General features: G+C 43.2%; 3 protein-coding genes, 1 non-coding gene and 1 pseudogene across 6 annotated transcripts; 3 read left to right on the top strand and 2 right to left on the bottom strand.

Moving 5' to 3' along the window:
- Positions 1-29,730: 29,730 nt before the first annotated feature.
- On the top strand, positions 29,731-39,129 carry LOC100284779 (uncharacterized). Of its 2 annotated transcripts, XM_020552975.3 has the most exons (4): positions 29,731-30,023; positions 30,135-30,340; positions 33,898-34,905; positions 37,900-39,129. In XM_020552975.3, the coding sequence occupies exons 1-3, from the start codon at positions 29,931-29,933 to the stop codon at positions 34,145-34,147; spliced, it is 549 nt and encodes a 182-aa protein (XP_020408564.1). In that variant the 5' UTR covers positions 29,731-29,930; the 3' UTR covers positions 34,148-34,905; positions 37,900-39,129. The 2 variants fall into 2 exon arrangements, with proteins under 2 accessions (XP_020408564.1, NP_001151146.1); NM_001157674.2 differs by lacking the exon at positions 37,900-39,129 and having other exon boundaries at positions 29,878-30,023; positions 33,898-34,296.
- On the top strand, positions 37,900-43,068 carry LOC112163616 (uncharacterized; annotated as a pseudogene). Its single transcript, NR_154883.1, has 8 exons — positions 37,900-38,013; positions 41,576-41,643; positions 41,726-41,867; positions 41,953-42,229; positions 42,317-42,401; positions 42,482-42,606; positions 42,698-42,769; positions 42,869-43,068. The product of NR_154883.1 is annotated as an uncharacterized protein (transcript).
- On the bottom strand, positions 37,904-41,142 carry LOC118476131 (actin). Its single transcript, XM_035964261.1, has one exon. It carries the CDS (start codon positions 39,951-39,953, stop codon positions 39,438-39,440), a length of 516 nt encoding a protein of 171 aa, XP_035820154.1. The 5' UTR covers positions 39,954-41,142; the 3' UTR covers positions 37,904-39,437.
- On the bottom strand, positions 41,149-41,222 carry TRNAV-CAC (transfer RNA valine (anticodon CAC)). Its single transcript has one exon. It is a non-coding gene; the product is annotated as a tRNA-Val (tRNA).
- Positions 43,069-60,421: 17,353 nt separating the features above from the next.
- LOC103645340 (uncharacterized) lies at positions 60,422-63,978 on the top strand. Its single transcript, XM_020547248.1, has 11 exons — positions 60,422-60,604; positions 60,697-60,851; positions 60,939-61,151; positions 61,226-61,351; positions 61,442-61,575; positions 61,654-61,729; positions 62,109-62,524; positions 62,607-62,805; positions 63,074-63,330; positions 63,421-63,493; positions 63,586-63,978. The coding sequence occupies exons 1-11, from the start codon at positions 60,442-60,444 to the stop codon at positions 63,706-63,708; spliced, it is 1,935 nt and encodes a 644-aa protein (XP_020402837.1). The 5' UTR covers positions 60,422-60,441; the 3' UTR covers positions 63,709-63,978.
- The last annotated feature ends 8,111 nt before the right edge of the window (positions 63,979-72,089 follow it).

Here is a 72,089-nt window from a genome sequence, read left to right as displayed (position 1 = left end):
TGCCCATCTGGAGCTTGACGGGGAGTCGTTCGTCAGCACGCAGCAGGCCCCTACCTGGCGCGCCAACTGTCGGCGTTTCGGACAGGGGGGTCCCTAAGCCGACGAGTGAGTGTGCTGCGTGCCCCAGCCCAGATGGGTCGAGCGCGTGGGCGAGCGCGAAGGGGGGAGAGGCGAGGTGGCCGGAGTCGAGCGTGAGAGAGGTGGAAGTCCCGCGGCCTTCGTGTTCGTCCCGCGCCCAGGTCAGGTGCGCTTGCAGTAGGGGGGTTACAAGCGTCCACGCGGGTGAGGGAAGCGAGCGGCCCCAAGAGAGCGCCTGTCCCGTCCTCGGTCCCGCGCGGCCAACCTTCTCTAAGAAGGCCCTAGTCCTCCCTTTTATAGTCGTAAGGAGAGGATCCAGGTGTACAATGGGGGGTGTAGCAGAGTGCTACGTGTCTAGCGGAGGGAGAGCTAGCGCCCTGGGTACATGCCAATGTGGCAGCCGGAGAGATCTTGGCACCTTGCTGGCGTGATGTCGTGGCTGTCGGAGGTGCATCGGAGCCTGGCGGAGGGACAGCTGTTGGAGCGGTCGAGTCCCTGCTGACGTCGTCCTGCTTCCGTAAGAGAGCTGGGGGCCACAGTCGTCATAGAGCTTGTGGAGCGCCATCATCGCCCATCCGGCGGAGCTGGCCGGATGGGACGCCGGTCTTGTTCTCCGTGACCCGGGTCGATTCGGGGTAGGATGATGATGGCGCTTCCTGTTGACGTGGCGGGTCTGTGCCCTAGGCAGGGTGACGTCGGGGCTCCTCCGAAGCCGAGTCTGTCTTCTGTTGCCGAGGCCGAGCTCGAGCCATGGGGTCGGGCGAGGCGGAAGTCGTTCGGCCGAGGCCAGGGCGGAGTCCGAGCCCTGGGGTCGGGCGAGGCGGAGTTTCGTCGTCTTCCGGGTGTTAGCCCGAGTCCGAGCCCTGGGGTCGGGCGGAGCGGAGTTCGCCGTCTTCCGGGTGTTAGCCCGAGTCCGAGCCCTGGGGTCGGGCGGAGCGGAGTTCGCCGTCTTCCAGGTCTTAGCCCGAGTCCGAGCCCTGGGTCGGGCGGAGCGGAGTTCGCCGTCTTCCGGGTCTTAGCCCGAGTCCGAGCCCTGGGGTCGGGCGGAGCGGAGTTCGCCGTCTTCCGGGTCTTAGCCCGAGTCCGAGCCCTGGGGTCGGGCGGAGCGGAGTTCGCTGTGGCGCTTTTGGCAAGGCCTGACTGCCTGTCAGACTCACTCTGTTGAGTGGCACTGTAGTCGGAGTGGCGCAGGCGGCGCTGCCCTTCTGTCAGACTGGCCAGCGGAGCGGTGGAGTGACGGCGGTCACTTCGGCTCTGCCGGGGGCGCGCGTCAGGATAAAGGTGTCAGGCCACCTTTGCGTTAAATGCCCCTGCAATTTGGTCAGTCGGTGTGGCGATTTAGTCAAGGTTGCTTCCGAGCGAAGCCAAGGCCTCGGGCGAGCCGGTGATGTGTCCGCCATAAAAAGGGGGCCTCGGGCGAGACGGAAGCCTCTCGAGGTCGGCCGCCCTTGGCCGAGGCTAGGCTCGGGTGAAGCGTGATCGAGTCACTCGTGTGGACTGATCCCTGACTTAATCGTACCCATCAGGCCTTTGCAGCTTTACGCTGATGGGGGTTACCAGCTGAGAATTAGGCGTCTTGAGGGTACCCCTAATTATGGTCCCCGACAGTTATCAATAACTTCAAGTGTCTCTTCCAGGTTCGGATCTTCTGCGGCCCCAATTTCAGCCCCGGCAGCTTCGGCTGCGCCAGTTTCAGCTTCGAAGATTTCCGCTCTGGTGGCTTCGGCTGTGGCGCCTTTAGCTTCGGCAGTTTTGGCAGTCTGATCAAAAGCAATTTTTGATGCCGGTGTCGGTGACGGTGTCCCATGAATTACATCTGCTATCTGAATAATCCTTCGTTTTTTCGGCAGTACAGGACCTTCGTCTGCCGAAGCTGCCTTGTCCTTCTGAAAAAACTTCGTCAGTTCTAGTGCCAGCGGACTTAGCCTGATAGGCAAGGGTTCAGTCATTACCTTCATAATCTCTTGTACTTCAATAGCAGAAGGTGTTGCAGGAGTATCTTCTTCTCGAACCAGTGTTTCCAGTTCTGGAGATACACTTTTTCTTTTTCTTGCAGTGGCCACCTTCGGCTCAGGGTTCAGCTTTTCAGGGCTAAGTTTTTCAGAATCTTTCTTTTTCTTTTTGGCTACCTTGGCGACCTCTTCGTCAACAGCGCTGGCAATTCTTTTTCGCTTCGGGCCTCCAGCATCTCCGCCCAGTCGACCATAATCAGCATATTCAAATCCTATAGCATCAAGCACCCTGTTCAGCCTTCGTTTCGGCCGAGTGCCGAAGGCTGCTGTCATCAGTTGGTCCTCTTTTTTGGAGTAATTTCCAAGAATTTCATTACTCATTATTTCGATTGTATCAAGCCATTCTTGGCAAGGTGCTTTAAAATATTTCTTAAACTTATAATAATAGGGTAGTTGGACAAGCTCCCCTTCTTTCTTTTCTCCTTTAAGCTTCGGCATAGTCCACTCCTTCATAGTTGGAAATACTCTGAAGGCCAGAAACTCCTGCACTAAATCTCTAGTGCCAATATGTTCTGCAATAATTTTGAATTCAGCCAGTGCGGTCCAAGTTGGACCTTCTGCTGTCATTTTGCATCGGGGTCTTGTTTCTCCGAAGATCAGTTCAAGAGGGCTCTGTACCAGTTTCTCTTTGTCTTCGTCAACTTTGACATAAAACCATTCTGACTTCCAGCCTGCCGGCCATTTGCTTCGGTAGCTGATCACAGGAAACTTTGTGGTTTTCCGATAGGCAAAATTATAGCAACCAAAATTTTCATGCAATCCATCTTTTCTGGCCTTAGTCTGGTAATGCAGCTCGTGAACTCGACAGAAGCTGTTAGCAAACGGCTCCACCGCCTGGCTTCGGAGAGCCCAGATATAAACGCTTAGCCTAACAATGGCGTTAGGAGTCAGCTGGTGAAAATAGATACCAAACTTTTGCAGCACATCAGAAATCATTCTATTTAAAGGGAATCTCAACCTAGCTTTTAGAAAACTCTTAAAAATAACTATTTCATCCTTTTCTGGCTTCGGAGTAGTTTCCTCTCCCCCGAAGCGAAGCAGCTTCTTCTCATTTTCACTGAAATAGCCCGACTTCACCATTTTGGAAAAATCAGCCTTGCAGATAGTCGACTTTCCGAAGTCCAAATGGCTGGGCTTGCTCGGTACTACGATATGGTAATCATCATCAGAATCAGCTTCCTCAATATCTCCTTGTTCCGCTTCGGCAGCAGCTTGTTCTGTTTCGGCAGCAGCTTGTTCCGCTTCGGCAGCAGCTTGTTCTGTTTCGGCAGCAGCTTGTTCTGTTTTGGCAGTAGGGATTCTTTCCGAGGTCACCAATCCGGATCGTTGCATTGCTTCGGAGATGGGAACGGTATCCACACCTTCAGCTTCGTCACCCTCACGCTCAACTCTAGCAGTAGAGCGCACCCTAGCCATTTAATTTTGAATTTCTTGAAAGATTTCTTGGAAATTAAATAACCTTCTCTCCCGAAGCTTTTCTTCTGATGAAGTAGGCACTAAACTGGAGCTTCGTCTGAATACGAGAGTCAAACTTCGGCTATGGTTAAAATTTTTGGCAGCAAAACAGTGCAATAGCAATGAATGTTGTGGTAACTTCACACCTACCTGTCTGTTTATATAGTGCTGCAGGTAAGAAGGTGAATCGTCAGGATTTTTACACCAGGCAAGCAGCTGCTCGCACCCGCTGCGCGGTGGGCCGCAAAGACCAAACAGTGAACCTGCACGGTGGGACCGCTACGCGCTCGGAAACTGTATCGTTTCTCGACAACGAGCTCAGGGAAGGTGTTTTTCGGACCTTCGGCTTCCTGAAGCCTAAGAGACTTTTTCACGGATCAAGCTCGTTACGAAAAACGATCTAGCACCGCGAAGGGGCTACTGTTGGGATCATGCTTCGTCGCCGAAGCTCCTGCAGGAAGAAGCTGTCTGTACGTGATACCGAAGGGTACCGTTCATGAAGCTTCGGAATTACAAACCGACTTAAAGATAGAATGACCTTTTAGTCCATAAGAGTTTGAGTCGTTGTTGTAAACTTTTATGAGGGGTATGATTGTAATTGCTCACAGGCTGTGTCCTGTGCCTATAAATAGTGAACAATATTCCTTTACTGTTCAGGCATTCCGGTAATTGCAGTCGCATCACTCGGAAATTATTCTTTGCCAAGGCATAGGTATAAATATATCTAAATATTATATTTGAATACATCAAGTTTATATAATATGTAAATGATGTTGTTTACTCATAATTTACTTGTCTTTAATGCTTTATATCTTGCATTATTTTATATATTCTCTAAGAATTCAATTAAGAAGATTCAACCTTCGTAATTGTGTCATTTTAACCTTCGTCCGAAGTTCATTAAATCCTTGAGGAAATAATGTTTCAGCGGACGAAGGGCATTAACATTTAACATTTTATGTTGCCTTGTTCTTAAAGCATAGCATTTGAGAACAAGTCCCCAACAGGTTCTGAGTTAATTTATTTTTAGTGATTTTGCTTCTAATTTTTTGCAATTTTGTTGTGTGACGGACCAATGTAATATAGGTCCTAAATAACAGCAAGGAGTCTACACAAGCAGTTGGTTGTTGGCCACTTGGCCGGCTGTGCCCCTAAGTTGGTCGGCTGCTGGTAGCCTGCTATATGACTTTACCACCTGTCGGTACCCTGAAACTAGGGTACCCCTTACTCCAGTATAAAGACGCAGTACCCACGCGGCTATTTTTAGCCGCGAAGTAAAAGAGTTGTATGTGGGACTAGGCCATGACTCGCCCTAGCCTCGGGCGACTACTCTGGGCCAGCAACAGCACCTGACCCCACCACATGGGCGGGTCCGGTGCCGCCACGTGTCCAGAGAAAGTGACCTACTCTGAGGCATCATCGGTGAGTCTGGATCCCCATAGGAAGGTGTTGGACCCCTATATATACAGTCCGGGCCTCCAAGTTTGGTCCAGGACCTCCACGTGTGCGAACCAGACCCCTGTAATGGGATCTGGACCCCCTGTATGGGGTCCGGGCCGCCCACGATGGGGTCCCATGTTTCTAGGACACAACATACCCGGGCCTTAATCAGGACCCAGGCGGGGGTCCGGTGCCGACACATGTCTAGACCTGATCTGGTGTAATCCGGACCTTATCACATACACTTCTACCCCCCGCCCAGGCGGAGACCCGATGCTGCCACGTGGCCACATGCGGGCAGCGTAAGCCAACGGGCGGAACCTGGCATGAAGCCTCTGGGCTACGCGCATCTTTGCATTCATTACGGAGAAGACATGTGCCTGTCCATTCCAGTGACAGGCGACGTGCCCAGTCCACGCTGCGTGGGCCGTGCAGTTACTCACACGTTACCATAGCAAGGACAATGACTCACCATTACTCGTGCGTTTCCAAGAAAAGGGTTACTTCCTATCAATGCTGCATGGACTCCAGTCATCATGACTCCCGCTGATTACTCATGTGTTACTAAGACGGAGGGAATCTGAACGGCTCCGCCTATACGCCTCTACTCATGTGTGCTGTCAGCATTAATTATTCACATAATGTATTCCTTCCATTATGCTCCTGGACCCGCATGTCGGAGCTCAGCATCCTTGTATGTACCTCCCTTAAACTATAAAAGGGAGGGGACACAGCGTTACAAGGGACACACTCAATACAACTTACAGATAGTGGATGTAGGGTATTACGCTCCAGCGGCCTGAACCACTATAAACCCTCGAGTGTTCTTGTGTTCATCCGAAATTCACCAAATAGGCAAGCGCTTAGGCCCCCTCCTCATTTTAGGATTATGGCGGGTGCATTCCGCCACCCGGCCGGAGGATTTTCCCACCGACATTTGGCGTGCCAGGTAGGGGGTCTGGCTTTAGGTTTTTCACCTGTTTTCTTGCTCGACATGATGGTTCAGATCATCGAGCACCGCGACTTGCCTTCCAAGGACGTCCCGATGGAGGAAGGGGCAGCATCTTCCGTGCCACGAGGCTCTAACCGCCTTGTGCCTGGTGCTGCTGCTATGCATGTGAAAGTGCATTCATCCCTTTTGTGAGTTTTGGTGATTTGGATAACAACACATTTAAAGGTCTAACAAGTTTGCTAAGTGTTGAACAGGAAATTCAGTATGATGAACATACTTGAATAGTGTATAATGATCAGTGAACAAGGTTCAACACAAGGTCAAATAACCAATGAGACAATGCAAATGGATATAATATGGTCTCTATATTGGTTTGAATATATGGACAAGTCCTGAGAAATCACTATGCATAAATATGATCATAATAGAGGTTGAAGTGATTAAGAGGATTGGTCAAGCCAAAGTGAATAAGATATGAGGAATCGTGAATTGGCTTGACCATATTACTATTAGTCCATATATGAATATATGAGAATCAAACTAGAGCTTGATTGATCTTAGCAGTTATATCTAGATGACATTCAAGCAAGGTTCACAATATTGAAGAAATGATTCTCTCAATGGATGCTCAATAGGATATGACTCAAGAATGGCTTGATAGGGTGAAGATAGCAAGGAAAGGGCTTCGAGGAACTAAGCGAAGGTGAAGGCCAAGCGACGGCTTGTAGACCGAGGTACCATGGCTAAGGTGAAGAAGAGAGTACTTGCACTAAGTCAATGGACTAATCAGCTATGAAGAGTTACAACATGTTGATGCATCAGTAAGGTGACTTGAAGCCATGATTTGAACTCATATATGGTGAAATGGCACAAGTCACAGGCTCGATTTGTGTTTGCTTCAAAAGGTGAGACAAGGATGTTAGTGATCCTTATGAAGCAACACCATGGAGAAATCACACATGAGACACCAATTACTCAAGGAGTTTACTTAATTATATTTTATTTAACTTGAGTATAGGAATCATCGTACTATCAAGGGGGATCCAAAAAGAAGGTTGGTGTTGGTACTAAAGCTCAAAATCCTTGATCTAAAACTTCCATTTCACCCTGGTTTCACTTCGGTTTTCTCAAAATCTGTGCAACAGTTCAAAAACTGGTTCAACCGAACCTAAAACCGGTTCAACCGGTTTCTGCACTGTTCCCCTCTGTCACTGCCAGTCTGCCAGTCAGTCCTGTCAGAAAAAAGTCATGTGCAGATTTTTGGAAAACCGGTTCAACCGAATTTTGAATCCGGTTCAACCGAATTTGAAACCGGTTGAACCGAATTTGAAACCGGTTCAACCGAATTTGAGTCCGGTTCAGTCTCCGGCTGAGTCCGCCAGTGAACCGAAAACCGACTGGTGGAATCCGGTTCAACCGGTTTTAGAACCGGTTCAACCGAATTTCAGTCAGATTTCCCCAACGGCCACCAGCTTTTGGGGCACCTTTATATACACCTCCCACACTCTTCCCCATAGTACAGCACGACTTGGACTCCATTCCTAACCTGAGAAACACCTCCCACTCTCTCTCACACACCTCTTGCCTCTCCCATTTCAAATCTTTGGAGAGAAATCTTTGAGTGAGTTTGAGAGCTGCAGTTTTTGTGCTTCATCTCCAAATCTCTCGTGCTCTTCTTGATTCGAGCTTTGGTACTACATCGAGTTCTTTGTGGATTCATTACTCTTGGAGCTTCTAGCTCCTAGACGACTAGGTGTCTCTTGTGAGTCTCCAAATCTTGTGGAAGACCACAAGAAAGTTTGTATTACCCGCTCGTTTGAGCAAAGATTATTGTGTGGGTTTGACCTTTGTGGTCGGCAAAGGGAGGATTAGGGTTGAAAGAGACCCGGCTCTTTGTGGGCGCCTCAACGAGGAAGTAGGGCACCTTAGTGGTGTGACCGAACCTCGGGATAAATCTTGTGTCTCTTGTGTTCTTGCTCATTGCGTGTTTGTGTTCTTCGTTCTCTCACCATTGCGTGGAAGATTTGTTTATATCTTTTTGGTGTGTGGATTTTGAGAAGTACCCTTCTCAGATCTACTACTTTGAACTCTGTGGATCATTTAGAACATCTCATTTCCAAAGTTAACTGGGTGAATTTCGAGATCAATTCAGTTTTACCCAGTTTGCTTCTAGTTTTTGTTGAAAAAGTTTTAACTTGCCTATTCACCCCCTCTAGGCAACTTTCAATTAGTATCAAAGCCTAATCCTCGTTCTAACGCTTAACCGCGTGAGTAAAGATCATGTCGGGGGGATTAAGAAACGAAAGTGCTTCTAAGCTTGAAAAATTTGAGATTGTCTCGACTTCATCTTTTGGTGCAGATGTTGATCCTAGGGCAATAGATCTTGCCATGAGAATCGCTGAAAGGATGTTCCTCAAAATGAAGGAAGGTGAGGCGAAGAACAAAATTGAAGAAGAAAATGATCGATGGAGACCAAACGACGAATCCACCTCTTCACAAGGTTTGTCTTTCAAATACACTTCTCATATGTGCTTTATTGCTAATGGGAGTGACAGTGAAAGCGAAAGTGAGGATGAGGAGGAGCAAGAAAGTGATAGTGAAGATGAGGATGATCTTCAACAATTCTTCGCTCAGCTAAGCAAGAAACATCGGATGAGCTTGCTCAAACTCATGAAAAGAGCGGAAGAACAAAAAGAAATGCTTCATAAGCAAGAAGACTTCCTCATTAGAAAAATCGAAGACTTAGAGAAGTTGACCAAAGAGCATGAGAAGCTAAAGTGCTCTCATGATGATTTGGTCCAAAGGTATGAAGACATTTCAATTGAGCAAATTAAAGTTGTTAATCATTCATCATATATTGCTCAATTAGAAAATAAAAATGCTATGTTCAGGAACACGATAGAAATGCTAAATATTGAAAATCTAGCTTTGCAAGAAAAACATGATATGCTTGTGTGCTCTCATAATAAATTTATGGATTCACATATCATGTTAGAAATGGCTCATGAGGTTGTGTTAACTAATTTGAAATCATACCAACCTCACTTATGCACATGTACTCAAACAGAAACTATATTATCATGTGCTAACAAATGTTGCTCTCAAGAAAGCCAATCTTCCATTGAGCTAAAACTTTCAGGAACAAGTAATGTTTCCTATGCAAAAGAAAACAATGAGCTCAAGGAAGAAAATGAGAGGCTAAAAAGGAGCTTGATTCAATTGAAGGGAAAGTTTCATGCTCAACCTTCTCAAGATAACCGTGATAATATGGTGAAAAAGCTTGAGAAGGGGACAATAGTAGCATGCACAAAACCCCTTCAAAAGAATATCAAGCTTTCCAAGAAGGACATGAGCAAACATCAAGAGAAGAAAGCCAAAGCTCATGACAAGTGTCTCAACCACGCCTCCACATGCTCCACACAAGGTAACAAACAAGTCACTCTTCCAAATAAGAGAAGATGCGCTAGAAAGTGTTATCAATGTCATGAGAAGGGACATGAGATTAAGTCATGTCCCTACACAAAGGATAGTGGCTTAACTTTAGAAAGAAAGAGGCTCACTAACCATGCAACAAACAAGAAGCAAGGAAAGAAGGAGTCTTGCAAAATTAAAAATCAGATTTGCTACACTTGCCGAAGAAAGGGACACCTATGCAAGGATTGTCCCATGAGTAAGTATCCTAAGCCTACCATGTCAATTCATTCATATTCGCTTAGGAGACCCAAAAATGACATTTGTGCTAGAAAGGTAATTAGTTCACCTAAAACTAGCACAAAGGCCATTTGGGTGCCTAAGTACTTATTAGCTAACCTTGGTGGACCCATCCAAAAATGGGTACCAAAATGTACTTAATAAGTTTTGCAGGTACCTAGAGATGATATGAAGCTTTGGGGTGCTTGAGCGGTTTAACTCAATTCTTATCTCAAGCTATCAATCTTACATTGTCTATCCTTTAAGATTGACACAAAGATGAATTGAGTTGTTATATCACTAACTTCATATTTATCTCTAGCAAGAACTTGTGTTGTAGGGAATAAGGATCAACCTTTGTGGGAATCAAGCAAAAGGCCTACAACCAAGTGATATCCAAAGGATGGTAACAATTAATTCTTAAGTGCACATTGCTTTTAATTGGTATATTCCTTTGTGTCTTTTGTAGCCACATAGGAAAAATGAAGCGCTTGAGAATGAACTTAAGAGATTTTACCTTGCTTTGGAAAGGATCTAATTATATGGTAGATTGCAAGTTCATATTTTTATATTGTCACAATCTACATGCTTTAAATTGATTATATGTATCTTGTGGCATATTTCAAATTAATTATCGTGTTATTGCCATGACCTAGACATAAAGAGGATTATCCCATGTTCTTAAATGAATGGAGTGCTAAGTAAGAAATTCAAATTCTTATAGCACTTACCAAATGGGGAATTCTCTATATGATTAGAGTTGTGAGACTAATGTTTCTATCTAAGTGTTTATGTAGTCTCACAACATGAGAATGTGTTTCCCAAATGGAGTGTGCCATTCAACATTCAAAGAAGATCGAACCAATACTATGTGATGTATTCATTCTTGTTTAAATTGGTTTTGAGTCTTCTCCATTAATCACTCACCATGTTATGAATTAGAGTTGCCCTATAAACTTAATTAAATAATCATGCTACTTTCATCTTTTTTCAATTGATGTTATGCATGATGCTTGTAAGGGTAATTTAGTTCATATCATGAGGTTTCCTTATTTTAGTAACCTTCTTGTCATTCATATACTAGAGGTTGCTAAATAGGAAAGTATTGCTTGTGTTACTAATACAATCACTTTTAAGATATTTCATGGAAATTTATAAGTAGAGATTGTGCTCTTTCAATTGGTAAAATCACAAGCTTTAAAGGTTAATCTTCACCTAAAAGAAAGATTAGGAATGCTCAAGGCAAAGGTATGGAACAAATTGCTTCAATTAGTAGTTGATCAATAGTAGTTCCTTCCAAGTGGCATTCTTTCAATTGGTAATAATATATTCTATGGAAAGGAATGTCAATATGAAGGTTAAATTCCTTTTGGCTTAACTTTGTAAATTAGTGCAAATTGTGAATTCACTGCTCCATGTGCATTAACTTAAAAGAAATTTAATTTATGCCTTTACGCCTCATAAATGATGATTTGTTTGCCATTCATATATAGATATAATCATTCATTAAATACTTACTTGTACTACTAATACCTCTTTTCAAAGTGTTTTATCAACTAGTTTTAAAAGGAAAAGAGATAACAAAGAAGGAAGTCTCCACAAATGATGAAAAGAAGAATACTAAGGTGACACCACCACAGATAGTAAGATCTGTCAAATTGGTATAACAAATGGTACATTCTATATGGTGGTAAGTATTCTTAGGCATAAGTTAATTCATTGCAAACTTGTCATGCCTTGACCATGATATGTAATTTACTCCTCATGAGACTTTTAACTGAATTGAAAGTGCATGTGGCAAGTCATTCAAATACTTGATGCACATATCTAGTGGGAGAACATTATATATCTTGTGTCATAGAGAATAAGTTTCACTTGAGTAAGCTATACTAAGACAATCCAAAATGATAAATTTGTATCTCATTCATATGGATTGTAATCTTTGGTTTCTAAATAGCTACTCTTGATGCAGTTTAAAATTCCCTTATCGTTAATTCTAAAAGTGCATAAGAATCCTTTTTGTTGATATTCATCACATACATATGCACTAACATGGATATGATTTTTAAACTGTAAAAGGTACAATTAGTGATCCATACTCTCTAAATTTTGGAAACCCATATTTTGATATCTTAGAAATCTACTTAAATCGGTATCCATATGCTTCACATTGAATTGGATCACTAAGTTGTAAATTCCATGCATAACTTGTCTTCATGTTATGAATGCTTATGCGACTAACCTTGATAAGCTAGGTGCACCCAAGGTCAATCTAGGTTCATCATCGAGAAGGCAACACAACGATGTATCAAGAAAAGGAGAAAAGGCTCCTATTCTTAACTCTTGCTTTTATCTGTGTGATTAAATATTGACTTGAAACCATGTAAGATGGTTGTCAAGTATATGTGGGTGCCTACACAAAGAGAAAGGCCACAATAAGGATTGTGTGGGTACTCAAGGCTCTTACTACTAATCTCAAAGGACCCAATTCAAATTGGGTACCAAGATATGAAGCTTAAACTTGTTTTGCAGGATCACTCCTTCAATGGATCAAGTTGGGTGCTCGATAATGAATGTATAAATCATCTTTGGAGATAGTAGCTAGGGTGGTAACAACTGAATCTCAAGTGCATATTATTTTCAAATCTTATCTTTTTGTGACTTGTGTAGCCACTAAGGAAGAAGAAGCACCTGAGGACATACATCAGTTGTTGATTATGAAATAAAGGTCCAATTGGAAGAAAAATGAATCTTATCATATAATCAATAATTCAAAACTATGTGATGTATTATCTCTGTCTAATTAATTTGGATTTGATTCTTCCATATTAGACACTCACCATAATATGGCTTAAATTAGACCTTTGGACTTCATTGAATAACCATGCATATCTAAATCTATGTCATTCAATAATGTATTGTATATAAGGGATTAAGAGAAATTAGTCCATATTATGAGGTTTCTTTATTTTTAGCAACTCACCTGCCTTCCACATAAAAAAAAGGGTTGCTAAATAAGAAACTAGTGCTTGTGCTACTAATGCCATCTCTTGTGTTGAGTTTATCCATAGAAAATCTATGTTAAGAGATGGTGCTTGTTTTAAATTGGATAAATCACAAGCTTAAAGGATACTATTCAACTAAAGTAAGATGAAGTTGATAAGAGGCCAAGGTATGAAAACTTTCTATCCTTCAGTTGTTTTAGTATTCTATCCTTAGTGGGATGTACCATAGTATAGGTTAAATTCATTGCATTATAAAATGTTCAATAGTGCATATAACTTTGACATCAACTATATGTGTGCACTAATTTAAAGGAATTTAGTCTATCCTTTTGGGTTTCAAGAATGATGGTTCATTTTCATCCACATATAAGGATCATCATTTGTGAAACCTTCCCATGTGTTTTTAATGCTCTCTTTTCTAAGTGTTTGAACAAGGTCCTTCCAAGTGCTTTCAAGATGGATTCAAAATCTACGGATATAAGAGTCTTGGTTATTTCAATCATTGAGTTTCAATGGGTCTCATATCATGTATGATTGAACCATGCCAAGATGAATGAAGTTCAAGATTGCCTGGTTGGATGAAATCATAAAGAGAAAAGAAATCATAGTGATTCAAGAAGGGAGTTACACTTTTTGTCAACCAAATAATGAAGATGTAGTGACATATTTATATGGATGATATGTTTGTCCTTGGCATGCTAAATTTACTCAATACATGTCGTAATGAAGACTGATGGGCATGAATGAAAAGCATCTTGCTTTGTGCAAAAATAATGTCAAGCCTATCAAAAGCTAAGATGGAAATTCATGATTATAATGGAGACCATGTGGCGTAGAACAAAGGTGTGTCATGTTCACTCCATGAACTATTGTATTACATTTTTTTGTATCTAGGCTCTTACATGCTAGTGTGTGCATGTATATGCAATATCTTAAGTCTCACCATAAGGTTGCACTAGTGGTGATGATTATAGAATCTCTAGATATTTGATTAATACCTCTTGTGGTGATGTCATAAGTTTGTCTTAAGTCATCTTAGTGAGGTATGAGTCAAACATGCTAACTTCTCAAGAATCTTGGCTTAAAATATTGCATATCATGTCTATTAGTATACCTTTTGATTATGAGTAATTCCTTCAATTGGTGCAATTTCATATTTTCATACTTTATTTGTACCAAGGTTCAAATTGTAGAACTTAATCCCCTGACCTCACAATCCCAAGTGCATAAGGTAAAACAAGTATTCATCACTTGTATGAACACATTTAGGGGGAGAATGGTCTATAATTTGAATCTTTGAGACTAACTTCATTTTCAAGTCTATTATGTGTGTAGTCTCAAATTAGAAAGGAATCTTCGGGCAAAGACAATCGCTTCCACTGCAAATTTTGATGGGTATCAAAAATTATTTGCTCCAATAAATGTATCTTTTATACATTTCATAAGAGAATGAGTTTCTCTTGTATATGCTACTCCAAAATCATCTAAAACTGGTAAACATATATCATATTCTTTTGGATTGCAAATGTCTAAAGTAGCATAGCTTATAAATTCTTCTGTCTAGAACTTAATTGATTAAATAGTGCACATGTTTCTTATGTTGCATGATTATGTTCAATTGATACTCCTTTTATGCCAATGGTACTTTAAGTTGCAAATAAGTACTCTCAACAAATATCAATTGAATTCATATATATGTGTGCACTAAAACTTGAGGAGAACTTAGTGTAATATGCTATTAGTGATCTGCTTATCTATCAAATTGTATCAATTGGTGTTTTTCAATTGATATTTTTCATACATGATCATTAGTTGTATAATCCATACTTGTGAAATTTTCATGCTGCCTCTTGTTATGATAAGAAAATGTTAGGTGACATCTAGACTCCAGGTATCAAGATTTATCTTTCAATCAGTATGACAATATTCATTTGATATCTTGGACCTATGTCACAATTATGCCAACAAGAGATTGCAAAATGAACTCTAAATACAACACAAGTGTGGAACACCCCTTTGAAAAGGTAAAACGCAAAGGTACATCACTTATGACACTCCTCCATGAACTTTGTGCCATCTAAGGACCCTCTTCATGATAGTGTGTTCACATCATGCTTACTCATAATTTCTACCCTTTATATTCTTTGTATCCTTTTTTGGAGATTTATGACAAAGGGGGGGAAATTTTGCATTAAAGCATTCCTTTAGTCTTATGTAACTAAGTGTTAGAAGACTTTTGAAAAGGGGAGAATTAATTAACAAAAAGGTTGAATCATAAGTAAAACATAAGATGAAGGAAATTGATGAGTGCATAATATGTCATGACCATCACGTTTATTTATGACACAAAGCACCCTATGAATAGTATGATATAAGTTGTCTTCACTCTTTGACCCGAATATGTGGTTTTGGCATTTGAGTACAAAATTGGTATTTTCTGAAATGCACATATTTAGGGGGAGGAAACTATATCATAGGATTCAAAATCTTATTTATCAAATCTTATGTAAGCTTTAAATATGTTGTCATCAATCACCAAAAAGGGGGAGATTGAAAGTGCATTCATCCCTTTTGTGAGTTTTGGTGATTTGGATAACAACACATTTAAAGATCTAACAAGTTTGCTAAGTGTTGAACAGGAAATTCAGTATGATGAACATACTTGAATAGTGTATAATGATCAGTGAACAAGGTTCAACACAAGGTCAAATAATCAGTGAGACAATGCAAATGGATATAATATGGTCTCTATATTGGTTTGAATATATGGACAAGTCCTGAGAAATCACTATGCATAAATATGATCATAATAGAGGTTGAAGTGATTAAGAGGATTGGTCAAGCCAAAGTGAATAAGATATGAGGAATCGTGAATTGGCTTGACCATATTACTATTAGTCCATATATGAATATATGAGAATCAAACTAGAGCTTGATTGATCTTAGCAGTTATATCTAGATGACATTCAAGCAAGGTTCACAATATTGAAGAAATGATTCTCTCAATGGATGCTCAATAGGATATGACTCAAGAATGGCTTGATAGGGTGAAGATAGCAAGGAAAGGGCTTCGAGGAACTAAGCGAAGGTGAAGGCCAAGCGACGGCTTGTAGACCGAGGTACCATGGCTAAGGTGAAGAAGAGAGTACTTGCACTAAGTCGATGAACTAATCAGCTATGAAGAGTTACAACATGTTGATGCATCAGTAAGGTAACTTGAAGCCATGATTTGAACTCATATATGGTGAAATGGCACAAGTCACAGGCTCGATTTGTGTTTGCTTCAAAAGGTGAGACAAGGATGTTAGTGATCCTTATGAAGCAACACCATGGAGAAATCACACATGAGACACCAATTACTCAAGGAGTTTACTTAATTATATTTTATTTAACTTGAGTATAGGAATCGTCGTACTATCAAGGGGGATCCAAAAAGAAGGTTGGTGTTGGTACTAAAGCTCAAAATCCTTGATCTAAAACTTCCATTTTACCCTGGTTTCACTTCGGTTTTCTCAAAATCTGTGCAGCAGTTCAAAAACCGGTTCAACCGGACCTAAAACCGGTTCAACCGGTTTCTGCACTGTTCTCCTCTGTCACTGCCAGTCTGCCAGTCAGTCCTGTCAGAAAAAAGTCATGTGCAGATTTTTGGAAAACCGGTTCAACCGAATTTTGAAACCGGTTGAACCGAATTTGAAACCGGTTCAACCGAATTTGAGTCCGGTTCAGTCTCCGGCTGAGTCCGCCAGTGAACCGAAAACCGACTGGTGGAATCCGGTTCAACCGGTTTTAGAACCGGTTCAACCGAATTTCAGTCAGATTTCCCCAACGGCCACCAGCTTTTGGGGCACCTTTATATACACCTCCCACACTCTTCCCCACAGTACAACACGACTTGGACTCCATTCCTAACCTGGGAAACACCTCCCACTCTCTCTCACACACCTCTTGCCTCTCCCATTTCAAATCTTTGGAGAGAAATCTTTGAGTGAGTTTGAGAGCTGCAGTTTTTGTGCTTCATCTCCAAATCTCTCTTGCTCTTCTTGATTCGAGCTTTGGTACTACATCGAGTTCTTTGTGGATTCATTACTCTTGGAGCTTCTAGCTCCTAGACGACTAGGTGTCTCTTGTGAGTCTCCAAATCTTGTGGAAGACCACAAGAAAGTTTGTATTACCCGCTCGTTTGAGCAAAGATTATTGTGTGGGCTTGACCTTTGTGGTCGGCAAAGGGAGGATTAGGGTTGAAAGAGACCCGGCTCTTTGTGGGCGCCTCAACGAGGAAGTAGGGCACCTTAGTGGTGTGACCGAACCTCGGGATAAATCTTGTGTCTCTTGTGTTCTTGCTCATTGTGTGTTTGTGTTCTTCGTTCTCTCACCATTGCGTGGAAGATTTGTTTATATCTTTTTGGTGTGTGGATTTTGAGAAGTACCCTTCTCAGATCTACTACTTTGAACTCTGTGGATCATTTAGAACATCTCATTTCCAAAGTTAACTGGGTGAATTTCGAGATCAATTCAGTTTTACCTAGTTTGCTTCTAGTTTTTGTTGAAAAAGTTTTAACTTGCCTATTCACCCCCCTCTAGGCAACTTTCAGCATGGTGCGCAGCAGCACACGCCCACGTAGACATCCAGGACTCAGTCGAGGGCTACTCCTGGTGGGGCGATGTCTGCAGCCAGTGTGTTGCTACGTAACCCACCAAGTTCCACGGCCTCGCCGGGGGCCGTGAGGCAGTGGTGTGAAGATATCGACTGTCTCCTCGGCATGGCCCATCCTAGCTCGGCCAGGTCTAGGCCTCGATCATTCCGGCGTCAACACGAGGCGTCGGCATCCGTGCGCTCACCCTCAGTGAAGGGTGCACAGACTGACGACCTGCGGGCAGAGCTCAACCGCAGGCGTGCGGGCGAGGATGCTCGAGTCTTTCTAGAGAGGGCGCGTGAGCGCCGGCAAAACTTCGAGGGTCGCAACCTCTGAGAGCACCTAGAGGGGGGTGAATAGGTGATCCTATAAAATTCAACTCAAATAGCCACAAAACTTAATTATTAAAGTTAGAATGGCTAAGTGGCTAGAAACGAGCTCTTGTGAACACAGACAATCAAAGAGAGAGCACACAAGAACACGCGATTTTTATCCCGTGGTTCGGCCAAGTAACACTTGCCTACTTCCACATTGTGTCGTCCCAATGGACGAGGGTTGCACTCAACCCCTTTCGAGTGATCCAATGATCAACTTGAATACCACAATTTTTTCTTTCTTTGTCTTTCTCCCATTTGCGAGGAATCTCCACAACTTGGAGCCTCTCGCCCTTACAATGATGATCACAAAAGAAGCACAGAAGTAAGGGAGGGGAGAGCAACACACACAAGACTCAAATCACAGCACAATCACGCACACAAGTCACAACTTGAGCTCAAAACACAACCCATGGAGTTCACAACTCAAATGGAGCTCAAGTCACTATTTCAAAGAATCAAATGCGCGAAGTTGGAGTCTTGGAGTCTTAGAATGTTTCTTGTAAGCTTGGGTGACTCCTCCATGCGCCTAGGGGTCCCTTTTATAGCCTCAAGGCAGCTAGGAGCCGTTGGAGACCAACAAGGAAGGCCATCCTTGCCTTCTGTCGAGTGGCGCACCAGACAGTCCTGTGCGCCACCGGACAGTCACTGTAGACGGTCCGGTGCGGATCTCCTTCCTATTCTTGCACAGACGACCGTTGCATCTTCGGGCCAGATGGCACAACAGACACTGTCCGGTGCACACCGGATAGTTCGGTGCCCCTGCCGACCGTTGGCGCGGGCCACGCATCGCCCGCGGTGGCGACCGTTAGCTCACCGGACAGTCCGGTGCACCACCGGACAGTCCGGTGAATTATAGCCGTACGCCGCTGATTTTTCCCGAGAGTGGCCTGTTCACCGGAAGCCAGTCTGGCGCACCGGACAGTCCGGTGTGCCAGACTGAGCTGAGTATTGGCCGCTCCGAGCCAAGTCTTTTTGGTTCTTCTTTTCTTCTCACTGTTTCTATCACTTAAATAAAACATATTAGTACTCAAAAACTATGTACTAAGTCTAGAAACATACCTTCTCTTCGACTTGCACTTCTCTCTTCATTTAGCACATAAGAACTTATTTAAATGTGTTGGGCACTTAATCACCAAAACAAAATAGAAATTTCCCATGGGCACATTCCCTTTCAATCTCCTCCTTTTTGGTGATTTATGCCAACACATCCAAAAGCAACTAAAAGAAGTGCAACATCAATGCAATTGAGAACAAAATTGTCTTTGACAAGATTTGACATATTTGGATCATTCTTTGCCACCACTTGGTTTATTTTTGCAAATCAAATTCATTTTCCTATCTCTCAGTCAAACACACTTGTTTAGGCACAAAGAGAGATATTCCAATGGAAAAAATTGATCAAGTGCCAAAAACTCCCCCTTTTCCCCATAATCATAAATTCTCCCCCACAAGAGACCAAATTTTTGCAATGAGAATATTTTGGACAAATCAAAAATTCTAACTCTACTATTTTTAAAATTCTCAAGTGATAGCTGATCCATTTGCTTTGGCCTTAAATTCTCCCCCTTTGGCATTAAGCACCAAAACAGGATCATTTTTGACCCTTTAACCCCATTGCCTCACCAAAAATGTCAATTAAGAGCAAAAGGCAATAAGAGCATAAGAATGAACTTGGAGGTGAGTACACTAATACCGGAGTGCAGTGGAAGTCTTTGCATGGTCCAAGTTCACCTTTTTCCCTTTCAATGCACTTTTGAGACTACATCAAGTAACTTAAACACAAGGGTTAGTCTCAAAGGGTCAAGTTGTAGCACTTCTCCCCCTAAATATCTGCATCATTCACACATGGACTTGTGAGGTCCGGGGATCCCTTGCACAACTTGAGCACCATAAATAAGCAACAAATTGCATAAATGCATAAAGTAACATGATCAAAGGCATAAAACACATGTATGCTATAGATCAATCCAAGTTACGCGAATCTAAGACATTTAGCTCACTACGCAACCTGCAAAAGGTTTTCTCATCTAATGGATTGGTAAAGATATCGGCTAGCTGGTTCTTGGTGCTAATATGGAACACCTCGATATCTCCCTTTTGCTGGTGGTCTCTCAGAAAGTGATTCCGGATGTCTATGTGCTTAGTGCGGCTGTGTTCAACAGGATTATCCGCCATGCGGATTGCACTCTCATTGTCACATAGGAGTGGGACTTTGCTCAGATTGTAGCCAAAGTCCTGGAGGTTTGCCTCATCCAAAGTAGTTGCGCGCAACACTGTCCTGCGGCTACATACTCGGCCTCAGCGGTGGATAGGGCAACAGAGGTTTGTTTCTTTGAACTCCAAGACACCAGGGACCTTCCTAGGAATTGGCACGTCCCTGATATACTCTTCCTATCAACCTTGCATCCAGCATAATCGGAGTCTAAATATCCAATTAAGTCAAAGGTAGACCCCTTTGGATACCAGATCCCGAAGCAAGGCGTAGAAACTAAATATCTAAGAATCCACTTAACGGCCACAAGGTGACATTCCCTTGGGTCGGATTGATATCTAGCACACATGCATACGCTAAGCATAATATCCGGTCTACTAGCACATAAATAAAGTAATGACCCTATCATAAACCGGTATGCCTTTTGATCAACGGACTTACCTCCTTTGTTGAGGTAAACATGTCTGTCGGTTCCCATAGGTGTCTTCGCGGGCTTGGCGTCCTTCATCCCAAACCGCTTGAGAAGATCTTAAGTGTACTTCATTTGGGATATGAAGGTGCCATCCTTGAGTTGCTTCACTTGGAACCGAAGGAAGTAGTTCAACTCGCCCATCATTGACATCTCAAACTTTTGAGTCATCACCGTGCTAAACTCCTCACAAGACTTTTGGTTAGTAGAACCAAATTTTATGTCATCGACATAAATTTGGCACACAAAAAGATCACCGTCACAAGTTTTAGTGAAAAGAGTGGGATCGGCTTTCCCAACCTTGAAAGAATTAGCAATTAAGAAATCTCTAAGGCATTCATACCATGCTCTTGGGGCTTGCTTAAGTCCATAGAGCGCCTTAGAGAGCTTAAACACAAGGTCAGGGTACCTGTCATCCCCAAAGCCAGGGGGTTGTTCCACGTACACCTCCTCCTTGATTGGCCCGTTGAGGAAAGCGCTCTTCACATCCATTTGAAACAACTTGAAAAAGTGGTGAGCGGCATAGGCTAATAATATTCTAATATACTCTAGCCTAGCCACAGGAGCAAAAGTCTCCTCGAAATCCAAACCTGCGACTTGGGCATAACCTTTTGCCACAAGTCGAGCCTTGTTTCTTGTCACCACCCCGTGCTCGTCTTGCTTGTTGCGGAACACCCACTTGGTTCCCACAACATTTTGCTTGGGACGTGGCACCAGGCTCCAAACTTCGTTCCTCTTGAAGTTGTTAAGCTCTTCCTGTATGGCCAACACCCAGTCCGGATCTTGCAAGGCCTCTTCTACCCTAAAAGGCTCAATAGAAGAAACAACCGAGTAATGCTCACAAAAATTAGCTAAACGTGAGTGAGTTGTTACTCCCTTGCTTATGTCACCCAGAATCTGATCGACGGGGTGATTTCTTTGAATCGTCGCTCAGACTTGGATTGGAGGGGCAAGTGGTGCTTCTTCCTCCATAACTTGTTCTTCTTGTGCTGCCCCTTGATTACGCGCCTCTTCTTGAGGAACCTGTTCACCATCTTGAGTTGGGGGATGCACCATCGTTGAGGAAGAAGGTTGATCTTGCTCCTGTTGTTCCTGTGGTCGCACTTCACCTATCACCATCGTGCGCATTGCGGACGTCGGAACGTCATCTTCATCTATGTCATCAAGATCAACTTGCTCTCTTGGAGAGCCATTAGTCTCATCAAATACAACGTCGCTAGAGACTTCAACCAAACCCGATGATTTGTTGAAGACCCTATACGCCTTTGTATTTGAGTCATACCCTAGTAAAAACCCTTCTACTGCTTTGGGAGCAAATTTGGAATGTCTACCTTTCTTCACCAAAATGTAGCATTTGCTCCCAAATACACGAAAGTAAGAGACATTGGGTTTGTTACCGGTAAGTAGTTCATAGGAGGTCTTCTTGAGGAGACGATGCAGATAGAGCCGGTTTATGGCGTGGCAAGCTGTGTTCATAGCTTCCGACCAAAACCACTCGGGCGTCTTGAACTCTCCAAGCATCGTCCTCGCCATGTTGATAAGCGTCATGTTCTTCCTCTCTACCACACCATTTTGTTGTGGTGTGTAGGGAGCGGAGAACTCATGCTTGACACCTTCCTCCTCAAGATACTCCTCAACTTGTAAGTTCTTGAACTTGGACCCGTTGTCGCTCCTTATCTTTTTCACCTTGAGCTCAAATTCGTTTTGAGCCCTCCTTAGAAAGCGCTTTAAGGTCCCTTGGGTTTCTGATTTATCCTGCAAAAAGAACACCCAAGTGAAGCGGGAAAAGTCATCTACAATTACAAGACCATACTTACTTCCCCCGATGCTAAGGTAGGCGACGGGTCCGAAGAGGTCCATGTGAAGAAGCTCCAGTGGTCTTGATGTTGTCATCACATTTTTGTTGTGATGAGTGCTTCCTACTTGTTTCCCTACCTAACAAGCTGCACAAGGTCTATCTTTTTCAAAGCAGACATTGGTTAGTCCTAACACATGTTCTCCCTTTAGAAGTTTATGAAGGTTCTTCATCCCAACATGTGCTAGACGGCGATGCCACAGCCAGCCCATACTAGTCTTAGCTATTAAGCATGCATCTAGATCGACCTCCTCTTTCAAAAAATCAACTAAGTAGAGTTTGCCGTCTAATACACCCTTAAATGCTAATGAACCATCACTCCTTCTAAAGACAGAAACATCAACATTTGTAAACAAACAATTGTAGCCCATGTGGCACAATTGACTTACAGACAGGAGGTTGTAACCAAGTGACTCTACTAGAAATACGTTTGAAATGGAGTGCTCATTTGTGATGGCTATCTTGCCCAAGCCTTTGACCTTGCCTTGGTTCCCATCTCCAAAGATGATCGTATCCTGGGAATCCTTGTTCTTGACATAGGAGGCGAACATCTTCTTCTCCCCCATCATGTGGTTTATGCATCCGCTGTCGATAATCCAGCTTGAGCCCCCGGATGCATAAACCTGCAAGACAATTTACGCTTGGGTTTTAGGTACCCAACTCTTGTTGGGTCCTACAAGGTTAGTTACAATAGCCTTTGGAATCCAAATACAAGTCTTATCTCCCTTGCATTTGGATCCCAACTTCCTAGCAAATACTTTTTCATTCTTACAAAAAATTGCAAAAGAAGTATTGCAAGCGTGGTAAATAGTAGAAGGTTCATTACATACTCTCCTAGGCACATGATGCACAACATGATTTCTCCTAGGCTTACTTCTACCATGCACAAAAGTAGAGCTAGAAGCAAACATAGCATGTGAATTAAACACATCATAACTCCTATTACAATGAGCATTTCTAGAAAATTTTCTATCATAAATGTAAGCATGACATTTTTTAGAACTACTAGCCATAGGAGCCTTCCCTTTCTCCTTGTTGAGAATGGGAGCCTTTTGGCTTGTTAAGTTCTTGGTTTCCTTTCGAAAACCAAGTCCATCCTTAATAGAGGGGTGTCTACCAACAGTGTAGGCGTCCCTAGCAAATTTTAATTGATCAAAATTAATTTTGCAAGTCTTAAGTTGAGCATTAAGATCTGCCACCTCATCATTTAATTTGGTGATAGACATAAGGTGTTCATCACAAGCATCAACATCAAAATCCTTACATCTATTACAAATACTAACATGTTCTACACATGAACTAGATTTATTTGCTTCCTCTAGCTTAGCATTTAAATCATCATTTACACTATTTAAACTAGACACAGTTTCATGGCAAGCAGATAACTCAGAAGATAGCATTTCATTTCTCTTAATTTCTAGAGCAAGAGATTTTTGAACACTGATAAACTTATCATGCTCTTCATACAATATATCCTCTTGCTTTTCTAAAAGTCTATCCTTTTCATTTAAAGCATCAATTAGTTCATTAATCTTTTCTACTTTAGCTCTATCTAATCCTTTAAATAAGCTAGAGTAATCTACTTCATCATCACTAGAATCATCATCACTAGAAGTAGTATATTTAGGGGTATCACGAACACTTACCTTCTTCTCCTTGGCCATGAGGCAAGTGTGTCGTTCGTTGGGAAAGAGAGAGGACTTGTTGAAGGCTGAGGCTGCCAGTCCTTCATCGTCGGAGTCAGATGAAGAGCAGTCTGAATCCCATTCTTTACCAAGGTGAGCCTCGCCTTTCGCCTTCCTATAGCTTTTCTTCTTCTCCTTCTTCCCATGTCTTTCTTCCCCTGGTCATTTTCATTATCGGGACATTGAGCAATAAAATGACCAGTCTTACCGCATTTGAAGCAGGAGTGCTTTCCCCTTGTCTTATTCTTGTTGGGGTACTCCTTGCGTCCTTTTATGCAATCTTGAAGCGCTTGATGATAAGCGCCATTTCATCTTCGTTGAGGCCAGCGGCCTCCACTTGTGCCACCTTGCTTGGTAGCGTCTCCCTGCTGCTGGTTGCTTTGAAGGCAACAGTTTGAGGCTCGTGGACAGTTAGTGGACCGTTTAGAGCATCGTCCACATATTGAGCCTCCTTCACCATCATGCGTCCGCTCACAAACTTCCCAAGAATCTCTTCGAGCGTCATCTTGGTGTACCTGGGATTATCACGAATAAGGTTGACAAGATGGGGGTCTATTACCGTAAATGACCTTAGCATTAGTCGGACGACGTCGTGGTCCGTCCATCTTGTGCTTCCATAGCTCCTAATCTTGTTGACCAGGGTCTTGAGCCTGTTGTATGTTTGTGTTGGCTCCTCTCCCCTGATCATCGCGAACCTTCCCAGCTCGCCTTCCACCAACTCCATTTTGGTGATCATGGTGGCGTCGTTTCCCTCATATGATATCTTGAGGGTATCCCAAATTTGCTTGGCGTTGTCTAAGACGCTCACCTTGTTGTATTCATCCCTGCACAAAGATGCTAGCAAAACAGTGGTAGCTTGTGCATTCTTATGAATTTGCTCATTAATAAACACCAGGTTATCCGTATTGTCGAAATGCATTCCATTTTCAACTATCTCCCAAATACTAGGATGGAGAGAAAATAAGTGACTACGCATTTTGTGACTCCAAAAAGAGTAGTCTTCTCCATTAAAGTGTGGAGGTTTACCAAGTGGAATTGAAAGCAAATGAGCATTGGAATTGAACGGAATACGAGAATAATCAAAAGAATAGTTTTGATTAACCAGTTTCTTTTTAGACGAGTCATCGTTGTCGTCGTCTCTTGGTGAAGAAGAGGAGGTGTCGTTGTCATAGTAAATGATCTTCTTGATCCGCCTCTTCTTCTTCCCGTCCCTCTTCTTGTGACTCGATCCTGAGTCAGTGGGCTTGTCATCCCTTGGCTCGTTGAAGAGGGACTCCTTCTCCTTGTCGTTGACCACCATCCCCTTTCCTTTAGGATCCATCTCTTTGGGCGATTAGTCCCTTAGATGAAGAGAACGACTCTGATACCAATTGAGAGCACCTAGAGGGGGGGTGAATAGGTGATCCTATAAAATTCAACTCAAATAGCCACAAAACTTAATTCTTAAAGTTAGAACGGCTAAGTGGCTAGAAATGAGCTCTTGTGAACACAGGCAATCAAAGAGAGAGCACACAAGAGACACGCGATTTTTATCCCGTTGTTCGGCCAAGTAACACTTGCCTACTTCCACGTTGTGGCGTCCCAATGGACGAGGGTTGCACTCAACCCCTTTCAAGTGATCTAATGATCAACTTGAATACCACGATTTTTCCTTTCTTTGTCTTTCTCCCGTTTGCGAGGAATCTCCACAACTTGGAGCCTCTCGCCCTTACAATGATGATCACAAAAGAAGCACAACAGTAAGGGAGGGGAGAGCAACACACACAAGACTCAAATCACAGCACAATCACGCACACAAGTCACAACTTGAGCTCAAAACACAATCCACAGAGTTCACAACTCAAATGGAGCTCAAGTCACTATTTCAAAGAATCAAATGTGCGAAGTTGGAGTCTTGGAGTCTTAGAATGTTTCTTGTAAGCTTGGGTGACTCCTCCATGCGCCTAGGGGTCCCTTTTATAGCCCCAAGGCAGCTAGGAGCCGTTGGAGACCAACAAGGAAGGCCATCCTTGCCTTCTGTCGAGTGGCGCACCAGATAGTCCTGTGCGCCACCGGACAGTCACTGTAGACGGTCTTGTACGGATCTCCTTCCTATTCTGGTGTAGACGACCGTTGCATCTTTGGGCCAGATGGCACACCGGACACTGTTCGGTGCACACTGGACAGTCCGGTGCCCCCTCCCGACCATTGGCGCGGGCCACGCATCGCCCGCGGTGGCGACCGTTGGCTCACCGGACAGTCTGGTGAATTATAGCCGTACGCCGCCGATTTTTCCCGAGAGTGGCCTGTTCACCGGAAGCCAGCCTGGCGCACCGGACACTGTCCGGTGCACCACCGGACAGTTCGTTGTGCCAGACTGAGCTGAGTATTGGCTGCTCTGAGCCAAGTCTTTTTGGTTCTTTTATTCTTTTCTCACTGTTTCTAGCACTTAAATAAAACATATTAGTACTCAAAAACTATGTACTAAGTCTAGAAACATACCTTCTCTTTGATTTGCACTTCTCTCTTCATTTAGCACATAAGAACTTATTTAAATGTGTTGGGCACTTAATCACCAAAACAAAATAGAAATTTCCCAAGGGCACATTTCCCTTTCAACCTCGACAAAGGCTTCGCTGCAGTTGCACCACAAACTCCAAGGGGTGCCTAAATCCAGGCGGGTGTCCCATTGGTCGGCATGGGCTGTGCCGCACTAGCAGATCATCTCCGCGCGACGACTTGGCCACCCAAGTTCTGGCCACACCTGCCGGAGAAGTACGACGGTACGTCAAACCCGTCGGAATTCTTGCAGGTCTATGTCACTGCCATTACGACAGCTGGTGGAAACACTGCCGTAATGGCAAGCTACTTCCATGTAGCCTTGACCGGGCCGGACCGGACCTGGCTCATGAACCTCGCCCCAGGGTCGATCTACTCCTGGGAAGAGCTCTATGCACTGTTCACAACAAACTTTGCCAGTGCTTATCAGCAGCATGGTGTGGAGGCTCATCTCCATGCAGTAAGGCAGGAACCCGGGGAGACTCTTCGGGCTTTCATCTCCCGCTTCACCAAGGTACGAGGGACTACACCTTGCGTCTTCGATGCCTCCATTATCACTGCTTTCCGACAGGGTGCGTGATGAGAAGATGTTGGATAAATTAGTGACGCATGACGTAGAAACCATCACTACGCTCTTTGCTCTGGCTAACAAATGTGCCAGAGCTGTTGAGGGCCGTGCATGGCTCTCGACACCGTAGACCGGAGTTACACAGACGGGCGGCTCATGTGCCGCCACCCAGGGCGGTGGCAAGAAGAAGAAGAACCGCGGTCACGATAGGCCGCAGTCTGGTGCTCCGGGCGCCACAGCTGCGGCTGGGGGCCGGGACGAGCACGGCAAGCGCCCACAGCAACAGGGAAGTAACAATGGGTCATGCCCTGTCCATCCCAACAGTTGCCACAGCACCTCGAAGCTAGCGGTCCCGGTGGCGTTCCATCTGCAGAACCCACCAAGGATTGTGTGTGCTACAGAGGGTCCTGCCAACCTCTTAGCGCCACAACCAGTAGCTTAGAGTGGTCCCGATGCATGGATCTCTGAGATCCGGGACTACCTGAAAGAAAATGTCCTTCCTAAAGATCATATGTTCGCAGAGCGCATAGTGCGGTTGGCTAAACGATACACGGTGGTAGAAGGGGATCTATACCGCCGTGGCGCCAATGAAATTCTCATGCGGTGCATCACCCAGGAGGAGGGCCATGAGCTGCTCACGGAGATCCATGGAGGTGAGTGCGGAAGTCATTCGTCATCCCGCACACTGGTTGGTAAGGCCTTCCGGCACGGCTTCTATTGGCCAACCACTCTCCAGGATGCAGCTGAGTTGGTAAAGTTCTGCAAAGCATGTCAGTTCCATGCAAAGCAGATACACACATCGGCTCAGGCTCTGCAAATGATTCCACCCTCCTGGCCATTCGCCATATGGGGGGTGGATATCCTGGGACCATTTCCCAGGGCTATCGGCGGGTACCGTTTCCTCTTCGTTGCTATCGACAAATTCACAAAGTGGCCAGAGGTTCCAGGATACACGTGTCCAGACCTGATCTGGTGGGATCCGGATCTTATCACATACACTTCTGCTCCCCGCCCAGGCGGAGACCCGATGATGCCACGTGGCCACATGCGCGCGGCGTAAGCCAATGGGCGGAACCTGGCATGAAGCCTCTAGGCTACACGCGTCTTTGCATTCATTACGGATAAGACGTGTGCCTGTCCATTCCAATGACAGGCGGCGTGCCCAGTCCACGCTGCATGGGCCGTGCAGTTACTCACACGTTACCATAGCAAGGACAATGACTCACCATTACTCGTGCGTTTCCAAGTAAGGGCTTGTTCGGTTAGCTCTCAATCCATGTAGATTGAGTGGGATGGGGTGGGTTTAAATCCCATGCAAGTCAAAATTCTTCTAAATTTTTTCCAATCCCATCCAATCCATGTATAATAGGAATAACCGAACAAGGCCTAAAGGGTTACTGCCTATCAATGTTGCATGGACTGCAGTCATCATGACTTCCGTTGATTACTCATGTGTTACTAAGACAGAGGGAATCTGAACGGCTCCACCTATACGCCTCTACTCATGTGTGCTGTCAGCATTAATTATTCACATAATGTATTCCTTTCATTATGCTCCTGGGCCCGCATGTCGGAGCTCAGCATCCTTGTATGTACCTCCCTTAAACTATAAAAGGGAGGGGACACAGCGTTACAAGGGACACACTCAATACAACTTACAGACAGTGGATGTAGGGTATTACGCTCCAGCGGCCTGAACCACTATAAACCCTCGAGTGTTCTTGTGTTTATCCGAAATTCACCAAACAGACAAGCGCTTAGGCCCCCTCCTCATCTTAGGATTAAGGCGGGTGCATTCTGTCACCCGGTCGGAAGATTTTCCCACTGACACCCCCTTAACCCATTAGGTCTTGTTCGGTTAATCCCGTTACCCATGAATTTGATGAGATTGAAAAAATTAAGAATGAGTTTGACTTCTTGAAATTTAAACTCATCCAATCCACATGGATTGAGAGCTAACCGAACAAGACCTTAGTTGGCCGACTGATGGGCTGAGCACCCGAGAGGCCGAGACTAAGAAAGTGAGAACCGAAGAAGTTCATATGCTTTGCTGAGTACTGAGCTAACTTGGCCAGTTTGATGTGTCTGCTAGGAGTTGGCCAGCTCCCAGTCCCAGCCTCCCAGGTGGCACCGTGACAGGCCACACCGTCACTAGAGATGTCCAAATGGGCCGCCCGGCCCGGTCCGTCCCGGGCCCGGTGAAGCCCGGCCCGTTTTGGGCCCGGCCCGCCAGGCACGATTAGAAAACCGGGCCGGGCCGTCTAGGCACGCGGTCTTAATTTCTTGTCCGAGCCCGGCCCGCAGCGGGCCTAAACGGGCCGGACGGCCCGTTTAGCACGAAAAAAGCGGGCCGAAAAGCGGGCTATGCGGGCCGGTAAGCACGTTTTAGTATAAAAAAGCGGGCTTAACGGGCTTGGAGCTAAACGGGCCGTGCCGGGCTAGCCCGCCGTGCCTAGTTTCTTGTCCGAGCCCGGCCCGCTTATTCGTGTCGGGCCGGCCCGGACCCGCATAGAACCGGGCCCAAACAACGGGCTTCGTGCCGGGCTCGCGGGCCTCGTGCTTATTGGACATCTATAACCGTCACAGCCACAGGACACAGATCGCCCCTTGTTTTTAAATCTCGGTTTTTTCGGTTAAACCGAAAACTGAACCGAATTGTGTGGCTAACTGAATGACCGGTTTTCTCTTCTCTATTGAGAATTTTGGTTTACATTATTCAAAACCGAACTATAAAAAAAACCAAAAAAATTTCGATTAACCGAGCCCAGTCCTAGCTGCGACCATATCAGTCAACGGCTCAACGCGCACAAGCTCTTGCTTCGCATTTGTCCCCGAGCCAAGAAGCCAAACTGCGAAAGCATCCGCGAGAACACGCGCTCCGCACGTCTGAAATCCAAGACCATCACCAACCCAAAGTCTTGCGCCTTGCCCGGTCCCCGCCTTTTCGGAGATCGCACCCAATGGCCGGCTCAACCAAGGTGCTGGCCGCCATCCTGCTCGTCGACCTCGTCGCCTTCGGCCTCGCCATCGGCGCGGTGCAGAGCCGCCCCTCGGTACATTCCTACTGCCGCCGTCTTTCTTCCCTGCCTGCTTTTTCTTTCTCCCGTTCTCTGACGCGGGCGCCGCCACCACTCTTCTCCCTGTTTGCCGTCCCGGTTCCACAGGCGAGGCTGGAGACGGACGAGAGGCAGGAGTGGACCTACTGCGTGTACCGCACGGACGCCGCCACGGCGCTGGGCGGCGCCGCGCTCGCGCTGGTGTTCGTGGGACAGGCGGTGGCCGCCGCCGCCAGTCGCTGCTTCTGCTGCGGGTCCGTGCTGCGGCCCGGCGGCGCCAGGGCCTGCGCGCTCGTCCTCTTCATCTCCTCCTGGTACCACTAATTCTTCCTCGCCGATCCCAATATTCTCCTGTCCTCCCGACCTCCCCCAAACTCTTCCCTTTCTCAGCTCGCCAGTCGCCACCTTGACTTCCCGCGTCAGGCTGACGCGCGGGCCCCACCGCCGGAGGCATCTCGATCCATATTGCGTTCTCATTTTTTTAGCAGAGTCGTGAGAGTTTAGCGATTGGAATGGAATCTTAGCTGTCCATGTTGGGCTACCATAAAGTCAAGAGCTGTTTGTGTAGGAAAGCGTGTTGGATCAATGGCTGCCCAATGTCGCCCATCATAATTATTTGTTCAAGCTGAAATGGTTGTTCCATGCGCGGTGTAGCAGTAGCATTTGGGAACATATGCTGACAATCCTAGCGGCTTTCTTAACATAATATTAGAAAAAAACAGTTGGTTGTCCTTTTTTTTTCCCTCTCTCGTTAAAGCTGCTAAGATAGTAAGGTATTCAGCCATTTTGTTCAAGTTCAAGAGCACCAGAGTTCACTGGATTTTGGAGGTGGTCCATGTGTTCTTTCATGGTTTCATCACATTTACTAGCCACCAAGGTTAACAAACGAATTCTGTAGACAAAAGACAACTCTAGGTAAAAATGTTTTCTGGTAGCTGCCAGGATATCTGCTCGTTAACATTTGTATTTTACATGTTGCTTTGTGGATTTGCACATGGTTTTGGAGACATAATTATTGGAATGGTAGTGTGGTGTCGGCTCCAGTGGAATCCAAAGTGTGCTGCCTGCTCAATTATAAATTAAAATGCTTAAATTGTTTAGTAGCAGCTTTAACTCTTAGCACTTTTTTAATCTAGGTCTGATTGGACAGAATTGGTCAGAACAGAGAAGAGGTCATAGCTTATGTCATTGGCAATAAAGAAGACCATCAAACTTGGTTGCCGTCTTCTAAATTTACTGGTGTTGAAAAAAAGTGACCTGGTCAATGTAATGTTTTTAACGACATACTGGGTCAATGAAGACTTGAGTAGGTATTCGCTCAGAAAACTGCATGTTCTGACACAGGTCGAGAAAACCCCCGAACCCCTGCCCCACCCATACACAGCGACATCGAAGCCCATGTGAGAACGACCACGACCGGGGCTGAGCCTTAGACATGTGCTTTGGCGTGGGACAGACGAGGGGATTTTTTTAACCACGGCCTGAAATACGCTCCCACGGGGAGTCGAACCCAGAACCTGAGGAGGGCTACTCAGACCACCTAACCAATTCAGCTAGAGGCCCTTTCGCGAAAACTGCATGTTTAGATGTGGGGTCTAGGCTATATCTCTTAGGAGTATTCTAAGTGTGATCTAGTAATATAACCATTTTCCTTAATTTGTCTGATAAAGATGAGTAGTAAAAACTCATATCATTTATGCCTGCATGAACTCTAAACTGTGCCCACGTTTAATTTGTTTGACAAAAATACAGAGCGGTAAAAATTCATATCATTTATGGCTGCATGAACTCCAAACTCTGCCTGTGTTTAATTTGTCCGATAAAGATGTAGAGTAATAAAATTCATACCATTTATGCCTGCATGAACTCCAAACTTTGCCTGTGCTTATGTTTCATCAACATTTATAAATCCTTCCAGTGTTTTTTGTTTTTTGTTTTTGTGCGAAAAGACCTCTAGCTGAGTTGGTTAGGTGGTCTGAGTAGTATTTCTTAGATCCCGAGTTTGACTCCTGTGAGAGCGAATTGTATGTGTGGGGCAGGGGTTTGGTGTTTTCCTCGACCTGCGTGAGAAGGTCTTCTTAATTGTAATGCTGTTGGTCTTCTTAATTGTAATGCTGTTGGTCTTCTTAATTGTAATGCTGCTGGGGTGGTCTTACCCTCCGCAGGTTGAGTTTTTTTTCTCTTTTGTCTTTGATGAAGTGAAACTGTTAAGTACTAATAAACTAGCCAGGCATGTGGGTTGTACTGATGGCATTCAAGCATAAATATCCCAATTTAGATGTGCATGCACTCAATTTTGCTTGTGACTACGTGAAGTTGCTGACTTGCTGCCACCATGCTGCCGATGCTGGTATGAAATTTATTGGAGCTATTCAGTATTATGTAATAGGATTGCACATATCTCATGATAGACTAGGAGTAAAGAATGTCACTTGTGGAAGTCCATAATGCTGACCTTCTGATATTGTTAAGAACCTCTTAACTACTTATAATTTGCCATTTTGTTTAGCTGGTGTCTGCAAATGTGACTTGTCCGGGGAAGTTTGTGTGAGACCTTCTGGAACCAATGAAGCATTAGATTAATGTTGACGTGAAATCTGGTCACACATCAGCAAGAGCTACGTTGGCCTAGCACGTAGCAGACAGAGGTCAAAATCACTGAGGCTGACCAACAGGACTGCCGTACAGATCCGACGCTCGTTCTTGGCCGAGCCCACGAACAGCTCCCATTAAGACCCGTCTGGGAGCACAGCGGGATTAACCTTGGACTGGTAAAGCTTCTTAGAACACCAATCAATATTGTCTAAGAGAGGCGCTGGACAACAAAGGGTTTGAAGAGCTAAACGTAGAAGAAAGTATTAATACATTAATTTTTGATCGGTTGTGTGTGGTTAAACCTGTGAAAGAGCTACTAGCTGAGTTGATTAGGTGGTCTGAGTAGCACTTCTCAGGAGCGAATTTCAGGCTAGGTGGCCTGGTTCCGGTCGCGCGCTTCGGTTTTTTTTTCAACCTGTGTGAGAAGGTCTTTTTATTAATATAATATTCATGGTTGCCTTTACCTTTCGCACGTCGAGTTTTTTATGTGGTTAAAGCTCAATCTGCCGTGATCCTATATATAGATATATAGAGAAGAGAAGAGGGTGGTCTTATTCCAGTAGCAAACCCTTTCCAACATACTCTGCAAGTTTCCCACGAGATAAGAGCAACCCATCAATTTAGGGTTGACAACAACTCGGACAACTAAAACTGGCTCAGGGCAGTTTGGACCTGCTGTGCTGGGCTCCTGGGTCAGCTTTTACTCAGTTTTGCACATTTTGATCAATTTGGCCCAAATTTGATTCTTTTCAAGTGTATTTGATTCTCCAATCCAAATGTGACCTCTCTGATCTCTTTTTGCTGCCAACAATTACCAGAGTTGATTTGTTTTTCTCAAAACAAATATTGGTGGGCTTTAAGTTATTTTGTCGCAGAACTGAGTTTGCACAGTTGTATCTTTGCTTAAATTGGCCACCCAAAACCTGAACTGTAGTGCTCTTTGAACTTTCTGTTTTTTTTTTCCCAAAGAAAGGGGGTTTTATCCAAGATTTTGCGTTCATCTGGTGTTTGAAACACGGCATGTCTGGTTGCTTTTCGGTCTTGTTCAGGTGTGCTGGTACAAGAACTACTCTAAATTACGTCAGAAGTCTGAGAATATGAGCTACCTGTTTAGTGTTTACTGAAGTAACCGTGCACGGCTTCAATGAACCTGCATGATCTCTTCAGAAGTTCAGACGCTCTTGTTGCCATATGGCCATACCACACGTCCGAAACCTCGGTGAACATAATGGTGCAAGATATCCAGGACACTGACCCATTTGCTTGTCCTACACAGGGTGACATTCGTCATCGCTGAGGCGTGCTTGCTAGCTGGTCTTTTGCAATCCGCCTACCACACTGGCTACCGGAAGGTGTTTTTCCAGAACCCGCCGGACTGCGAGACGGTGCGGAGGGGCACGTTCGGAGCCGGCGCTGCGTTTGCCCTTTTCACCTGCGTGCTCACCTCGGCCTACTACTACTGCTTCTCCAAGGCGCGGATCTACTACCACCGCCCGGAAGCCGCCATCGGCATGACTCCGTTGTAAACAGATTTACCGGTCTCTCTGCAGTAACAGTTTTGATAGCAACTATATATGTCTGTTAGGTTTTTGCATATATTGTGTTGGGCTGGTATGTGACAGTTTTTTCAGGACCATGTATCTGACTGAGTTGAACTCAATCTCTACTAATAATTAAGATCCCTCTGTAGACCGCCCCCGCCCCCTAAAACCCCGCGCCCACCTCCGCCCACCTGCGCACGTCGGAAACGTCGCCGCCAAATCCGCCCACCTCCGCTCGCCTCGATCCCAAGCCGCAGTCCCGCCTCAGTCCGCCGCGAAATCTGCGATGCCGCCCTACCACCATCCCCACGCCGCGCCGCAAGCCCGCCGCAATCCCACACGCCCCACACGCCTCTGCATCCGACACGACCTCCGCGAACCGCTCGCGCCGACCATTGCCGCACGCCATGGTGGATCCATGGAACCCCGCACGCCTCAAACCAAGCCGCGACCCTTGGCGAACCGCCCTAGCGCCCGCCCTAACGCCAGCACGCGGCAATCCCGCAAATCCCATCGTGGCCACTGCAGCCACCTCAAATCCGTTGCGCGTCCATTGCGGCGGGACAAACTCCCTAATCCTACTCACTACGCCTTACATTGATCATATCCCCGCATGCCAACATCCTCTTTCCCCTACATTCCCAAGCCCCCGTCCCTGGAGGATCCAAAGGAAAAGGAGCTTGCCCCTCTGCCGGAGAGGGAGGAATTCTAATATTGCTTCGGTCGCGGGTGCCTCAACCAAGGTATGTCATGCGTTCTCCTTCCAGATTTGTTAATCCGCGTCCCTAGCGCAGATAAATTCATGTCAAAATTAGAATGGGGACGGGACCTTCTTTTCTAGGGGAAGTTCCTTTAGAATTTAAATACCCAAGGTTGTAAGGTATCTGCAAGGACAAGTATGTTCTTGTACAAGAGCAGGTCATGCGGCTTGATGGATGAAGTCATAAGAAAACTGTCATAAGAAAACGACAAGACATCGTTAAGGGATGAAGTCTTTTGCTAATTACAATTCCATAGTAAGTTCCTGAAAAGTACAACTAAAACCGATTGATTTTGAATAGATACAAATCAGGAAAGGTTGTGTTTTTAAACAAGTTCATTTACTCCCCTTGAATTGTCACATGAGTGGTTTTAAGTATGGGCAGTTATTTGAAGCTATTTTATTGTTGATGCCTTGATGGTGGAAATTAGACTCCTCATATTTTAGGCAGAAAAGTAGACCTGGTTCATTAGCATGTGCTGTTCATCTTTGCAATACCCGTTAGATCAATGGAGAAAATCTTATTAACTTTTCCAGGCATTCTTTATCGTAGGATTATTCAGCCTACCAAAAGTAACTACAACTAGCAAAACACCAACGAAAAGAAGGGGAAAATAGATTAAATGAGTTGATCATAATCAGTTTACCAGATACACATTACAAAGCAAGTACATAGTATCAGGCAATCAAGATGTGGCCATATCAAACTTAATCTGAATGAGATCCCAGAAATAGCACATTTCAAAACCGATTGATTTTAAAAAGATACAAATCAGGAAAGGTTGTGTTTTTAAACAAGTTCATTTACTCCCCTTGAATTGTCACATGAGTGGTTTTAAGTATGGGCAGTTATTTGAAGCTATTTTATTGTTGATGCCTTGATGGTGGAAATTAGACTCCTCATATTTTAGGCAGAAAAGTAGACCTGGTTCATTAGCATGTGCTGTTCATCTTTGCAATACCCGTTAGATCAATGGAGAAAATCTTATTAACTTTTCCAGGCATTCTTTATCGTAGGATTATTCAGCCTACCAAAAGTAACTACAACTAGCAAAACACCAACGAAAAGAAGGGGAAAATAGATTAAATGAGTTGATCATAATCAGTTTACCAGATACACATTACAAAGCAAGTACATAGTATCAGGCAATCAAGATGTGGCCATATCAAACTTAATCTGAATGAGATACCAGAAATAGCACATTTCAAAACCGATTGATTTTAAAAAGATACAAATCAGGAAAGGTTGTGTTTTTAAACAAGTTCATTTACTCCCCTTGAATTGTCACATGAGTGGTTTTAAGTATGGGCAGTTATTTGAAGCTATTTTGTTGTTGATGCCTTGATGGTGAAAATTAGACTCCTCATATTTCAGGCAGAAAAGTAGACCTGGTTCATTAGCAAAACACCAACGAAAAGAAGGGGAAAATAGATTAAATGAGTTGATCATAATCAGTTTACCAGTTACACATTACAAAGCAAGTACATAGTATCAGGAAATCAAGATGTGGGCTATTCAAACTTAATCTGAATGAGATCCCAGAAATAGCACATTTCAAAACCGATTGATTTTGAATATATACAAATCAGGAAAGGTTGTGTTTTTAAACAAGTTCATTTACTCCCTTTGAATTGTCACATGAGTGGTTTTAAGTATGGGCAGTTATTTGAAGCTATTTTATTGTTGATGCCTTGATGGTGAAAATTAGACTCCTCATATTTCAGGCAGAAAAGTAGACCTGGTTCATTAGCATGTGCTGTTCATCTTTGCAATACCCGTTAGATCAATGGAGAAAATCTTATTAACTTTTCCAGGCATTCTTTATCGTAGGATTATTCAGCCTACCAAAAGTAACTAAAAATAGCAAAACACCAACGAAAAGAAGGGGAAAATAGATTAAATGAGTTGATCATAATCAGTTTACCAGTTACACATTACAAAGCAAGTACATAGTATCAGGAAATCAAAATGTGGCCATATCAAACTTAATCTGAATGCGATCCCAGAAATAGCACATTTGAAAACAAACTAGAAAAGTTGTATCACAGAATTGATGGAAAAAGAAAATTGGTTTACCTTTCATCAAGAAGTGTATCAATCAAGGGGAACCGCCCTCGCTTGTACTCGGTGTTGAGAACTTGTTTCAGACCAACCAATAGCTCCTGAAATCCAGTGTAAGAGATAAGGATATTAGCATTTTCAAAGTAGTGGTCATATAGTTAAATGATTTCAAGAAAGCACCAGGTCGTATCTTGCCTTTCTGATGGAGACAGAATCAGAAGGACACGTAACAAGCAAGTTCACAATGCTCTTGCATATGCTTTACTCATATGACTTTATGTAATCTGCATTGCTCTTCAGGAGGTACGTCAGAAATGACAAGGTCTGCATGAAAAATCATCAATACATCATGAACTTAAAAGAAAAAGCAACTAAAAACAAAATCTGAAGACCGACCTTGACCTGTGCACCCTTTAAATCGTTGAAGGGTGTCTTAAGGTGTGGCGGCACCTTGTCGGGTGCCCTTGATAGAGATGGCCGCCACCATGAGTGGCAACAAGTGTGGGATATTTGTCTGCACAAGCTTTGCATACAACTGGAAGAGAAACATCACAACAAGCAAGTCCAAAACCTAAGTGCAACGTTTCAAGTGATATAAGTGATACAATAGCTGGGTGTGCGAACCCATTTTCTATGCGCGATTCGATTTGCTATTTGCTTATGCACAAGGGGTGGTGCAATGACTAAGTGCTTTGTTTGCTCTGTTGGATGGTATTGAAAGAAGGAATTGAGAATCGAAGTTTTACACTCATCTCCTTTTGTATATACTTACTACCTTCTATCATTAGTCTGATTAATCTGCATTTGTTCATTGGCTATGATGCAAGCTACACCAAAGTATTGGACTGTCGTTGTCGAGTTATTTTCAATGAATTATTGAAGTGATAAATTTGTGCGGTTTCTGGTACATTTCAGATTGTGTGAATTTGGTAAAGGGAGCCAAGGACAATCATTTGAGGGTTAAGGGACCTGTCAGGATCCCTACAAAGGTTCTCCACATCACCACTCCCAAGTCCCCTGGCGGTAAAGGTATCAAGCTATTTCCTATCCTCTGCTGTTGAAGCTGTTCTCCACATAACTTGCATTGGAGCTATAATCTGAATCAGAGGTGAAGGCTTTACCAATGTACCTTGTTTTATGTTACCCTGTTTTCTGTTAAGTATGTTTGAGTCCTTCCATGGTCCCTTTTCAGCCTTAAGGCAGCCTCCTTATTCAATTCACTGAGCATTTTTTATCAAATTAAATAATAATCATAAGAGATCAATTAAGAAAATATTATGCTATTGTTAATTTTATTTTGGATTCCATTTTTTTCCTTAAACAGATTTTTCTTACTACTATAACATGTAAAAGTATTGTATCTATCCTGCACCATGGGAGGTGATTTTTGTTATTTTTACGTTATTATCTACTCCCTGTGTTCCTAATTATTGGTCACTTTGGCTTTTCTATAGTATAATATTCCAAACTTGTGTGTATTTCGGGTATTTATTGGGGTAGTCTAAACTTTATATGCATACTTCCTGTATATAGAGGTTGATGCTATTTATCTAATGATATTGGTAAGGCTTAGCTAATAGTATGATTTGTGTACGGTGAGTTGTATCCGTTCACAATTCTCTTTCTCATATGATCCTCGAACCTTCTATTTTGTATCTGCCATTAAGTACAAGAACAAACAGCATAAATCAAATATTTGCAGTTGTTAATCTACAGACTGATAGACGGCACCTTCCGATCAATGGCCTTCCATATCATCTGCACGACATCATCGGTCTGAGATGGGTATTGGTACTCAAAGTGCTTTTCCACTTCCTTTAGCCTGTTCCACATGCGTGTCCACTCTTCTCGGCTGATCCCTTTGATCAGGTTCATTAGAAACCCCTTCTTTCTCCTGTACAAACGATAATATCTGTTTCATTAAAGGAATAGAACAAACAGCTCCAAGTAGAAATCATCGACACGCACACCACGCTGGGGCACTGGCCACCAAATGCGAAACCTGTTCCACGTACTGGAGTGCAGATATGGACCCAGATCTCACAAAGACGCAAACTGCACGGGCGACAACCGACACCCTTGCATTGTGTAAAAACCCAGACCAACTGCGCACATCAGGAACATCCTAATATGGCACTGTTGTTGGGGAAAGAAAACTAAACTGACCTGAGGATCTATACCACTGAAGTACTGCACACATTTCTTCATGCAGTACATCAATCGACTTTACCGTCTTGCACAATGCTCCATGGCCAACTGCTCTTCAATATCCAGAAAGAATGAAGAATGCTAGAGAGACCACGGGACAAACTTGCATCCCAACTAACTGAAAATGCAAGCAACAAATATACTGCTCCTGAAATTCAGAAGCACTTCATGTGGACGATGCCCGGACCAGATTCGTCGTACTCTTCCTTGGAGATCCACATCTACAACACAATAAAAAGACTAAGTCAAATTTCAAATACAATAGATTGCAGAGCAAGCAGAAACGTCTCATTTAGATTTTGAGAGGGTAACAACCTGCTGAAAAGGTACTGAGGGAGGCCAGAATGGAACCACCAATCCAACACACTGTACTTCCTCTCCGGCGGAGCAACCACCTTCACCTTCATGCTGCTAGGGGCAAGTGCAGTAATCTCCTTGCTCATGCGGTCACCAATACCAGAGAACATAGTGGAACCACCACTGAGGACAACATTACCGTACAGATCCTTTCTGATATCGACGTCACACTTCATGATGGAGTTGTACGTGACTTCATGGATGCCAGCAGATTCCATGCCAATGAAGCATGGCTGGAATAGAACCTCAGGGCACCTAAACCTTTCTGCACTGATTGTGATAACCTGGCCATCGGGCAGCTCGTAGCTCTTCTCAACACTGGAGCTGGTCCTGGCAGTCTCCAGCTCCTGTTCATAATCAAGGGCACTGCAGGCAAGTTTTTCCTTGATGTCCCTGAGGTTCATGATTAAGAAACTGAACTTGACTTTGTGTTAAAAAAACTGATACTTGACTCATGCGAGTATAAGCTTTCAAGCAATTCGCAGAGACAACCAGACTTTGGTGCTAGCTGATAATCGATCCTGGGACCTGTGGGTTATGGGCCCACAACGCTTCCGCTGCGCCACTTTGATGTTTACGTCCATTTTATCTAGCAGTGTTTATATCATAAACACAAACAAAAGGTAAAACCGCGAACAAATAGATTAGAACAAGCATGAGAGAGCGCAAGAAATTAATACTCAGTATACATAATGTTCGAACTAAGGGGGTCTAAATTTCCAGGCCCAAGTTTTTGTTTTTTGATGGTAGTCTGCTGGCAGAGTAGCATCATTATGCTCCAGTTTAATTACCATGCATCCTAGAATAGTAAGAAGTAATAAACTAATCTGAAAGTAGCAGTGACACATCCTCTAATATTTGGCTATTCCCTATTCTCTGAGAGTAGCAGAACTGTACAGATTATTTAACTTGATGCAGAGATATGAACGGCTCCTCTAATACTGCTGCATCATAGGAGTTTGTGTTTGCAAACCATTTTTTAAAAATAAAAACAGTAGTAATCTAGGAATAATTCATGATGCACACTAGGTCACCAGCAAAAAAAACGGATTCTTCACTCTACCCATGTTTGGATCTTGAATCGAGAGTCAAGACACATACAACAAAACTCGAAATAAAATAACACAAAACACACACATATCAATGTGATATATAACCAAACTGACAAGATAAAACCTCAGCTAGATTACCTCCGCTGCGGAAGCAACGATTCTGTTTGTCCGCTTTCACTGCTCAGACTGTGAAGTTACCAAGCCCAAGTTTCTGATGGTAGTCTGCTGGCAGAGTATCATTATGCTTCAGTTTAAACTACCATGACCCCTGAAATAGTGAGAAGTAAACTAATGAGTCCTTGGACTGACAAGCCAATCAGAAAACTATATAAGGATAGATTATATCCTCAGATTACTGTTATAAGTACTGCTGTTTGGTGATTTGACCAAACACATGACAAAACACTCCTCTGATAGTTGGCTGTTCTCTGAAAGTAGCACAACTGTAGACATGAACACCTCCTCTAATACTGCATTATAGGATGTTAAGTTTTTTCTCGCCCAGCAGAAGAAGAACATAATGCAAAAAAAAATAAAAAAAAATACTTGTCTGAGCCCAGGTTCGAACTGGGGACCTTTAGTGTGTGAGACTAACGTGATAACCAACTACACCACCCAGACATTTTGTTCAATTAATCTTTTCAGGTTTACCTGAACTATAACATTCCACAACTAATGAGTCCTTGGACCGGGAAGCCAATCAGAAAATTATATACTGCGACATAAGGATAGACTGTATCCTCAGATTACTATTATACAGCCAACTGGGCAATACAAATCCGTCATACGCTATCATGCATGCCATCCACCTCTGCATGAGCTGCATACTCGTGAACTACAAGCCTTAATCACAGTCACACCTACAGTCCAAAATAAGTGCTCAACCAACCAACCCACACTGCTCCTATGTCGTGCTATATCAATACATTGGACTATTTTACAATTTAGTTTAAAATATTTTCAACTGGTAATAGGTTTTGATGGAGCCAGCCGTATTGAACCGTGAAAGAGTTGCATTGGACAAGAAAAACAGGATGCCTGAGTAAGTTATATTATAAACAATATTTAACACAAGATTTCGCTATCAAATTTATGAACGTTATTTAGTTGCATGTTTAATATAGCTTCAGGTTGTTCGATGACTATAGCGATGAAGATTTTTATGGGGTACAACGGAAGTATAGTATTGTCGCTCGAGTTGAAGTTAAATTCCCGATTGAACCACGTTATCGTGACAGGCAACATTACATTTTGTCTGACATCAATGTAAGACAACCCCTCTCTAGGTATCATTTACATAACTATATATAATGTTCGTACCACAATCTATTTTGTGCTGAAATCAAATTAGGGAGCCAAGATCGAGGCCATTGCAAATCGGTATGAGATAGTCAAATACTTCAACAGTTTGCTCCATGAAAAGCATGTCTACAAGATGCACAACGTATGGTTTGGTCTTAATCCGGGTGCATTTAATTTTCGACATCTAAATGGTACCATGGAGTTGTATTTCACCCACCAAACTGTCGTAGAGCCATACGCTGTCCCAGTTCAAATGCCGCCATTTCCAAAACATATATTCTTGAACCTTGATGATATTGCCGAGCTGCCAAACAGGACTTTAGTTGGTAAGAATATATTGATCTACTAACCCTATTAAAAATTCCTTTACACAAAATTGAGTATTAATCCATATTAAATTGTGCTTTTTGTAGACATTATGGCTATTGTAGTCCACTTGGATACAATCCATCGCACAATGTGGGGTACATTCAGGAAGATTGTTATAATGGATGCTAGGTATATTACATTAATATATTACCAATATGATGTTAAATCTATTAGTACTAATCTATTCTTCACAAAATCAATGTCACAAGGTGGTCTTTACATACCATTAAAGTTTGGGGCGATTTACTAAACAAAAATGCACTACGCTGGGCGTTGGCTAATGAGAATTATAGCATCATAATTGGGACCATATTTCGGTGGTTCAGAAAACAAGGTACAACATATGTTTACGCCTTGCAAACACATTATTCACTAATTTTTCTTTTATAATGATTAATATTGAATATTTAAATTTGCTATTCTAGAGTGTCTCGAATCAACTGACCATACAACAATACACTTCAAACCGTTCCATCACAACACCCATTATTTTGAACGTAAGTATTTTATAAGATTACCTACATCAAATTTATGTACTTGTTTTCATTATATTGTGAACTGAGTATACATGTGATTAAATGTTGCACTCATTGCAGCAATTCAAAAGGCTTTGGTGGCGCGGAACGATCGTCAGTTTGTCGTTAGATATCTTGACGACCAAAGGCGTAGATAGAGTCTGTAACTTTTGCAGATCTGAATTTTATGATGGAATACATGTACTGTTAGTGATGCAACTTACATGTGTCAAGATTTGTAAAACATTTTGTTCTACCGTGACATATCAGTGAATAAGTGGAACATCAAATCGTTTAGCCCGTACATTTTCCATTTAGAACACTAATATTGGTTTAATGTTGTGTCATGTTTGACATTAAATTAGTAACTTCGCTCGTGCAATTACGTCAAATATACAGATCAAATCCAGAACAAATTTAATGTACATTCGGTATACCGAAGCCCATCTATAGGAGCTAGGCGTGCACCAGGAAGATATTCCACATCATCAGAGTTATGAAAACAATTACTTAGCGCGTCACCCATATCTATCTATGCAGTTCACACTTGGAATATAATACAATATCTTATACGGACACCAAAATCGTTCTCCTATCACCTCTCTCTAGATCTTATCTCTTTACTCTTGGTTATGATGCTTGTTTCTATAACCTCTATTACAAGGGCATCTTTTTTGATCTTCTATTCGCTTCGTTAATTGCAGTCATATCATTTCACCCTTGGTTCTTGCAGTATTATTTTTATGCTCATGTTTTCTCGGGTACTGTTCTTGTTATAGATCAGATGGGACATAATGCCGGTCGCAAACCATTCACAGACATCTCTAGCAATATCATTAGAGGTAAAGGTCAATACACAAACTAACCATACATCATCGAAACGTAGTAAGTAGGGAACACTAATACACTAACTTACATTATAGGTGATCAAAATGAATTGCTCGGACCAATGGTCGATGCTAAGGAGCGTAAGAGGAAACGAGATAGGGAAAGATATGCAGCGATGTCCGTTGAACAAAAAAACGAGAAGAATAGGAAGCGTCGTGAAGCACGTCAACAAAACAAGGGACACAATGTGATGCCCAATGTGTCAGGAGGTGATGAAAAACATCCAATTTTAATTAATAAATCTGCGCATAAACCTACAATTGGAAAGTAATTGTGTTCATATTTTATAGGTGACCAAAATGAACAGCTTAGGTTGTATAATCAGACACCAAGGCGGAAAGAGGGAAAGTTAGAGTACATAAGAAAACGTAGAGCACTGCAAGCAAGCACTTTGAATTAGGGGTCCATCGCCATGGAGGTCCCAACATATACCTCTGAGGTTGTACACCCTACAGCAGATGTATCGGAACCTGATTCATCCTCTGATAACGCATGCGACTGGGTTATCCCTGAATACACCAGTACACCTTTCATGCCAGCTTCAACACAAACTGAGGATGTCGATTCACCCGATATGTCTACTGGTCCACTAAGACGTAAACATCATGTTCTGCCTGGTGAAAGACAAGCTATCTTAGCCCGTCAAAACAAGAAATTTGAAGCAAACATTGCACGTAATGTGGCTACTTTGACTGAGGATACTATCAGTGACGTCGGACAAATGGATGATTCAACACAACCCAGTTCAACTATAGAGATCAACAACACTGGTAATTATACTAACCAGTTTTAAATGGATCTTGCACGACGACGATAAAATGTAGTCCGACTAAACGTGTGTTTCCATCAGTACAATATAGGAATACACGCCAAAGTGCGATCGTGGCAACAAATGGGAGTGCAAACATGGTCGAACAAAGAAGTGGGTTGGAGCAAAGCTCGTCGATCCCAAGGATCATTTCCAATGGTAATTGTTAAAAATCTTTATTGAGGTTATATATTTTCTCAACCCTGAATGCCCTGTCTTTTACTTGGATTGTATTTTCACGATCCAGTTGATGACGATGATGAGGGTGTCATATTCGGAGAGGATAATGATGAGAACGAGGGATATCTATTCGCTGGTAAATGTACTTATGTCAATTTCTATTACAATACCAATGCGTATCTAAATTCAAATGTCTTAATCGTTCTTTTCCAAAAAAATATCAGATGAGGACACTAACGAGGACTTCGATATAGATGGTACTCAAGATCAATCTGTTGTCACTAATGTGCCTGACCCGTACGACAAGGTCTACAGTAACATCCCTGAAGAAACACATATGCTGAAGCACGTTCCCGACTGTGGTTATTGCACTGCGAAGAAGTTTGAGTATGAGCCGCCTGGGTTTTGCTGTCGAAGTGGGAAGGTTGAGCTAGCCCCACTAGAGACCCCTCCCCACCTCAGGAGGTTGTGGGATAGTGCAGACTCTGATGCTAAGCACTTTCGTGATAACATCAGGTTTTTTAATGGCCATTTTTCTTTCACTTCCCTGTACTGTTGCCTCGACAGTATGACAACTAATATGAGGGATTCTGGTATATACACATTCCGTGCACAAGGCATGATGTACCATAATATCAAGTCATTCGGTAGTGAATGTGGGGCAGAGCATAAGCACCTAGAGCTTTACTTTTACGATGATGATCCCAGTCTCGAGCATCGATACCGTAAGTGTCGTGAAGATCAGATTCAGAAAGACCAAGAGGTTATTAAACAGATAGTTGGCATACTTCGTGGAAATCCGTACTCTGAGCACCTTAGGAGCATGGGTCATGTTGAGAACCTTGCTGACTATCACATCGCATTGAACCTTGACCAGACGTTGAACCAGAAGACATATAACACACCTCTCACTTCGGAGGTGGTCGCTGTCTGGATCGAGGGGAGCGAACGGCGAGGCCAGTTCAGCAAGAGTGTTATGCTACATGGGAAGGATAGGTCAAGCCACGGCATCCGCTCATACCATGGATGCTACGATGCGCTATCATATCCACTGTTCTTCCCTAGAGGTGAACTTGGATGGCATGCAAATATCCCAAAGGTTGGTGTATCCATGGACGAAGTGGATGCATACCGGGCTACGCATAGGGCAAGTAATGCAAATGATGAAGATGCGGGTTAGTTGTTTCTTTGTAATTTCTAAGTTGTTCACATTATTAAATATGTTTTCGACATCACTAAATAATCAATTCTTGCATATGCAGAACCTCCTACCCATCTATGTGTGTCCGTGCGTGATTACTACTGCTACAAATTTCAGATACGTCCAGGGGTATTCAATCCAATACTTCATGGTAAACGACTTTTCCAGCAGTTCGCGGTCGACACATACATTAAGATTGAGAGCTCCCGTTTAGATTTCATACGTAAGAACCAGGATCGGTTAAGGGCAGACCTATACCAGGGCTTGGTGGATAGCATGTTAGATGGAGATGTTAGAGGAGAGAAGGTTGGAAAGCGAACTGTGTTGTCATCGTCGTTTATTGGCGGTCCTCGTGACATGAGACGTCGATATATGGATGCTATGGCTCTGGTGCGAAAGTTTGGTAAACCAGACATCTTTCTTACCATGACATGTAACCCTAACTGGGATGAGATAAGGAGAGAGCTTCTACCTGGACAGACACCGCAAGATCGTCCGGATCTTGTAGTGCGTGTCTTTCATGCGAAACTACAGGAGCTAAAGCATAGGTTGACTAAACAGGATATTCTCGGTAAAGTCCGAGCCTACGTCTACGTCGTGGAATTTCAGAAACGAGGTTTGCCACATGCCCATTTTCTACTCATCATGCAAAGGAAGTACAAGCTCACGTGCCCTGAACAGTATGACCTTTTGATCTCAGCTGAGATCCCATCCAACAAGTACCCTGAACTGTGAAAGATGGTTATCAAGCATATGATGCATGGCCCGTGCGGGTCTCTAAACCCTAACTGCCCATGCACTAAGGGTTGTGCATCGTGCAAGAATCAATACCCACGACATTTCCGTGAGGCAACCATGCAAGGGAAGGATTCATATCCTAATTACAGACGTCGTGACGATGGGCGTAAGGCAATTGTTCGAGGATGTGAATTGGACAATAGATGGGTTGTCCCTTACAACCCTTACCTCCTTCGGCTCTTTAACTGTCACATCAATGTTGAGGCGTGTGGGAGCATCAAGGCTGTTAAGTACTTGTTCAAGTACATATACAAAGGCCATGATCGTGCGTCGGTTGTTATGACAGATGCGAGTAAGGAAAATGATGATGTAGATGAGATCCAGCAGTATAGAGATGCAAGGTGGGTGACTCCTCCGGAAGCCTTATGGAGGATATATGGATTTGAGCTTAGTCAGAACTCTCCATCTGTGATGCAGCTGCAACTCCATCTTCCAAACATGCACATGGTGACGTTTCACGAGCGACAAATGGTCGAGCGAGTCGTCAACCGTCCAGGTGCTGATAGGTCAATGATTACAGCATATTTTGAAGCGAATAAGCTATACGAGGAGGCTCGGGGCATCCTGTATCGTGACTTCCCTGAGTGGTACACTTGGAAGCAGGGCAAAGTGTGGCAAAGGAGGAAACGAAATACGGGTGGACAAGTCGGTAGAATCGTCTCTGCTCTACCATCTGAAGGGGAGCGCTTCTATCTTCGGCTCCTCCTAAACCATGTGACTGGTGCTACCTCCTATGTGGATCTAAGGACAGTAGACGGTGACACACTACCATCGTTTCGTGAGGCAGCACAAAGAAGGGGATTACTTGAAGCAGACAACACAATAGATGAGTGTCTCAATGAAGCTGCTCTTTACCAAATGCCATCAGCGCTACGAAGGTTGTTTGCAACGATACTGGTTTACTGCGAGCCGAATGATGTGGCCGAATTGTGGCAGAGACACCTTGACACAATGTCCGAGGATTATCATCGTATTACTCAGAGCAAAACCCATTTGCAGCAGATGGTCTTGATTGACATTAGAAACATGTTGCAGTCAATGGGTAAAGACATAAAGACATTCCCTCTCCCTGCTATCATCGATAGATATGACGATTCACAAGGTATTGATAGAGAGATTTACGAGGAGGAAAGTATCGAGGCGACGACAGAAGATGTTGCTTTGCACGAAACCCTAAATGAGGAGTGAAAGGGAATTAGGCTTACACCTAGTCCCTAATTAATTTTGGTGGTTGAATTGACCAACACAAATAATTGGACTAACTAGTTTGCCCAAGTGTATAGATTATACAGGTGTAAAAAGGTTCACACTCAGCCAATAAAAAGACCAAGTTTTGGATTCAACAAAGGAGCAAAGGGGCAACCGAAGGCACCCCTGGTCTGGCGCACCGGACTGTCCGGTGTGCCACCGGACATGTCCGGTGCACCAGGGGGACTCAGACTCAAACTCGCCACCTTCGGGAATTTCTAGAGGCACTCGCGCTATAATTCACCGGACTGTCCGGTGTACACCGGACAGTGTCCGGTGCGCCATGGAGAAGCGGCCTCAGGAACTCGCCAGCTTCGGGAAACTCCAACGGCTAGTCCACTATAATTCACCGGACTGTCCGGTGTGCACCGGACTGTCCGGTGCGACTCCGGAGCAACGGCTACCCCCGCGCCAACGGCTCTCTGCGGTGCAATAAATGCGCGCGCAGCGCGCGCAGATGGCAGGCGTGCCCATACTGGCACACCGGACAGCAAACAGTACCTGTCCGGTGTGCACCGGACACCCAGGCGGGCCCTCATGTCAGAAGCTCCAACGGTCAGAATCCAACGGCAGTGATGACGTGGCAGGGGGCACCGGACTGTCCGGTGTGCACCGGACTGTCCGGTGCGCCATCGAACAGACAACCCTGCCAACGGTCAAGTTTGGTGGTTGGGGCTATAAATACCCCAACCATCCCACCATTCATGGTATCCAAGTTTTCCACTTCCCAACTACTACAAGAGCTCTAGCATTTAATTCTAGACACACCAAAGAGATCAAATCCTCTCCAAATTCCACACAACGCCATAGTGACTAGAGAGAGTGATTTGCTTATGTTCTTTCGAGCTCTTGCACTTGGATTGCTTTCTTCTTTCTTGATTCTTTCATTGCGATCAAGCTCACTTGTAATTGAGGCAAGAGACACCAAACTTGTGGTGGTCCTTGTGGTAACTTTGTGTTCCAAGTGATTGAGAAGAGAAAGCTCACTCGATCCGTGGATCGTTTGAGAGAGGGAAGGGTTGAAAAAGACCCGGCCTTTGTGGCCTCCTCAACGGGGAGTAGGTTTGCAAGAACCGAACCTCGGTAAAACAAATCTCCGTGTCTCACTTGCTTATTCGCTTGGGATTTGTTTTGCGCCCTCTCTTGCGAACTCGTTTCTTATTACTAACGCTAACCCCGGCTTGTAGTTGTGTTTATATTTGTAAATTTCAGTTCCGCCCTATTCACCCCCCCTCTAGGCGACTTTCAATTGGTATCAAAGCCTGGTGCTTCATTAGAGCCTAACCGCTCGAAGTGATGTCGGGAGATCACGCCAAGAAGGAGATGGAGACCGGCGAAAAGCCCACTACAAGCCACGGGAGCACTTCATCGGAAGAGTCCCGCACCAAGAGGAAGGAGAAGAAGAAGGACTCCTCCAAACGAAAGGAGAAAAAGTCTTCCTCTTCTCATCACAAAGAGAAGAAGGAAAAATCTTCTTCCCACAAGCCGCATCGGAAAGGCGACAAGCACAAGAGGATGAGGAAAGTGGTCTACTACGAGACCGACACTTCATCAACATCGACCTCCGACTCCGATGCGCCCTCCGTCACTTCTAAGCGCCAAGAGCGCAAGAAGTATAGTAAGATCCCCCTACACTACCCTCGCATTTCCAAACATACACCTTTACTTTCCGTCCCATTAGGCAAACCACCAACTTTTGATGGTGAAGATTACGCTAGGTGGAGCGATTTAATGCGATTTCATCTAACCTCGCTCCACAAAAGTATATGGGATGTTGTTGAGTTTGGTGCACAGGTACCGTCAGTAGGGGATGAGGACTATGATGAGGATGAGGTGGCCCAAATCGAGCACTTCAACTCTCAAGCAACAACAATACTCCTTGCCTCTCTAAGTAGAGAGGAGTATAACAAAGTACAAGGGTTGAAGAGCGCCAAGGAGATTTGGGATGTGCTCAAAACCACGCACGAGGGAGACGAGCTCACCAAGATCACCAAGCGGGAAACGATCGAGGGGGAGCTCGGTCGGTTCCGGCTTCGCAAAGGGGAGGAGCCACAACACATGTACAACCGGCTCAAGACCTTGGTGAATCAAGTACGCAACCTCGGGAGCATAAAGTGGGATGACCACGAAGTGGTTAAGGTTATTCTAAGATCTCTTATTTTCCTTAACCCTACTCAAGTTCAATTAATTCGTGGCAATCCTAGATATACTAAAATGACCCCCGAGGAAGTTATCGGGAATTTTGCAAGTTTTGAGTGCATGATCGAAGGCTCGAGGAAGATCAACGAGCTTGATGATGCCACCACATCCGAAGCTCAACCCGTTGCATTCAAGGCAACGGAGGAGAAGAAGGAGGAGTCTACACCAAGTCGACAACCAATAGACGCCTCCAAGCTCAACAATGAGGAAATGACGCTCGTCATCAAGAGCTTCCGCCAAATCCTCAAGTAAAGGAGGGGGAAGGATTACAAGTCCCGCTCCAAGAAGGTTTGCTACAAGTGTGGTAAGCCCGGTCATTTTATTGCTAAATGTCCTATATCTAGTGACAGTGACCGAGGTGACGACAAGAAGGGGAGGAGAAAGGAGAAGAAGAGATACTACAAGAAGAAGGGCGGTGATGCACATGTTTGTCGGGAGTGGGACTCCGACGAAAGCTCAAGCGACTCCTCCGACGACGAGGACGCCGCCAACATCGCCGTCACCAAGGGACTCCTCTTCCCCAACGTCGGCCACAAGTGTCTCATGGCAAAGGACGGCAAACGAAAGAAGGTTAAATCTAACTCCTCCACTAAATATGAGTCTTCTAGTGATGATAATAATAGTGATGAGGAGGATAACTTGCGTGTTCTCTTTGCCAATCTTAACATGGAGCAAAAAGAAAAATTAAATGAATTGATTAGTGCTATTCATGAAAAGGATGACCTTTTGGACTCCCAAGAGGATTATCTAATTAAGGAAAACAAGAAACATGTTAAGGTTAAAAATGCTTACGCTCTACAAGTTGAAAAATGTGAAAAATTGTCTAGTGAGCTAAGCACTTGCCGTGAGATGATTGACAACCTTAGAAATGAAAATGCTAGTTTAAATGCTAAGGTTGATTCTCATGTTTGTAATGTTTCAATTCCCAATCCTAGAGATAATAATGATGATTTGCTTGCTAGGATTGAAGAATTAAACACTTCTCTTGCTAGCCTTAGAGTAGAAAATAATAATTTGATTGCTAAGGCTAAAGATTTTGATGTTTGCAATGTCACTATTTCAGATCTTAGAGATAAAAATGATATACTACATGCTAAGATCGTTGAACTTAATTCTTGCAAACCCTCTACATCTACCATTGAGCATGTTACTATTTGTACTAGATGTAGAGATATTGATATTGATGCTATTCATGATCATATGGCTTTAATTAAACAACAAAATGATCATATAGCAAAACTAGATGCTAAAATTGCCGAGCATAACTTGGAAAATGAAAAGTTTAAATTTGCTAGAAGTATGCTCTATAATGGGAGACGCCCGGGCATCAAGGATGGCATTGGCTTCCAAAGGGGAGACAATGTCAAACTTAATGACCCTCCTAAAAATTTGTCTAACTTTGTTAAGGGTAAGGCTCCCATGCCTCAGGATAACGAGGGTTACATTTTGTACCCTGCCGGTTATCCCGAGAGCAAAATTAGGAGAATTCACTCTAGGAAGTCTCACTCTGGCCCTAATCATGCTTTTATGTATAAGGGTGAGACATCTAGCTCTAGGCAACCAACCCGTGCTAAGTTGCCTAAGAAGAAAACTCCTAATGCATCAAATGATCATGCTATTTCATTTAGAACTTTTGATGCTTCGTATGTGCTTACTAACAAATCCGGCAAGGTAGTTGCCAAGTTTGTTGGGGGCAAACACAAGGGCTCTAAGACTTGTGTTTGGGTACCCAAAGTTCTTGTGTCTAATGCCAAAGGACCCAAAACCGTTTGGGTACCTAAAGTCAAGAACTAAAATTGTTTTGTAGGTTTATGCATCCGGGGGCTCAAGTTGGATACTCGACAGCGGGTGCACAAACCATATGACAGGGGAGAAGAAGATGTTCTCCTCATATGAGAAAAACCAAGATCCCCAAAGAGCGATTACATTCGGGGATGGAAATCAAGGTTTGGTCAAAGGTTTGGGTAAAATTGCTATTTCACCTGACCATTCCATTTCCAATGTTTTTCTTGTTGATTCTTTAGATTACAATTTGCTTTCCGTATCTCAATTATGCCAAATGGGCTACAACTGTCTATTTACTGATGTAGGTGTTACTGTCTTTAGAAGAAGTGATGATTCAATAGCATTCAAGGGAGTGTTAGAGGGTCAGCTATACTTGGTGGATTTTGATAGAGCTGAACTCGACACTTGCTTGATTGCTAAGACTAACATGGGTTGGCTCTGGCACCGCCGACTAGCCCATGTTGGGATGAAGAATCTTCATAAGCTTCTAAAGGGAGAGCACATTTTAGGATTAACAAATGTTCATTTTGAGAAAGACAGGATTTGTAGCGCATGCCAAGCAGGGAAGCAAGTTGGTACTCATCATCCACACAAGAACATCATGACGACCGACAGGCCGCTTGAGCTACTCCACATGGATTTATTCGGCCCGATTGCTTACATAAGCATCGGCGGGAGTAAGTATTGTCTTGTAATAGTGGATGATTATTCTCGCTTCACTTGGGTGTTCTTTTTACAGGAAAAATCTCAAACCCAAGAAACCTTAAAGGGATTCTTGAGACGGGCTCAAAATGAGTTCGGCTTAAGGATCAAGAAAATAAGAAGCGACAACGGGACGGAGTTCAAGAACTCTCAAATCGAAGGCTTTCTTGAGGAGGAGGGCATCAAGCATGAGTTCTCTTCTCCCTACACGCCACAACAAAATGGTGTAGTGGAGAGGAAGAATCGAACTCTATTGGATATGGCTAGAACCATGCTTGATGAATACAAGACTTCGGATCGGTTTTGGGCGGAGGCAGTCAACACCGCTTGCTACGCCATCAACCGGTTGTATCTACACCGAATCCTCAAGAAGACATCATATGAACTCCTAACCGGTAAAAAGCCCAACATTTCATATTTTAGAGTCTTTGGTAGCAAATGCTTTATTCTTGTTAAAAGAGGTAGAAAATCTAAATTTGCTCCTAAGACTGTAGAAGGCTTTTTACTTGGTTATGACTCAAACACAAGGGCATATAGGGTCTTTAACAAGTCCACTGGACTAGTTGAAGTCTCATGTGACGTTGTGTTTGATGAAACTAACGGCTCTCAAGTAGAGCAAGTTGATCTTGATGAGATAGGTGATGAACAGGCTCCATGCATAGCACTAAGGAACATGTCCATTGGGGATGTGTGTCCTAAGAAATCCGAAGAGCCTCCAAGTGCACAAGATCAACCATCCTCCACCACGCAAGCATCTCCACCAACTCAAAATGAGGATGAGACTCAAGTTGATGTAAGGCAAAATCAAGAAGATGAGCCACCTCAAGATGATGGCAATGATCAAGGGGGAGATGCAAATAATCAAGAAAAGGAGGATGAGGAAGAACCAAGGCCGCCACACCCAAGAGTCCACCAAGCAATCCAACGAGATCACCCCGTCGACACCATCCTCGGCGACATTCATAAGGGGGTAACTACTAGATCTCGGGTTGCTCATTTTTGTGAACATTACTCTTTTGTTTCCTCTATTGAGCCACACAGGGTAGAGGAAGCTCTCCAAGATTCGGATTGGGTGGTGGCGATGCAAGAGGAGCTCAACAACTTCACTAGAAATGAGGTATGGCATTTGGTTCCACGTCCTAACCAAAATGTTGTAGGAACCAAATGGGTTTTCCGCAACAAGCAAGATGAGCATGGTGTGGTGACAAGGAACAAAGCACGACTTGTGGCCAAGGGATACTCCCAAGTCGAAGGTTTGGATTTCGGTGAAACCTATGCACCCGTAGCTAGGCTTGAATCAATTCGCATATTATTGGCCTATGCTACTTACCATGGCTTTAAGCTTTATCAAATGGACGTGAAAAGTGCCTTCCTCAACGGACCAATCAAGGAAGAGGTCTATGTTGAGCAACCTCCCGGCTTTGAAGACAGTGAGTATCCTAACCATGTCTATAAGCTCTCTAAGGCGCTTTATGGGCTCAAGCAAGCCCCAAGAGCATGGTATGAATGCCTTAGAGATTTCCTTATCGCTAATGGCTTCAAAGTTGGCAAGGCCGATCCTACACTCTTCACTAAAACTCTTGACAATGATTTGTTTGTATGCCAAATTTATGTTGATGATATCATATTTGGGTCTACTAACGAATCTACTTGTGAGGAATTTAGTAGGATCATGACACAGAAATTCGAGATGTCTATGATGGGGGAGTTGAAGTATTTCTTAGGATTCCAAGTAAAGCAACTCCAAGAGGGCACCTTCATCAGCCAAACGAAGTACACTCAAGACATTCTAAACAAGTTTGGGATGAAGGATGCCAAGCCCATCAAGACACCCATGGGAACCAATGGGCATCTCGACCTCGACACGGGAGGTAAGTCCGTGGATCAAAAGGTATACCGGTCGATGATTGGTTCATTGCTTTATTTATGTGCATCTCGACCGGACATTATGCTTTCCGTTTGCATGTGTGCAAGATTCCAATCCGACCCTAAGGAATCACACCTTACGGCCGTAAAACGAATCTTGAGATATTTGGCTTATACACCTAAGTTTGGCCTTTGGTACCCTCGGGGATCCACTTTTGATTTAATTGGTTATTCGGATGCTGATTGGGCAGGGTGTAAGATTAATAGGAAGAGCACATCGGGGACTTGCCAGTTCTTGGGAAGATCCTTGGTGTCTTGGGCTTCAAAGAAGCAAAATTCGGTCGCTCTTTCCACCGCCGAAGCCGAGTACATTGCCGCAGGTCATTGTTGCGCGCAATTGCTTTGGATGAGGCAAACCCTGCGGGACTATGGTTACAAATTAACCAAAGTCCCTTTGCTATGTGATAATGAGAGTGCAATCAAAATGGCCGACAATCCCGTCGAGCATAGCCGCACTAAGCACATAGCCATTCGGTATCATTTTCTTAGGGATCACCAACAAAAGGGAGATATCGAGATTTCTTATATTAACACTAAAGATCAATTAGCCGATATCTTTACCAAGCCTCTTGATGAACAAACTTTTACCAAACTTAGGCATGAGCTCAATATTCTTGATTCGCGCAATTTCTTTTGCTAGATTGCACACGTAGCTCATTTATATACCTTTGATCATATGTCTTTCATATGCTATGACTAATGTGTTTTTCAAGTCCATTTCACACCAAGTCATAGATATATTGAAAGGGAATTGGAGTCTTCGGCGAAGACAAAGGCTTCCACTCCGTAACTCATCCTTCGCCATCGCTCCAAGAAAAGGACCTTGTCTTTGGGGGAGAGAGTAAAAGCCCAAAGCAAAAGGACCGGACTTCGTCTTTGGTATAATCTAAACTCATTTACTTATGACCAAAGGGGAAGATAGTACTTCGATGGGCTCTAATGATTCCGTTTTTGGCGATTAATGCCAAAGGGGGAGAAAGTAAGAGCCCAAAGCAAAAGGACCGCACCACCACCAATTTCAAAAATATAGTGCTTTCCAAGAGTATTTATCAATTGATATCCTATTGTGTTCAAAAGGAGGAGAAAATAGTATTTCAAAAATGATATATCAAAACCCTCTTGAACACTAAGAGGTGGATCTCCTTTAGGGGGAGTTTTGTTAAGTCAAAGGAAAAGCATTTGAAACAGGGGGAGAAAATTTCAAATCTCGAAAATGCTTTGCAAATCCTATTCATTTACCTTTGACCAGTTGCAAAAAGAACCTTGAAAAAGATTTACAAAAGAGTTTGCAAAAACAAAACATGTGGTGCAAACGTGGTCCAAAATGTTATATAAGAAAGAAACAATCCATGCATATCTTGTAAGTATTTATATTGGATCAATTGCAAGCAACCTTTACACTTACATTATGCAAACTAGTTCAATTATGCACTTCTATATTTGCTTTGGTTTGTGTTGGCATCAATCACCAAAAAGGGGGAGATTGAAAGGGAATTAGGCTTACACCTAGTCCCTAATTAATTTTGGTGGTTGAATTGACCAACACAAATAATTGGACTAACTAGTTTGCCCAAGTGTATAGATTATACAGGTGTAAAAAGGTTCACACTCAGCCAATAAAAAGACCAAGTTTTGGATTCAACAAAGGAGCAAAGGGGCAACCGAAGGCACCCCTGGTCTGGCGCACCGGACTGTCCGGTGTGTCACCGGACATGTCCGGTGCACCAGGGGAACTCAGACTCAAACTCGCCACCTTCGGGAATTTCCAGAGGCACTCGCGCTATAATTCACCGGACTGTCCGGTGTACACCGGACAGTGTCCGGTGCGCCATGGAGAAGCGGCCTCAGGAACTCGCCAGCTTCGGGAAACTCCAACGGCTAGTCCACTATAATTCACCGGACTGTCCGGTGTGCACCGGACTGTCCGGTGCGACTCCGGAGCAACGGCTACCCCCGCGCCAACGGCTCTCTGCGGTGCAATAAATGCGCGCGCAGCGCGCGCAGATGGCAGGCGTGCCCATACTGGCACACCGGACAGCAAACAGTACCTATCCGGTGTGCACCGGACACCCAGGTGGGCCCTCATGTCAGAAGCTCCAACGGTCAGAATCCAACGGCAGTGATGACGTGGCAGGGGGCACCGGACTGTCCGGTGTGCACCGGACTGTCCGGTGCGCCATCGAACAGACAACCCTGCCAACGGTCAAGTTTGGTGGTTGGGGCTATAAATACCCCAACCATCCCACCATTCATGGTATCCAAGTTTTCCACTTCCCAACTACTACAAGAGCTCTAGCATTTAATTCTAGACACACCAAAGAGATCAAATCCTCTCCAAATTCCACACAACGCCATAGTGACTAGAGAGAGTGATTTGCTTGTGTTCTTTTGAGCTCTTGCACTTGGATTGCTTTCTTCTTTCTTGATTCTTTCATTGCGATCAAGCTCACTTGTAATTGAGGCAAGAGACACCAAACTTGTGGTGGTCCTTGTGGGAACTTTGTGTTCCAAGTGATTGAGAAGAGAAAGCTCACTCGATCCGTGGATCGTTTGAGAGAGGGAAGGGTTGAAAGAGACCCGGCCTTTGTGGCCTCCTCAACGGGGAGTAGGTTTGCAAGAACCGAACCTCGGTAAAACAAATCTCCGTGTCTCACTTGCTTATTCGCTTGGGATTTGTTTTGCGCCCTCTCTTGCGAACTCGTTTCTTATTACTAACGCTAACCCCGGCTTGTAGTTGTGTTTATATTTGTAAATTTCAGTTCCGCCCTATTCACCCCCCCTCTAGGCGACTTTCAAGGAGCAGAAGTCTGCCTATGAAAAGATCTTATCTGTTGTTGACACCAGTAATGGCGGTATGTTCTTTGTGGATGGGCCTGGTGGGACTGGAAAGACTTATCTGTATAAGGCATTGCTTGCGGTGCTACGTAGTCAGGGCAAGATTGCAGTTGCAACAGCTACATCTGGGGTTGCGGCTTCCATAATGCCTGGTGGGAGAACTGCCCATTCACACTTCAAGATACCACTTACTATTGATGATGGTGCTATATGTACCTTCACGAAACAAAGTGGGACATCAAAGTTGCTACAGAAAGCGTCGCTCATTATTTGGGACGAGGCATCAATGGCTAAGAGACAATCAATTGAAGCGTTGGACAACAGCATGCGTGATATCATGGGACGCCCTGGTCTGCCCTTTGGTGGGAAGACTATTGTGTTTGGGGGAGATTTCAGACAAGTACTCCCTGTTGTACGTAAGGGGTCAAGGGCTCAGATAGTTGCTGCCTCTCTATGGAGTTCTTACCTATGGGAATCAATGTGCCACCTAAAGCTTGTTCGCAACATGAGAGCAAAGAGCGACCCATGGTTTGCAGAATATTTGTTGCGTGTCGGTGGTGGAACTGAGGAAGTGAACAACGATGGTGATGTTCGTCTTCCAGATGAGGTATGTGTGCCATATACCGGTGATGACCACGACCTTGACAGATTGATAGATGACATTTACCCCAGTCTAAACGAAAACATGTCTAATACAAGCTACATCACTTCAAGAGCAATATTGACTACTCGGAACGACTGGGTGGATATGATAAATATGAGGATGATCGATCGTTTCCAACGGGAGCAGATGATGTACCATAGCTTTGACACCGCGATGGACGATCCTAATAACTATTATCCATCAGAATTCCTAAACACGCTGAGTCCTAATGGACTACCCCCGCACGTTCTGAAGCTCAAAATTGGGTGCCCAATCATGTTACTTAGGAATATAGACCCTGCTAACGGACTTTGCAACGGTACACGGCTGGTGTACGTGGTTTCCAAAAAAATAGTATCGATGCTGAAATTGTCCTTGGTCAGCATGCTGGAATGCGGGTTTTCTTGCCTCGTATACCCCTGTGCCCTTCTGATGACGAGATGTTCCCTTTCCATTTTAAAAGGAAGCAGTTTCCAGTAAGACTAAGTTTCGCCATGACTGTTAACAAGTCTCAGGGACAGACGATTCCTAATGTTGCTGTGTACTTGCCCGAACCAGTGTTCTCTCATGGCCAGCTATATGTTGCTCTCTCAAGGGCCACAACTCGATTGAATGTGAAGGTACTTGTAATTCCAGTCACTGATGATAAAATGAAGAAGGGGGTGGAAAAGAAGTCAACAATAAATGGCGTAACATACACAAAGAATATTGTCTATAAGGAGGTCCTTACGCCGTAGCTGGACTGTGAATTTATTTCTGTTGGTATAATGTCTGTGAACTCGGCCAACACTGTATGTGAACACTATATTTCTAAAGATGTGTGTGCTGGTATCGGATGTCGTGAGCATCTTGCAGAACATGTGCGCGTTCGTGTGAGCGGCCTCATGGCGGCGGCGTCCTCGCCGTCGCGGCGATCCGCGTCCTCCCGGACCCGCGCCTGCGCCCGCTTCTCCGCGTCCTCGTCCTCGGGCAGCAACGACACCCTGTGTGTACACCTCGTCTGTCGTCCTCCTACACGGAACAAGACAGGTTTCTCTTGTCAGCCAATAGCTCGAGCACATTGCGCTCGCAGACCCCCCCCCCCCCCCCCCCCCGCGCACGCCGCACGAGCTCACGTGGAGGGTGACGTCGACGACGAGGCAGAGCACGTGTGGCGTGAAAAAAGTGCTTTGCTCTACCAACCTGTTTCATCTTCCCATGGGAAGCAATTATTGGAGAACCTTTAAGCGAGTTAATTAGTGGAAGAACAACATCCCAATAATCTACACAAGCACATGTTGCAAAATATCTGCAATTTATCATGATAGGAAGATTCAAAAGTTAGCACAATGCTACATAGAACTAAGAATAAGTAGCCAAACATAAATTTTAGGTCATCATGTATTTACACCATTATTTTCTTCCCACTATTATGCACAAGGAAATCAACAAGCTGAGATGACTTCTTTGGTGCTTCACATATCATATACTGCACCAAAACAAGGTTATGATTTTGTAGGGAACAGCTAGAATTCAAGAAAAATCAGAACACAGTTATCATAAAAACAAGAAGTATATTGATTTAACCTCCAACCGAAGCCCTAATGGTGTTATGGATGGACCAAGCTCTTGTTGTCCAGCAACTTTGCTTGTGGACTTTGCCTCTGTCTTAACCTCAACCCTTATAGGATTTCTCAACAGCCAATGATTTCCATATGCCTCTTTCAATAATCTTATTTTGGTGATCCTTAATGATTTTTTCTTGAGGTTTGCAGAAAACTTCCATGTTTTCACTTTCTGCATTTGAATGTCTGCATGATTTTTCAGGATCACAGAATCCGCTGTCTGAAACTGCACTCGTTTTGGTTTCACCTCGTATAGCCTGATTATTCTAAAATGAAAAAAACATTATTGAGAAATATATGTCTGTGTATCGGCTGTTGATGTTAAATGTAGAAATTACTTACTGGCAGTTCCTGTGAACATATTGTGTCCTTTGTGACATCATTATCATTGTTAATGTTTTGTTGATTCACAGGCCCAATTCTCTTGGCCTGATCTATTTTTTCTGTTTGATTTAATTCAAGGACTTCATTAAGTGCACTCTTTATCTCTGGAACTTCAAAGTCATCCCAATTGAATTGCTCACAATCTGAATCCAAACTGTTTTCTTGACTTCTGTTTGAAATCTGGAGAAACAATCTTCTCCATTTCAAACTCCTTTCCTTTTCAAGATATCTAATATACCGTTCCCCAAGAAGGTTACAACGTAGCAGGTTTAATCGTTGTCCTATAAAACTTGGCCTTTTTGGTACCCTCTTGCCATATAGAACATCATATTTTATATCATTTTATTTGCAATATTAATTTTTCATTATTATGTTATCACTAATGCATGTAAAATTGTTTAGCTGGTTATAGTAGAAACATTTGAATCGTGTATCAAATAATACATAGTAACAATGATTATAGGTTTTTGTCTCCTGTGGATGGAATCTAAAGAGGATAATGTTGCACTTACAATCATCCAAAGAGATAATACATTATCTATAGATGAATCTCTACTAATGTCCTTGTCTCATAACAAGCCAAAAAAATCGGTGACTACTACAATAGTTCCGAAAGGTATGATAACTTCCATACTACCGTATGGATCAATTTGTATTGTTTTTATTGCAAGTGATTTATGTTTGATCTCATGACTGTTTCGTTTGTAGATTATATTTGCACGCAGGGTGATCTTGCACTCATCGATTGGATTAAAGAAATCCCTTGTGAACCAAGGGTAGAAGTCGTGCTTATTGATGATGCTTTTGTGGAAAGGAAGTGGATGGAATGCCTATTTCAACCGGACGCATATCTAGGTGATGAGGTAATTCATGATAATTCAACTAGCTAGGAGCATCACACTTCCAAGATACTCACCCTGGAATTTTAAACCATAACTTACATATTGCAGGTGATAGACTGTTACATAAATTTAATAAAAGCTCAAGAGCATCTAAAATGCCGATCTGGAGGTCGTGTACACATAGAAAATGCTTTTCAGTTCAACTTTCTAAAGCGAGACGGTGATGTTGAAACTAAAACAGATGAGTTATATCCAAGTAAAGACATGGCACAAATATCTAGCGCTGAAAGAAGGGTTTTACTTTATCTAGACCATGACATGGTAAATACGAGATTGCAATCTTCACGGTTAGTGTTTACATGTATTATTATGCAATATTTATAATTGACTTGTAGGTGTTTATTCCAATAAATATCCGAGAAATGCACTGGTATCTTGCCGTGATCAATGCAAGAAATATGGAGATACAAGTGCTCGACTCACTTGGTACATCATCCGGTCGCAATGACCTCATTGACACTGTGAGTATATACAAACTCAACAATTACGAATCCCTTATTAACTTAAAATCTCAACTTCTAATTCTATGTTTTTATATAATAATAATAAAGATAAAAGGACTCCAAAGACAAATTGATATGGTATCTCAGCGTAAGGAGTTAAAAGATCATAGGTGGCCAGACCTCCGAGTTGCTTCTTGGCCACTTAGAGAAATAGAAATGGAATATGCAAAGCAAACAAATAGGTACACCATATATTCTTATGTGTTGCTATTACTATTCATTGCTGTTAATCTTGATATTTTATCATCTGGTTGATGTAGCTCCTCGTGTGGCCTCTTTCTACTAAACTATATCGAATACTGGACAGGGGATGAACTATCTGATAATTTTACCCAGGTATATTATTACTACTATGACATTATACGTGCATCATGGACGCCGTGAATTGTGGTAGAGCTTTCTTTCAGGCTACAGACTTGTTTGCATCCCTACTGTTCCAAGTCGTGCTCGCTTTTGTTGTTTGTTGTACGACAGGCGATTTTTTATGATTGGTTTAGTCGTTTTGCTTTGCATACACTGTGAACATAACTGCAATCTGCATATTTATCACATGCACAGATTTTCTTGTTGGCAGTTTGCACTTTCTGATGGGTCTCTTTTTTAACAATACATTACATGTGGCTATAACATGAATATCTGTTTGCTGTCTTTTGTTATTATTGTGTCAATCCAATTGATACATATAATTGCTAAATAAATTGTTTCTTATTTGCAGGACGACATGTCACACTTTAGGAAAAAATTGGCTGCTATATTACTATCTTCAGATATAAACAAGAGAAAGGGGTGTCCGTTATACAAGTATGACAAAGAAGTCGATGCTGGATGCTCCTCTGATGTTCAGATATTAGATAGTCCCACAAATCCTAAGAAGAGGAAACTACTTTGTGTATCTGAAGAAAACGAAGTATTGATGGAAGATGATGTTGGCCCCATCACTCAAGCAGACTTAGAAAGGTGGTTTGTTCATGATTGGGATAAAAGAACTCCTATAAAAATCCCGACCGATGAGTGCACTAATGAGTTTTTACTGAGTGGCCTTTCCACAAAGGACATGCCAGTTACCAAAGCCGATTTAATAGATGTTCTATGTGATTACATTATGACAATCCAAGATGATACGACATTAGAGTAAGTGCTCATTGTTTTATCTATTTTATATGTACCAACTACGTAAAGTTTTGATATATACTTTTGTCATGTTGCATTACAGGATGACATGGGTGCGAAGTTTCAACCCTTTTAAGATAGAAATATCTGTCAAAGACCTGCAAAACGTATTAAGGGTAAATCTAGATATGACTCTAAAATGTTTTGACATGGCTGTTCGATTGTTGGCCATTAAAGAGTCACATATGTCGAAAGATGAAATGATAAAGGATAAAAAACATTATATGGACATGCGCTTCTGGGTAAGTTTGTTTCCAATCAATAATGTAGTAATATATTGTATCTATACATATAATCCTCATGTGGACATGTATATATATTTATCTAGAGAATGGTTGGTTTTGGTAAACTTCCAAAGTACCATCAGGATCCTACAGCAGAAGAGTTAGCCAAAACACTCGATTGTTGGCCTTCATTGAACTATTATATCACTGGTTGTAAATATGTAAGCATTTCGAATGTATTTATAAAAGGCACTTCGTTGCAATCCTAATGACTGGTATTTTGTAGGTTCTTATGCCATGGAAATTCAACGAATGCTACGCACTTTTCATAATCGATCATGGTAAAAAGCACGTAACTTTTATAGACTTTACACCCACTGAAGATTGGTGTAAACACATGCCATACAAGAGGTTTGCAGAAGCAATTATCATGGCCTCCAAGAAATATAAGATTGCCTACAATAAGAAACGTTCTGGATGGGCAGATGATATTTTTAAGTGGGAACATACAATTCGATCTGGTCTTCCATTGGACTTAAAAGGGTATTTTCTTAATACCATGTTCTCAACAGTTTAAATTTTTTCTATGATAACCATTGTATATAATATAGTTGGCCAAACATTATTCTGTAGGGTTAATACAAGCTACTTCGTTCTACAAGCTATGGTCATGTGGGGGAGTGGTAGACGAATGGAATTTAATAGGGTGAGTGGAGTATGTTTGGTTCATGTTCAAACATACATTTCAGTTACATAATATAAATTTGACGTTTTGTTCTCTTATGTCTTTGTGTGTAGGATACAAAGATTCTTCGAAGGAACTTTGTAATTGATCTATTAAGTTACGAGGAGAATTCATGCCGCTATGCTATCCCTCCAAACATACAACAACGACTTATCAGTATCGCTAAAAAAGATTAGATTAATGTACGGTTGTTGACATATTTGACTATTATTAGAAATTGTAAGACAAGTTGATTCGTGCAATACCGATGGTGCATCAACAATAGGCGTGTAGAACTACATATTTTCCATGTCTTCTTTTTCTCGTGTATTATTTTCCAAGTCCGAAGAACATCCGCCATGATATACACTTTCTTGTGCAGGCCACTTTTTTGTGTGCTTGTAATTGCAACTCTATTGCCTTTTCGTCCTGTGGAGAGGTTAGTCCACCTAATGTTTTCAGGTCCCAGTGAATGCACAGGTTGTGGCTTTGTTTTCTTTCCTAAACATTATAACACATTTGTAACCTTTTTCTATAATATTATAACACATTTGTACATGAGTTATCGTGATATTTTATCTTCCCGTTGCAACGCACGGGCATCCACCTAGTGAAATATGATGGCTGCTGGTGCTGGACCGGCTCATCCTTAGTTCCTGTTTGGGATAACTCCACCATATCTTGTTCGAAAAAATGGTTTTAATTCACTAAAATATTTTCAGTTCATTTTACCCCTCCACTTCTTTGAGTTGGTCTAATTTACTCTTTAATAATTTGTTTTTTCATTTTTTTACAAACTAAGTTTTTAGTTCAAATTTGGTTGGCTATTAGTTAATAGAATAATTTAGGCTAAAAGTACATTAAGGTTTTTTTATAATTTTTATAATTATTTTGATAGGTTAGGGATTTGATTAGATACTAACTTTAATGCCACAGAACTAAATATAAAATGATGAAAAAATTTAATATATTTTTCTAACATAAGTTATGAAGATCTCGATCACCTCAAAAATGAGCTTGAAATTCAACTTCTATATATATAAAAATATGAACTTAAAATAATGACTAGTATAAAGATTTACATTTTTGTTTCTTTATGTACAAGATGAATTTCTTGTTCATGTTTTTCGAGATGATTGAAAACATCATAACTTATGTTAAAAATATGTTAAATATTTTTTATCGTTATTTTATTGTAAGTTTAATATTATAAAAGTTACTCTCTCTGTTCTAATTTATAATCTGTTCAACTTTCTCACCGCAAGTTTGACTGAACCGTCTTATTTAAAAAATACATAATTATTGTTAATTTTTTGTGATATTGTTTAGCATATAATATAGTTTAAGTATGGATTTGATTTTTTTTTTGAAAAAAATGAATAAGACGAGTCAGTTAAACTTGACAAAAAAGTCAAACGAATTATAATTTGGCACTGAGGGAGTGCTATCTTATTCGCTACAAATAATTATAAAAAAAATAATAATATATTTTCTAAACTAAATTATATCATTAGATAATAACAAAAAAAAGTGAACTAAAAACTCAGTTGTAAATAAAGAAATAAAAAAGTTAAGGGGTAAATGAACCTACTCAAGGGAGTGGATGGGTAAAATATGAATATTGTCCGGGAGTAATTTAGACTTTTTCTATAAAAAATAGTCAAATGATTTAAATTCATATTCATCAAAATGGTGGATCTAGAGTCAGATTTACTAATTTAGTGAGTTTCTCGATGTGCGCTTCATTAACTCAAGTTTAGTGAAGCTAGAAAAAATTAATCATTATTGCCACTATTTATACAGGTACACCTTTGTTTGTATTTTTCTTCTTTATCTGTGTTTTCTTCTTTATACAACAGGCACATCATCTCTCCCTTTCTCAGTGCACCTCTCGCTCTCCATGTCGTGCCCCATGGCCGCATTGTGGTTGTGCTCGGCATGGCAGCACCTAGCCGTGCGCGCTCGATCTACCAGAGGAGGAAGAAGACTAAAAAGAGCATGCCATTGACACTTGTGATCTATAGAGGAAAAACATATCATTAAGAGTTAGTTTAGGAACCTTATTTTTTCTACGGGATTTTTATTTTCTCGAAATAAATTAGTTTAGTTTTTCTTGGGAAAATAGGAATCCTTTGAAAAAATAGAGTTTCTAAACTATCCCTAACATGTGAAACTTATCAAGAACAAAATATGCAATCTCAACTAAATTGCCCTTGCGTGGATCCAGGGCTGCTATTTAGGCCAAATGATGGATTTTAGATCTATAAGCTAAGTTGCTCCGTAGTGAATCTCAGATCCATCCATATTCACCTTTCCAGTGATACAACTGTTTTAAACATGCCCTTAACAAATACTCCATCTGTACTAAAATAGCAGTTGTTTTAGCTCTAAATTTTTATGTCCATATTTATATGGATGATTATGAAACTGTTGTGCACCATTTGTGGCAGTGGCCATAAGCGCGGACGGTCCACGATAGGATTAGATCAGACGATTAAACTCATATCTCCTCGTGTTTTTATCACTCTAATCTCACGGGAGCTGTTGGAGGACGTCTATGAACGGATCTAGACCTCTCCTCTATATATTTGAAGGGGTACGACCAATTGAAACACCAACAATCGATCAAACATTCAATTTATCTTTCGTTCTTTACCTTTTGCCCTAGAATTAGCCAGTAATATAGCATTCTCCCTCTAATTTTCACCTCCCTTCGGCTCTACGTCATTTAGAGGAATCTTGAGTCGGACAAACCCTATGATCTCTCCTTCCGACGGGTCCCTCCCGGGAGCGAGATCGAGGTGCTGTTGGCAAACTTTATCGCCTCTAAGCACGTGCGGGCGGTCCGACCATCAGGCGCGGACCATCCGGCTCATCGGCAGAAACCCTAGCCTATGCGCCAGGTCACGATTGTCCGACCCTCGGTCGTGGACCATCCTCGCTTACACAGAGAGCACCGCCACCGGTACACATCGCAGTGATTGGCACCCATCGACGCCAACACACTTTTTGACAACTCCGCTAGGGACATCGCGTGAAGAGCTATCCGATGGGCCCTCAATGCACGGTTCAAAAGATAGTTCTGACGTTTCTCCCAGCAACATTATCGAGCTGACTATGGAGACTCTATCAGTTGAGGATCAACAAGAGTTCGAGGAGCATAAGAAGCAGCCGATCAAGTAGGCCCAGACAAAATTCCTGGTCGACTTTAAGGTGGACCAAAATAAAAAGGTCGTCCGACAGCAGGCGACTAATCTGGCTTCACTCTGACCTACTACAACTACCCCCAAAGTAAGTGAAACAAATGAAATTCAATCTTTGAGATCTTACGTAGATGAGCAACGAGAAGAAATGCAACAAATACTAAGGGTTATGTGAAGGTGACAGGTGACGCCTAAGAGGGGGCGTGGGTGAAAGGGAATTAGGCTTACACCTAGTCCCTAATTAATTTTGGTGGTTGAATTGCCCAACACAAATAATTGGACTAACTAGTTTGCTCAAGTGTATAGATTATACAGGTGTAAAAGGTTCACACTTAGCCAATAAAAAGATCAAGTTTTTGGATTCAACAAAGGAGCAAAGAGGCAACCGAAGGCACCTCTGGTCTGGGGCACCGGACAGTGTCTGGTGCACCACCGGACAGTGTCCGGTGCACCAGAGGACTCCAACTCGAACTCGTCACCTTCGGGAAATTCCAGAGGCGACTCCGCTATAATTCACCGGACTGTCCGGTGTACACCGGACAGTGTCCGGTGCTCCAAGGGAGAGCCGCCCCAGGAACTCGCCAGCCTCGGGAATTCACTTTAGCCGCTCCGCTATAATTCACCGGACTGTCCGGTGTACACCGGACTGTCCGGTGTAACAGCGGAGCAACGGCTATTTCGGCGCCAACGGCTACCTGCGTCGCATTAAATGCGCGCGCAGCGCGCGCAGATGTCAGACTCGCCCATACTGGCGCACCGGACATCCAACAGTACATGTCCGGTGTGCACCGGACATCCAGGCGGGCCCACAAGTCAGAAGCTCCAACGGTCAGAATCCAATGGCAGTGATGACGTGGCGGGGGCACCGGACTGTCCGGTGTGCACCGGACTGTCCGGTGCGCCATCGAACAGACAGCCTCCCAACGGCCACTTTTGGTGGTTGGGGCTATAAATACCCCAACCACCCCACCATTCATTGCATCCAAGTTTTCCACTTCTCAACCACTTACAAGAGCTAGGCATTCAATTCTAGACACACCAAAGAGATCAAATCATCTCCAATTCCACAAAAGGCTTTAGTGATTAGCGAGAGAGATTTGCCGTGTTCTTTTGAGCTCTTGCGCTTGGATTGCTTCTTTTCTTTCTCACTTGCTCTTGTGATCAACACTCAATTGTAATCAAGGCAAGAGGCACCAATTGTGTGGTGACCCTTGCGGGGAAGTTTTATTCCCGACTTTGATTTGAGAAGAGGCTCACTCGGTCCGAGGGACCGTTTGAGAGAGGGAAGGGTTGAAAGAGACCCGGCCTTTGTGGCCTCCTCAACGGGGAGTAGGTTTGCGAGAACCGAACCTCGGTAAAACAAATCCGCGTGTCTGTGAATCATCTAGGCCCCTTTGATAATGTTTTGGTAATTAATGACAACTACTTGTGGACTAACGATTCTTGGAGAAATAAGAATGCAGGGTTGGACCACATAGAACTGAAATGTTGAAGAGTCATACGCATTGGTTGTGGATCAGATGAAGGCAAAGGTATAATATAGGTTTTACTTTTGCCGGTCTTGAGGAGTTTAGAGAAGATACCTGACCGGATTAGTAGGCTAGATAGTCGTACTATTAAGAGGGGTCAATGACTTAGATCTGTGTAAAACTTAGTGCCTCATAAAGCATCAAGTAGTTGCATTTGCATAAGGACTAACAGCGCTTCTCATTTAGTGAGTTAAAAGTTCATTCAAAGGGATGTTTGAGATTTGAGAAGTCTTGGTCACGCGGACTGTCCGGCCCTAGGGGGCGGACCGTCCGCGATCCTCCAGAGGGTCCGAGGTTTGACCATTTGTGTTGTCTCTGTGTTCTTTTTGCACTGCGGACCGTCCGGGCCTTAGGGCCGGACCGTCCGCAATCCTGACCAGAGGAAGGTGGCTTCGGGTCAGTCCCTGAATTATAGCCGGACGGTCCGCCTGTGAGGCGCAGACGGTCCGCATGTGTATAACTCTTTTTGGACAGGGACTGTGTGTTTTTATTGATTTGTACTACGGACGGTCCGGGGGACCAGTCCGGACAGTACTGTCTCAGGTCGCGGACGGTCCGGGATTTATAGCCGGACGGTCCGCGTGTGTTAACTCCGTTTGATCTGAGGCTCGGGTGTTTGAAATTGCTAGGTCGCGGACTGTCCGGCCTTGAAGGGCGGACTGTCCGGACCCACCTTTTTGAGTCTGCTCTGACATGTTTCAACGGTCATTATAGCCGTTATGGTGTACGGCGGACCGTCCGGCCCTAGGGCGCGGACGGTCCGCGTGTGCGCAGAACTGCCCCCTTTTGCACATAACGGTTGGTTTTAGATGGGGGACTATAAATAGAAGGGTTGCTCGTGTGTGAGACCTCTCTTGGCCATTCCTTGCACACATTGAGCTCATTTGTGATCCTCCAACTCACTCTCTCACACTCTTTGCTTGAGATTGCATTCTAGTGAGAGATTGAGGGTTCCTAGTGCATTTGCATCATTTGGTGATTCTTGAGGCACTAGGTGGTACACCGAGCAAGCGTCGTTGGTTTGTTACTCTTGGAGGTTGCCGCCTCCTAGACGGCTCGGGTGATTGTCTCCGTCGAGCTCTCCAAGAAGATTGTGGAGAAGCCGCGGTGTTGATTGTGAGGGGTTCGCGCCTACCTCGCCGGAGCGGCAAAGGTGACATTAGTGGAATCGAGGTATTGAGTGATTTCTTGTCCACTTGGCTCAAAGATCAAGTCGTGTCTTGATAGAGGAGCAAGTGAGAGCTTGAAGTCCACCTCAACGTGGATTAGGGGTGATCGGCAAATCACCGATACCACGGGATAAATTTCGGTGTCTATTCCTTCTAGCATTACTTATTGCCTTGCAATTGATTAGAGTTTTGCTTATTGTTCTTCAAGTATTCAATCTCCGTAGTTGTCTTTCATACATTGTTTACTTATTGACACTAGTAAATTTATTCCTCTTGTTGTATTGATTAAATTTACTTAGTATTGTTGTTTTTAGTCAAAACCGTCTATTCACCCCCCCCTCTAGCCGGTGTCCTAGATCCTACAAGTGGTATCGGAGCCGAGGACTCCATTGTTTGTGGATCTAATCATCCCGGAGTGGGACAAAATGGCTAGTAACAACAATGTGCACATTGGGAAGCCACCGCACTTTGATGGAAACAATTATGATTATTGGAAAATAAGAATGTCAATGCATCTTAGAGCAATGGGTGGAAAAATTTGGCCAATTGTTAGAGATGGATTCGTTGTATTGAAGGAAGATGAACCATCCGTTAGTGATAATGAGAATATCCTCACAAATGATCAAGCCATGAATGTCTTTTATGATGCTCTTGATATAAATGAGTTCAATCGTATCAAGAATCTCACAACCGCTCATGAGATTTGGGTAAAACTAATGGAAATTCATGAAGGAACTACAATTGTGAAGAGTGTTAAACTATATGTGTGCAAAGGGAAGTTTGAGCAATTTATTATGAAAGAAGATGAGAGTGTATCCGATATGTTCAATCGATTGAATGAGATTGTAAATGAACTCAAAGGACTTGGTTTTAATGTACCGGATGTGGATTTCACACACAAGTTCCTTAGATCACTTCCGGAGAAATATGAGACTATTGTGACAATGCTAGTAAGGAGTGATCTATCTACAACCTCTCCAACCGAAGTATTGGGAGAAATTCTCACTCAAGATATATTTAAGAAGTCACAAGCCGATGCTTTAAGTTTGGCAAAGAAGGTGAAAAATGAATCTATTGCTCTCAAAGCCAAGGCCTCAAAGGCAATTGAAAAGGAAGATAGCAATGATGAAGAAAATGAAAGTGAGAGTGATGGTGACATGGCTTTATTTGTAAGGAAATTCAATAAATTCATGAAGATGAAAAGAGGTCAACCTAGAAGAGGTCAAACATCTAGAAGAAATGCTTTCAATGATAGAAAATGTTTTGAGTGTGGGGAACCCGGTCACATTGCCATGAATTGTCCAAGCAAGAAGAAGAAGGGCAAAGATGAAAGTGACAAGAAGAAAAAGAAATACTATAACAAGAAGAAAGATGGCAAAGCCTACTTAGTTGAATGGGACTCGGATGATAGCTCGGATGATGATGATGATGACACCTCATCCAAGCTTAATGCCGGAATTGCCATCAAGGAAGCTCCCTCACTCTTCTCATCTCCCCATTGTCTCATGGCAAAGGGAGATGCTAAGGTAAAAATCATCACCGATTTAAATGATATAAATGATGATGATGATATCTATGATGTTGATGATGATGGCTATTCATATGATGATCTTGTTAGAATGTTAGGTGAGGCCGATGACTACATGCACAAAGAAAAAGAAAATTTTAAGGCCTTGAAGGAATTGTATAAAAACCTCCAAGTGTCTTTTGAGGAGCTCAAGACCTCTCACAATGACCTCAAAGAAAATTGTGAGAAGCTTGCGGATGCTCAAAAATCATCTATTGTGCATGAAGTTGAGGTGGTCACTAAGGATGTTGGAGTCACTTGTGACTTACTTGATAGTCTTACAAGTGAACCACTACCTACTAACTCTATTTGTGATAAATGCAAAATTTCTCTCAATGATAATATTGCTCTTGATGAATCAAAAATTATTGTTGAGAATGAAGTGTTAGTGGATAGAATAAGTACTCTAACTCATGACCTAGAAAAGGCATATGGTGGTAAGAAGAATTTGGATTTCATATTGGGAAGTCAACGATGCTCTCTTAACCGTGAAGGTCTTGGATATGTTCCCAAGAAAGGAAAGAATGCTTTTGTAAAGCAAAAGACATTGTTTGTGAAAGAATGTGACAAAGTGTGTCACAAGTGTCACAAAAAGGGGCATGTTAAGAAAAATTGTCCCAAGTTCAAACATGTATCCTCCACTTGTTTTGAGCATTGTTATGTTCTTTCTCATAATGCAAAAGGTGTTCATGCTAAATTTGTTGGTACTTCAATTGTTGGAAACAAAAAGAAAGCTATTTGGGTGCCAAAGACCTTGGTCACTAACATCCAAGGACCCAAGCAAGTTTGGGTACCTAAAAGAGATTGATTTCCTTTTGTAGGTAAACTACAAGGCGGGAGGGAATCATTGGGTGTTGGATAGTGGATGTACTCAACACATGACCGGGGATATGAAGATGTTTACCCAAATGAGTGATGAAGATTGCTCAAATTATGATAGTATCACATTTGGAGATAATCGTAAAGGAAAGGTTAAAGGTTTGGGTAAAATTGCTATTTCAAATGATCATTCTATATCAAATGTGCTATTGGTTGAGTCTTTGAATTTTAATTTACTTTCCGTAGCTCAATTATGTGATTTAGGATTTTGTTGCAATTTCACGGTTGAAG

This window comes from Zea mays, chromosome 1 (genome assembly GCF_902167145.1).
Source record: "Zea mays cultivar B73 chromosome 1, Zm-B73-REFERENCE-NAM-5.0, whole genome shotgun sequence".
Lineage (NCBI taxonomy): Eukaryota > Viridiplantae > Streptophyta > Magnoliopsida > Poales > Poaceae > Zea > Zea mays.
Note: the sequence above shows the minus strand (reverse complement) of the source record. Positions and strands in the feature narration are given on the sequence as shown.

Bases quoted from the DNA above. Each gene is read 5' to 3' on its own strand.
- LOC100284779 (XM_020552975.3), top strand. From the start codon at position 29,931: ATGGCCGGCTCAACCAAGGTGCTGGCCGCCATCCTGCTCGTCGACCTC. The intron at 30,024-30,134 runs GTACATTCCTAC...CCGGTTCCACAG, and splicing joins CGGTGCAGAGCCGCCCCTCG to GCGAGGCTGGAGACGGACGA. The intron at 30,341-33,897 runs GTACCACTAATT...TGTCCTACACAG, and splicing joins GTCCTCTTCATCTCCTCCTG to GGTGACATTCGTCATCGCTG.
- LOC118476131 (XM_035964261.1), bottom strand. From the start codon at position 39,953: ATGAACCTCAGGGACATCAAGGAAAAACTTGCCTGCAGTGCCCTTGAT.
- LOC103645340 (XM_020547248.1), top strand. From the start codon at position 60,442: ATGATTATAGGTTTTTGTCTCCTGTGGATGGAATCTAAAGAGGATAAT. The intron at 60,605-60,696 runs GTATGATAACTT...TTTCGTTTGTAG, and splicing joins TACTACAATAGTTCCGAAAG to ATTATATTTGCACGCAGGGT. The intron at 63,331-63,420 runs GTATTTTCTTAA...ATTATTCTGTAG, and splicing joins CTTCCATTGGACTTAAAAGG to GGTTAATACAAGCTACTTCG.